The 66630-nt window shown below is 39.8% G+C and overlaps 4 protein-coding genes across 7 annotated transcripts; all 4 read left to right on the top strand.

Annotated features, from left to right (window-relative positions):
- Positions 1-33652: 33652 nt before the first annotated feature.
- LOC104429390 (MDIS1-interacting receptor like kinase 2-like) lies at positions 33653-35869 on the top strand. Its single transcript, XM_010042262.1, has 4 exons — positions 33653-33774; positions 35017-35195; positions 35354-35647; positions 35733-35869. The coding sequence occupies exons 1-4, from the start codon at positions 33653-33655 to the stop codon at positions 35867-35869; spliced, it is 732 nt and encodes a 243-aa protein (XP_010040564.1).
- Positions 35870-40055: 4186 nt separating this feature from the next.
- Positions 40056-42435, top strand: LOC120294748 (MDIS1-interacting receptor like kinase 2-like). Its single transcript, XM_039315226.1, has 2 exons — positions 40056-42175; positions 42258-42435. The coding sequence occupies exons 1-2, from the start codon at positions 40084-40086 to the stop codon at positions 42284-42286; spliced, it is 2121 nt and encodes a 706-aa protein (XP_039171160.1). The 5' UTR covers positions 40056-40083; the 3' UTR covers positions 42287-42435.
- Positions 42436-42508: 73 nt separating this feature from the next.
- On the top strand, positions 42509-43867 carry LOC120286040 (MDIS1-interacting receptor like kinase 2-like). The gene is made up of 3 exons (XM_039315227.1): positions 42509-42888; positions 42972-43410; positions 43515-43867. The coding sequence occupies exons 1-2, from the start codon at positions 42717-42719 to the stop codon at positions 43373-43375; spliced, it is 576 nt and encodes a 191-aa protein (XP_039171161.1). The 5' UTR covers positions 42509-42716; the 3' UTR covers positions 43376-43410; positions 43515-43867.
- Positions 43868-57924: 14057 nt separating this feature from the next.
- On the top strand, positions 57925-61733 carry LOC104416363 (MDIS1-interacting receptor like kinase 2). 4 transcript variants are annotated; one of them, XM_039315328.1, is made up of 4 exons: positions 57925-60759; positions 60843-60931; positions 61067-61280; positions 61383-61733. In XM_039315328.1, the coding sequence occupies exon 1, from the start codon at positions 57952-57954 to the stop codon at positions 59809-59811; it is 1860 nt and encodes a 619-aa protein (XP_039171262.1). In that variant the 5' UTR covers positions 57925-57951; the 3' UTR covers positions 59812-60759; positions 60843-60931; positions 61067-61280; positions 61383-61733. The 4 variants fall into 4 exon arrangements, with proteins under 4 accessions (XP_039171262.1, XP_010026066.2, XP_039171264.1 ...); XM_039315330.1 differs by having other exon boundaries at positions 59822-60759; XM_010027764.2 differs by having other exon boundaries at positions 60843-61280.
- The last annotated feature ends 4897 nt before the right edge of the window (positions 61734-66630 follow it).

Raw genomic sequence — 66630 nt, 5'->3', positions numbered from 1 at the left:
TCTTGGATGAATCCATTTAGGAAAGCACTTTTGACATCCATTTGGAATAACCTGAAATTCTTATAACAAGCAAAAGCAAGTAATAATCGAATTGTTTCTAACCTTGCTACTAGTGCGTAAGTCTCATCATAGTCTATCCCTTCTTCTTGTGTGTATCCCTTGGCCACGAGTCTTGCCTTGTTTCTTATAACTTTTCCTTTCTCGTTCATTTTGTTCCTGAAAACCAATTTAGCTCCAATAACAAACTTACCTTTTGGTTTAGGAGTTAATTCCCGTTATCATTGATACTTGAATTGCACGAGCTCTTCTTGCATAGCTTCAATCCAGCTTTCATCGATAAAGCTTCTTCTATGCTTTTGGGTTCTATTTCAGAAATAAGAGCCACAGACACTAGACTCTTCGTGCCTTTTGGATCTTGTGCGAATTCCTTCATTGATGTTGCCAATAATAAGATCTTTGGGATGACTGGACTTATGTTTCAGATTCTTTGGTTAATTTGTCGATTGATGGTCACTTCTTTCACTTGAATCTTCAACAGTCACTTGTTCTTTGGTCCTTCAAAGTCTAAGCTATTTTAGACTTTGTAGAGTCTGGAGCAGGTTCAGATTCTTCAAGATGAGTCTGAATGGATTCATTTTGCATAGAGTCTTGGAATTTAACATTCATTGACTCTTCCACTGTTTGAGTCTTCTTGTTGTAAACTCTGTACGCTTTGCTTGTGGTTGAATATCCAAGGAAGATGCCTTCATCTGACTTTTCTTCAAACTTACCAACTCGATCATTTGCATTTTTCAGTATAAAAAATTTGCATCCAAATACATGAAAATATGAAACAATAGGCTTCTTTTCTTTGAATAGTTCATAGGGGGTTTTTTCAAGAATAGGCCTTAGAAAGACTCTATTTATAATGTAACATGCTTTGTAGAAACTGCTTCAGCCCAAAACGTGAAGAGATGTTACTTTCAATTAAAAGAGTTCTAGCCATTTCTTGAAGAGATCTATTCTTTCTTTCCACAACTCCATTTTGCTCGAGTATGTGGAGAAGAGAATACATGCCGATGACCGATTCATCACGAACTTTGTAAAATCATGATTTTCAAATTCACCTCCATGATCTGTTCTTATACTTGAGATAACATACCCTTTTTCATTTTGAACCTTTTTAGCAAACTTTTCAAAGTAAGAAAAAGTTTCAGACTTACTTGCCAAGAAATATACCCAAGTAAATCGTGAGTAATCATCCACAATTACTAGGCAGTATTTCTTACCTCCAATGCTTTGTCTTCTGGTTGGTCCAAATAGATCCATATGCAGAAGCTGCAGTACACGATTAGTGGAAACTTGATTTATTGGTTTAAAGGAATTTCTTACCTGTTTTCCCAATATACATGGTGTACAAAGATCAGACTTTTGGTATGATAAATTGGGTAGACCACGAACAAGCTTCTTTGCTGAGATTTTGGCTATTTGCTTCATATTGACGTGCCCAAGCTTTACTTGCCATAAGTTTGCTTCATCTTGGATTGAGATTAGACATTGTGATTCATCTGGTTTCACATCCAAGAGGTAGATATTACCATGTCTTCGGCCCATGAATGACTGAGTAGAATCTTTACTAATTCCAGAACATATTCCCTCTTGAAAGTTGATTTTGAAACCAGTATCACATAGTTAACTAATACTGAGCAAATTGTAATTGAGCCCTTCCACTAAGGAAACATTGCTGATTTTGAGATTTCCAATCTTTACAGTTCCAAATCCCACAATTTTTCCTTTGATGTTTCCTCCAAAAGAAACTTTTCCACCATTTACTCGAACAAGCTTTATGAAGTAATTTGAGTCTCCTGTCATGTGTCTTGAGCATCCACTATCCAGATACCATTTTACCTTTTTCTTGATAGTGACCTGCATTTAAAAAGGAAACTCAAACTTTCTTTGGTACCCATATTTTCTTGGGTCCATTGGTGTTAGTATGATATGCGGTTTTTGCCCATACCTTTTTAACAAGTTTCCAAATCATAGGACATTCTTTTTCAAAATGATATGCACTATTGCACTTTGAGCATTTGAGAGCATTGCGACCTGCGCTTTACAAAGATTCTTTTAAAATGATTTTTGTAAGCATCTCTTGTGGGTCTTTGTTTGATTCTTTCCTTCACCTTAGGAAAATCAATTAAAGGAATGGTTTCATCAGTCATTCCCAAACCAGATTTATTAAAGTAGGGTCTTTGAACGAAAGAATTTTTCTAGTTTCTCGATCCTATAGAAAATCTTTTGGAAATATTTGAGATATCTCTTTTCAAGAATGCATTTTCTTTTAACAAATTATCTTCACTTTCTTTAAGAGAAGAAATATTCTTGACTAGACTTTTCACTTTTTCTTTGAAATATTTTCCTGTTGTTTTAGAACATAATTTTCTTTCTTGAGTTCGAAAATTCTTTTAAGAGAAGTCTTAAGACTGAAACACAATTCATCAATATACTTTGAAACCTTAATAGGGATTTTGAAGTTACTTACCTCAAATTCGCTTTCTGAGTCTGAATCTGTCTCGGAATTTGAATCTGAATCCGATTGTGCCATCAGGCATTGTCGCGACCCAAATTTTTCGGTTTTGGACCACCTAGGGTTTGGCTAATGGATTGTTAAGCCTAAACTTAACTCGGGCTCTCCCAAGCCCATACTAATTCGCAACTTTAGGTTCAAGTTTTTTTTTAACATGCAATTGATTTTTAATTAGGAGTCGCCACTAATCTATTTTTGGTGGGTCGATTAGAAACCCAAGTAAAGTAATGGGAGATTTACTTTACTTCTACGAACCGGAGATTATGGGTACGGGGACTTGGTTACACTAGATTTCTCTAATGCCCTTTCGGTACCATTCTTTTAATTTCAAAAATGTTTTTGCAGGCAGCTTGAATTGATTTTAAATTCTAACATGTGAGGTGATCATGTGGGTGCGCAAACCACCAATTTAACATCCAAGAAAGCAATGAATAAATTGCAGGACTTACCTCATAGCAACGAAAGCATCTGCGTTGTTAGTTTAGAATTCACATCAGCAGTCCTAAATATGATTTCTAATTAACACGCAATTTTTGTTTTGTTTTCACTTAATTAATGAAAATCATGCAATATGCAATGCATGCCACTAATTTAACATGAAATGATATGACATGGCAACATGACTTAGCTATATGACCTAAGCAATATGACATAACTAAGCATGTAGTCTATCCTAAGCATGAGATGGATTTATTCTAAATATTTTTTTGTATTTTCTATGAGATTCGAAATTAAAGAAATGCAACATTTAAATATGCAATCTAAATTAATCTAATGACTGACAATTTCTACTTAAATGGACCTAACAAAAATCACTAAATGACGTGCATTGTATGAACCTAATTCTATATGACGTGCACATGGTTTTTATTCTAAATAAGCATGCAATTTATTCTAATATGCAATGACGTATAAAGAATGTCCTAATTCTACATGACATATGCATGATGACATTTTTGTGTTTTTGTTTTATTAATTTCGAAATTAAGAATTATCAAATTATTAAACATGCAACCTAAGTAAAAAACACTAGCAACCTAAATTGATTGATTTGATTTTTGATTTTGAAATTCGAAATAAAATCTCTATTCTAAATATGCAAGATAACAAGAGATATTCTAAAACAAACCTAATCTTCACTCAAATATTTTTTTGGATTTTTTTATTTAACAAAATAAAATTGATTCAATTAACATGACGACAAATTAGATAAGATATGATCAATATCTACAAACCGGCGAACCATATCTCGCGCATGAGATCGGGTTGGCCAATTTTTAAATAAATCGCGAATCGAATCTCGGGCGGGAGATCGGATTGGCGATTTTCCAAGCGATTGTGATTGCGAGTCGGATTTCGGGCGCGAAAATCGGACTATCAAACACAAATTTCACATGCTGTTTCATATCGAACATCTCATCATCAAATAAAGAAACAAAATGAATAATAAACACTAAATAAATAAATGAACAAAAAATAAAATAAAATAAGAAATCTACCTAACTAGGTTTTGGCCTCCTAAACTAAAGTCAGCCAGCGGCTAGATGGGTTGCCGTTCGGAGCTCCGACGAGGGCGACGGGCGGACCGGCGGTAGCAATGCGACCCGGCGGGCGGGGCGTCGGATCGCTAGGAGGTCGAGCAAAGGCGAGCAGCGACGGGTTCGGGGCTGCTGGCGTCGAGCGGACCACCGGGCTGCGGCGGCGACCGGTCACGGACCGGCGCGGAGGTGCGAGCTACGGGGACGTCGCTCCATCGGATGGGCGTATGGTGGCTCGGCTCCGGATTCGGGTGGTGGCTTTGCGGCGGGGGATTCGGATCCGAGCGGCGTCGGGGAACTCCGGTGACTGCGGTAAAAACAGGTCGGAGGCCGTGGGTCGTCGTTGGGGCTGAACGAGCGGATCGTGGCGCGGGCTCTGCGGGTCGCTCGGCGTCGCGATTGAGGGAACAGTTCGCGAGCAGCGAGACGGCTAGGCGCGGGCTGTAGGCGAGACGGGCTGGCCGGGCACCGGGGACGGGCGGAGTGACGCGAGCGGAGCGGGGGGGGCTCGGCGCGGCACGGTGGGCTCGGGCGGAGGAAGACTCGGGCGTCGGGGACTCGGGGCGGCACGGCGGTTGCGGCGGACGGGAGGCGCTCGAGCCGAGGCACCGGGGCTCGCGGTGGAGGTCAGCGAGAAGTTGCGGGCGGAGCGGCGTGCGGCCTGACGGACGTCGGGGCTCGGATGCCGGCACGGCGAGCGGGGACGCGCAGCGGCGCGGCGTCGGCAAGGCGAGCGGACCGTGGCGGTGCGGGCGCACGGCTGTGGAAGCCCCGCGGATGGAAGTTGCGGAGGAGGGTAGCGGACTTGAGGAAGATGATGAATAGTAGGGGTCAAATCACCTTTTGCCTTTTCACCTTTCTCCTCTCTCTTTCTCTCTCTCACTCTCACGTTCTTTTTCTTCCCCTATTTACTTTCTGCACTTCTCTTTTTCTTTTCTTTTTCTGAAATTTTTTTCCGAGAAGTCCCCCCTTGCGCTCATACGCGGATGGCCTTTTATAGGGAAGGAATTGGATTTTCAAATTATTCCTCGAATCAACATCCGCAATATTTTTCACAAAATTCATCCCTTATTGATAAGGATTCGAGATTAAGATAAAAATTTTCTCTAGATCCAAATCTCTCAAAGCCAAATCGCAATATTTTTTTATCCGTCTGCTCTATCTAAAAAAATTCATATCCCGATTGAAATTTCAAAATTAATTTTCCCACGAGATAATTTTCGATCATTAAAAATATGGGCTTGGGCCGACTTGCTCGTTTCATGGGCTTAGTCCAACTAATTTGAAACCATCAGCCTTCCGTCCAATAAAAATCAAAAAATGCAAATAACAAAAATAAATGCAACCTATATCTATATGCTATGCAATTAATAAAATTAAACCATAATTTCATATGCAATAAATAAATAAATTAAATCGTCAAAATTTAGGTGTCAACAGGCATATATTGGCATAATCATCATCACTTTCTTCACACTCGTATCACTCCGTTTTCAGCTTTAAGAGCTTTTCGGTACTTTTCAATTTTTCCTTTCTTCTTCCTCAGAAGAGGACAGTTGGGTCTGATGTGTCCCTTTTTCTTACATTCAAAGTAGACTACATCTTTGTTTGATTCATCATCCTCAACGGACTTAGTCTGTTGCTTTTGAAAAATTTGTTTCTTTGGATTGAATCTTCTTCCTTTTCTGTTAAGCTTTCTGAATCTTCTTATCATGAGTGCAAGTTCCTCATCATCCATATCGTCTTCAGAATCTGTAGCATCAGAATCATCATTAGATTTTAACGAATGGATTTCTTACCTTTAGGGTCTTCGTCTTCATTGATTCGTTCCACTTCATAAGATTGAAGAGTCCCAACCAACTCATCAACAGATAGTGGCATGATTCTTTGAGTCTCTTTGATTGAGGTCTTTATGTGATTCCAATCATTGGAAAGTCCACGCAGTAGCTTGTTTACTTTCATGGGATCGGAAATTGGTTGACCTTGATTTTCAAGACCATTCACAATTTCTGGAAAGCGACTGAACATATCCGTTATAGATTCTCCTGGTTTCATTTTGAGGGCTTCATATTGACCGAGGAGAATGTTGATTTTGGTCTCTTTCACTCGATCGGTTCCTTCATAGGTAATATGTAATCTATCCCAGACTTCTTTAGCTGTAACACAAGAAGATATTCTGTTATATTTAGTAGGGGATAAAGCACAATATAAAGAATAAATTGCTTTTGCATCAAGAGCTTGTCTCTTGATTTTCTCTTCCTGAGTCATTTCGCTAGACTCAACAACATATTTTCCTCTTTTCGAGACAGATGCAGCTTTAGGAATGATTCCTTTTTCTACAACGTCCCATTCCGTAGGATCCTTTGATCTTAGGAATGCTTTCATCTTGTTTTTCCATATGTTGTAATCATTTCCATCAAAGTAAGGTGGTCTGGTATTGCTTTGCCCTTCTACCAGTCTTGGAGCCAACATACTAGCCATGGATCTTTAACTCTGAAGTAAAACACTTCAACAAAAGTGAGTACACAAGCTCTGATACCAATTGATATAGCTAGTATAAGCACCTAGAGGGGGTGAATAGGTGCATAAACAAATTCTCGAGATACGGAAGCAACTCTAGGCAATCGATAGAAAAGAAAATACGATCAAAGTAAAGTAAAAGATAGGGAAGAGAGAAATGAACACAAGATTTATAGTGGTTCGGCTTATTCCAAGCCTACGTCCACTCTTCCGCACTGACAGCCTACTAGCTGGATTTCACTATGAACAAAAGAGAAGTTACAGCACAGCTTTTCCCTGATTCTACAGTGTAGATGTTCTACCACACTTCCTCAAGGTTTCTCACGAGTATAGACTCTCTTTTGTTTACACGATTTTGCTCAACAAATGAATTGACTAGGAACAATGAGCTTCAGACTTTGGAATTCTTCTATCGTGCACTCCCTCGAACAACTGGAACATCTTCCTTATATACTCCTTCATGCCATCATACCCGTTGGCACTTACCAAAGGAATTCCTCCAATCTACCCGTTGGACGAAATCAATTAGAAAGATCATTCGAGCTATTAAAGGAACATGTCGATAGCCCATCAACTGTTCGCCCATACAATCGGGATCTCGGTTTCCATAAGTAGAACCTTCCAAGTATACTTTGCCAATCATCGGATCCTTAATCTTCAAATCAATAAAGGATTCCGTTATGTCATATCCAACCAAGAGATCTTCTCCAGTCGATAAGGCCACATCCTTAATGAAACATCCAGCTTATGGATAGCCTTTCTTCAACGGATTAGAAACGTCAATGAGGATAGACTTTGAGTCTTGAGTCTGGCTGTCCGGAGGTCTTCGGACTTTAAATAGCGAGTCTGCAAGCCTTCAGACTAGACTGATGGAAACGTTTTGTCAACTTCAAAACACTTCAAGAGGATTTCTCCAACAATCTCTAGTTTCTTCCTTAGCATATCAATCTCCTCCTTAGATTGATGTTAACCACTTGGAGGCCACAAGGATCACGAGCAAGAGCTTTTAGTTCTTCAGATTTCTCTATCCAAAGCTCTAGAAAAATAGAGAGAGGTTACCAAGAGGATTTCGTTCTTAGATTATCTTAAGAGTTTCCCTCGGAAGAACATGCTTCCATTTTTTTGAATCTATAATCTTCTCCAACAAAGCTTGGTTTCTGATTAGTCTGTTGGAGTTATCTTCTTGCTGAAAGTGCTAGTATTACCACCTAGACAGGGGGGGGTAAATAAGTGTAAAAACAAATTAAGCTAATAACAGCAGTAAAAGTTATTTTCTTTAAGCAAAGTCTAACCGACACCAAACTTCGATATAAATTCGGACTCAAATATGATGTTTTAGAAATTAGCAGAACTTAGAAAAATATTGCAACAAACAAATCAAAAGAGTTAAAGGAAGAGAAAATTGGACATGAGATTTATAGTGGTTCCGCTTAGATCAAGCCTACGTCCACTCTCCCATGCTAACAACCTTCTAGCTGAATTTCACTATTGATTCAACAGAGAAATACAATGATTTTAGTACGATCACTCAGTGAAGAGTTTCATTTTCTCTCACTAAGTCACTCATTTTGTGTTTTTCTCTCTTGAATACAATATGTAAGCACTATCAATAAAGAACAAGTGATTTGAAAGACCTCAAACTTTGGAATTTGTATTCTCATGCTCTCTCCCAAATGGATCGAATGACTTCCTTAAATACTCCTCTATGCTTTTTTAACCGTTGGCACTTTCTAAAGGAATTTCTTCCGATCAATCCATTGTACATAATTGATTAAGAAAATCTTGTAATCGTTTGAAGATTGAGATGAAAATCTGATGATTCTAGTCGCCCATACAATCAGAATCTAGGTTTCCATAAGTAGATTCTTCCCAAGAATGAACTTGTCTTCGAAATTGATTTTATCAATTTATCAATCCGTGATTGATTTCATCAATATATTTAGAAAATGTAAGTGAGATTCTCCGCCAGAAAGCCAAATATATCTTGCACGTACTGAATCCTTGTTGAAAGATTAATAATGCTAAGTTTGATTAAAACTTCATTCTTGTCTTGAATTCAGTCTGGACTTCATTAGAGTGGAAAAGACTTCTGATAGACTTTGACAGTATTCCACAGAAGTTTAATATTCTTCAGAGTAAGAGTAAGAATAAGAGAATGAAAGTTTTGTCAACTTTAAAACCTGATAGGAGTTTTCTCAACACTTGCAATTGCCATTAATTTATTAGCACATCAACCAATTTCTTGTACATCACTTTCATATCAGTCTCTAGTGCATTCTATTGTTGCTCTGCCTTGCCTAGATCCAATCTGAAAAGGTTTTCATCTCTAGAAGCTCATGCTTATCCTTTTACAACATCAAACATTGCTCGATCATGATTCTAAGCTCCTGCTTAAGGAAGTCTTCATTTGGCTCGAGCTCATTACACTCTAATCCGAGTCCTTTAAGAAAGGTTACCAGCATGGTGTTCTTGTGACATCTCGAATTTTTTAGTTTTGTTTTTAATTAAATAAATCGGACTTTTTATCGACACGTTTATAGTGCTATTCTCCGAGCTGATCACTCTAAGGATAACTAGACTATTTGGAGAAGTCATTAAAGAATTTTAATGCAATAGACTTGAGAATTCAACCAAGAATCGACTACTCGACCGTGCTCATCTGCAGAGATCATTACGACACAGTAAGATCGATTAGAAATCAGAAATAGGTCGGTTCGATTGAGATGTGTGGTTAAACGTGGGTGATTCAACTAAATTGAGAAATTCTTGTCGATCGGCACTAGATTGACTTTTTTGTCGTTTTGGTATCCTGTGTCCATATTTGAATCATCGAGATTTTCATGACAACCAAGAGTCACCAATGTATCAAAGAGGTTCATTATGGTTCGAAGAAAATCGACCACGTGTCATTTGCACTATAAATTTCTAAAAGCTACCTGGTAGCCTAGATTGAAATTAACTGCGAATTTGAATTTGATTTCAGAAATTAAAAGTTCTGTCATGTCACAAGTCATTTTAGGAATGTTGACTCGCCTTTGAAGATTTTAAGCAAATTGAGGTTTTGGCGAAAAAAGTCGACATAGGGCTGTTTTCAATCGGAAAATGCAGAGGATCATTTTTTTATTGCGAAATTGGGATGCAAGTGAGATCTATTGGTGAGGAAAAATGCCAATTTGATCATGAGTTCGATAATGGAATTTATAGAGGCCGACTTGAGTTGAATTAAGTGAAAATTTAATCCAAATTGAGCCAAAGGTTGTGCAAATTCGTATGCCTCCCTTGGACCCAACCTTTGGACTACTTCAAGGCTTCTAGAAGGAAGCTAGGCTGCTGAAAATGTGCTGAGGAAGTCAGCTTGGTGTGGGGCCAAGTCAAGGGGACCAAATGAGATAAGAGAAGACTAAGGTGGCCCCCTTCTAGCCCAACCGGTTCCCCCTCTCCTTCTTCCCCATTTCCGTAGACTCCTCCCCCTTTGGCAGCTCCTTGAAACTTCTAGCAAGCCCAAGAACCCGAACCAAGCCGCCGAAGCAACCCAACAACCCGTCCGACCACCGCACGCCGTCGCTCGCGCTGCTCGCCCACATGCGTGCTCTCAACGTCTACTTGCACTGCACACCGGTTCCGCCTCCTATTCGTGCCCAGCAAATCGTCAAGTACCATCAGAGCCCGTTCGGGTCTCCTCCGCCGCCATGAAACACCGCCACAGCTCGCCTAGACTCGCAACTAGCCCCACCACCCGTTTCAACCTCAATTGACCACCGGAGCATCGCCTTCAGCCATTGTGCAGAACCGAACCGTGTGGGTCTTCAAGCCGCTTGTTTGGCCCGTTTTTGTGGCTTTTGGGACCTTGAAAGGCGATCCCGCTTTGAAGTATCTCGACCTTCACTGCATCCTCGTTGTTTTGATCCGAGTGGATCTTTAATCAAGCGAGTTTAACTCACTAATCCTTACTTAGTAAGTTAATGATGCTTAAGGGTTGATTAGTTTAGACTAAGCATGAATTATGTGGATAGTTAGAATAGATTAGCAATTTAATTAACCGTTATTGCATGTTAGGTGATTAGAGTAGTTTAATTAAAGCCTAGACAAGCTCTAGTATTTATTGAGAGTGGTTCGAAAATTTTTCGGGCCCGTCTCGGCTTTTAATTAGGCTTTTCCGGCCTAAGTTGCTATTTTTGGTATTTATTGGCATTTAATAATTAATTTTCATAATTATTTAATTATTTATTTATTTTTCAAAAATTAGACTGGGATAGTTGGTGATCGGAATTTTATGCTAATTGCAATGGTATAATTGAATTATTTATTTGATTGCTAATTTGTGCTGATTGAGTATGATTTGCAATTTTGGGTATTTATTCCAAAATTTATTATTTTCGGTAATTAATTAGAAAATACCAGGCGTCGGTTTACAGCGCCAAAAATATGTTTATGGACTATTGAAAATAATGGGATTTTATAAAGTAAAGATGTTATATTTTTGACTGAGGCCGACCGTGTACCCACACACGATTATTTTTATCGGGTATCCTTAACACGAGGAAAATAAGCCAAGATATGATTTAAATTGGGGAATTGAAGTGTGAGGCACAATGGTCATTGGCCGTGGGTAAATAATCATGTGATGTATTATAGTCGTAATAAGATGACTATTGAGAGATGAGGTGACGTATGTGGTGCATGATGAATGAGTTGGGTTAAGAAAACCGCCGAAGCAGGTTGTGCATATAAGGCTGTAATTAACGCCGAAGTATGGTTGTGCCTATTGGGCCGTAATTTACCGTCGAACTTGGAACAAGATGTACCCATTAAGCCGTAATCCACCGCTGAACTTTTAGTAGGCCGTGCCCGTTGGGCCGTAATTAATAGTTGGGATGAGTAATTGAAATGACTATGTGATGGTCTTGATGACATGAAATCAACTAGGTTGATTGATCGATAAGTCGATTGGGTGTGATGATTTTATTTGTTGATGTGATTCCATGAATTTCAATTATATTGACTTGCAGGAAGAAGTGGAGGCAAAGGTAAGTCCTCGAACTCATGTTTGTGCTTAGGCAGCTCTTGGGGCGTATTTTTTTCGTAGTCAAGTCTTAGGGGATTGAACTTGCTGAAACGTTGTCTCACCCCATTGTGGGATAACAATTTCAGGTCCATAAATGGTAGCTTCTCTTGAGCGTTTTGGTCAACCGAAGAAGATCACATAACATGTAGTCTATATTTCGATTCATGGGCACCCTAGGGGTTTGGTCTATGAGCTCATGAAGTCTGTAATCTGGGTGGATGAGGCTCTACCCCACAAGGTACCCCATTGATACAGATCATGGTACTGTCGTGAGCGGCATGGATTGAGAGAGGGACTCATATTTGAGTTAGAGATACATGTGTATGTATTGGATGTTGCTTTTTGGAAAGACACTGTAGATCCCCCTGGTGGTTTGATGGTAGACCCGGTGGACCCCGATCTTGAAGATCCAGGAACTCCGGTGTACTCGGAGGAAGGCTCCAATGATAGTAAGGAGGTGGAGCAAGAGAATCTGTAGTTTTATGAACCCCCCTGTTTTGCAGACCTTAGGTTCTTAGACTGGCTTTGTGATGACAAAATATATATATGAAAAATTTATGACCCTGCTTTTCTATCACATCTTGTTGTTGTCTGGGGATTATTTATCTACTTCCGTATGTGTATTAAATGAATGGGTCGGTGATGCGTTTTGGGATGTCGCTATTTAATCGATCATGGAAGAATGAGCACGTGCTCGGAGGATCGAGGCGTGACAGTTCTCAACTAGTGACTTTTGCTCTTCATCCTTGCTCCTTGTGAGTGATTCTTTAATTGCCCTATTTTGTCCAAGATATGCTCTCAAAGCAATCTGTCAAGTTGGGAAAGCATTTGTTGTTTCACGATCTCACCTTCACAGCCTACTTCCTCATCAATTTGAATTGTTTTGAACACTACATAAAATGCCGTCTTCAGCCCTCCAATTTCATTTGCCGGTATTTCCCTTTCTACTGGTTGCTTGAGATTTTCGCTCTCCAGTTCATTAATCATTTAATTCGATAATTGCAAGGCTTCAATGTATTTCTCACATTCTAATTAGAGGGGTAAATTCTTTGCTTTCAGCTACAAACTTATGTAAGATAAAAGTCTCAACTTGCATGTTTACTCCACTTCTTCCTCAAATTCCTTCTTGCAAAACGTGCACATAGTTTTCCAAAAGCACCGAACATGCCTCACTTAAATGTACATAAGTTGCATGTTCTTGTTTTACAACTCCTTCACTATTTATCCGACACATGCAAGGTCAAGACTTGCCTACCCTACTTGGGACACTTTATAGCACCAATTTAAGCTCTTAATTTCTTCTTGCAAAGACTTTGCATCTCTCTTTAACCTCCTATTTCCGCTAGTCAATGCATCACACCTACCTTAAACGTTTAGATTCTCTTCATCACTAGGTTTGCAACCGCCATTTACAAAGACTTCAAAATCCGAAACCTTGACTATTAAGTCATTTCCATTATTAAATGCACATTCCTTTGCAACAGTTTCCACAACAAGGCCCCTCCTCCGACCTTGACCACCAGAATCCTTGGCCCATCTAAGGTTTCTTCCCTTCCACCACTAATTCTATCTTAGCTTGCTAACACTATACTTTTTGATGCACTAGAGACTAAAAGCTCCTTGTCTTCTTGCTTGTCCATGGTGGATGACAATTGGGTCCCGTTCAAGAGTACACCTCTTGAGTCGTGACTCACCATATATTTTCCCCTTTAGTTTCCTACCAAAACTGCACGTTGAGAACCTTAAGATACACCATTGTAAATCAGAATCAATGACTGCTTGGACCTGAAAAGAAACGTACAAAAGACTGACGCATTACAAACTAACACACAACCTCACAACGTCCTATAAAATCTACACCAAAATAGATCATTGAAAGTGCTAGTATGAACACCTAGAGGGGGGGTGAATAGGTGTAAAAACAGATTCTGCAAAATGCAGTGAAAACCTTTACTTTTAACTTAAGTTTGAATAATAACAGACTTTTGAAACTGAGTCTGAAGAACAATAGACTTTGACCAAGTTTAGACTTTAGCAATTAAATAGAACTACGAACAAAATAAAGGAGTTCAGGGAAGAAAATAAGAACACAAGGTTTATAGTGGTTCGGCTTAGATCAAGCCTACGTCCACTTTCCCACGCTAACAGCCTTTTAGCTGGATTTCACTATGCAATCAACAAGAGCTTACAACTTTGAGTGCAAACACTTAGTAGTAGATCACACTATTTCACTAAGTCACTCTTTTGGAATTTCTCTCACGATCACAAACGTTTAAGCTCACCAAAAACAAGTGTATGATCGAAGGTCGCTCAGACTTTGGAATTATAATTTCTACGCCCCGTCTCTTACTTGCTTATTGGTTCTTGATTTCCTTAAATACTCCTCCACTTCCAAACTAGCCATTGGACAATATCCTGAAGATCGTTTTCCAATCTACCCATTGGACAGATTTGTATCTAGAAGATTTGGTAGCCGTTGAGTGACAAAAATAGAATCCCAAATTGATTCTGATCACCCATACAAACAGAATCTTGGTTTCCATAAGTAGAGCTTCTTCGTATAGAAAGTTCTTGTCTTCATGATCCATTTGTCAATCAATTAGATTTAGTCAATCAAATCAATCTTGATGTAGAATCCAAACCAGATCACTAGCTGTTATACATTTAGCGCTTATGTTATGTTCTGTCGAATCTGGATGTAAAGTCTGAGTGCAATAAACTTTACAATTTGAATCTGAGTACAATAGACTTTACAATCTAGGTCTGAACATATTATGCTTCTGAACAAATTTAGCTTTAAGGTCTGAACACAGTCTGAATAAGTTCAGCTTCAGCATAAAGTCTATCTTCTGGTTCTTCATTCACGTTCAATCTAGAATTTGTCAAAGTAGGCAAACTTCTGATGTAGAACAGACATTGACACTAAAGTCTGGTAGTCTTCAGACTTGTCACAAAAGTCTGGAAATCTTCAAAATAGATTTTGAACAATATCATTTACATGTTCTATCATCTGCATAGTCTACTACTCAACAATTAAACACATTAGTAGCCTTTGATTTATTTTGTCATCTTCAAAACATCATAAGGGATTTCCCTAACAATCATAACCTAAGAATATCATCATTTAAGAGATCATCACTTACGGCTAAATGCCTATAACTCCTCAAATCGCTGAGATAAGAACTTAGCTAGCTTCCATTAAATCTAATGAGCCTCAAGTTCTCAACTTAAAGAATCATCACTTAAAATTTATCATTTCTTAAATCAAAGACTTAAATATTCACTTAGCCTCTAGGAAAACTACAATTGAAACTAACCATGTCTTTTAGCTCCACAAAGTTGCTTAAAGTAAGATCATCACCTGCAATTCAAAAGTTCACAAACCGATCCCACCTATTCACCATAAGTAAATTTATGTCTCACATGACCATTCAAGTTTATGACTTCTAAAATCAATTCTTATTACACCAAATATCATCATGTAACACCTCAAGACTTTCAAGATAAATTCTCCTTATCAAAATTGCACCTCAAGAACCATAAGATCCATTTTTGGTATCAAAGATAATAACTCGCCCATCTCTAATTAATGAGCACTTGCACCAAAAGAAACATATATCCAAGTATCTCCCAAAAAACTAACGCATTATACGCTAGCAAAAAACTAACGCATTATACGCTAGCACATGAGCTCACTATGACCCAAAGAATCTATACCCAAAAATCATAACTTAAACTCTGATATCACAAGATATCACACCCCAAACCCTACGAGGATGGAGATGACATGGTTATCCTTCCACTCGAAGGACGCAGCCTCAAACCATCAAAATTCAACTCCCAAAAGCCCCCATCGATAGCACTCTTGCTCTACTAGCTGCTAACCAAAGAACTTGAGAAGGTTGGGAAAGAGAGAGGTGAGCAACCATAAGGTCAATGAATTGTATATCTTCTAAGCAAATCGAACAACTACTATGCATGTAAATAAAAACAACACCAAAAACTCATAATCCAAACTCAAGGTATAAAATATGTATCGAATTTAATCATCATAAACATCAATAGTCAAATTCATTGATCAAGCTGAACAACTCACGTATCAATGGTCTATTCCGTTGATTAATCTCATCAAATCACACGTCGATGGTCCATTACCTTGACCAATCTATGGCTCACTATCCTACCATAGTCATGACACAATGCCTAGTTGTCACGCCCCAATCCTCGAGTGCGTGCCCATCCCTCAGTGGTCGATTCAAATAGCGACGTCCCATGACGCGTCGCCGACCCATTCATTGTAATACGCATGCGGAATCAAATAATTAATCCCCAGACAACACAACGATGGGATAGAAAAATAGAACCACAAATTTTCGAAAACCAAACCACACCTTTATACATACTAGACTAATTTATATACATTACTAGCCGATATTTACAAGGTCTAAAAAAATATCGATTCTCAAAACAAGATGTCCTATGACTAGCTAGTTTGACTCGTTCGCTGATTCTTTAGTGTCCACAAGAGCCGGGCGAGACGGCGGGTTCTCCACTACACCACCAGGAGGGTCAGCCGGATCCTCGTCCAAAGCAGCATCAATTACCATGGCGGGAATATCAAAAGTCCTAAGGGGACCTAGCTTGACACCGTTGGGAGCGTAATGGAACCACGCTCTGAATCGATTAGGTATCTCCTGATGTGGAACCTCTTTGACCCAGACAATGGTTACAACAAGCTCATAGACCCAAAAACTTTAGGAATCAGGGAAACTAGAAACCCGCTCGGTAACCCTCATGGGACGACCGTGACGCTCAGGGGGATTCGTCATCTAAAACTTGAAAATGTTATCCCACAACGGGGTGAGATGATGTCTCAACAAGTTCACCCCCTAACTCTAACCATGAAGGAAATACGCCCCGGGGCTACCTAAGTACAAGCACAAGTCAGAGGACTTACCTTTGCCTCCATTCCTCCCCGCAAGTTAGTATAATTCAACAAATCAATTCAACTCAAATTAACTCAAGTCATCAACTTAGATCGAATCATCGATCAATCGACCCAGTCGATTCCATGCCATCAAAACCATCTCTCGGTCAACTCATTCAATACTATCTATTCAGTTCGATCATATCAAGAACTGCTATCCCTAAGTTGAAGATATATAGTATAGCTCACCCAAAGCTGATAATAAATATAGCTCGTCAAAAGCTGATAACAGAGTATACTACTCATCCTAAGCTGACATATCAAGCCCGCAAGCTGATATAGTATACCATCCTCATCATCTAACAAATTCACCATTTTTATCATATCCAATAAAAATAATCATGTGTGGGTACACGGTTGGCCTTAACCAAAATACAATATTTTCCCTTTTTAAAATCCCATTAATTCCAATAATCCACAAACACATTTTTGACGCTGTAAACTGACGCCCCGTATTTTCTAATTAAATATTGAAATTATTAAATTTTAGGATAAATTCCCAAAATTACAAATCACACTCAATTTGCACAATCCAGCACTCAATTAAATAAACCAATCATACCATTGTGATCAACATAAAATTCCAGTCACCGGCTATCCTGATCTAATTTTCGGAAAATAATAATTAATTAAATAATTACGAAAATTAACTAATAAATACCAATAACTAGAAAAATGCACACTTAGGCTGGCAAAGCCTAATTAAATACCGAAATTGGCCCAGAAAAATTCCGAACCTATTTAAATAAATACTACGACTTATCTACTTGCTAATTGCACTACTCTAACCATCTAACATGTAATATCGAATGACTAAATCACTAATATGTTCTAACTAACCACCTAATCCATACTTAACCTAAACTAATCAACCATTAAACATAATGAACTCCTTAAGCGGAGATTAGTGAGTAAACTCACTGGATTTGTGAGCTAGTGAATCCACGGCGACGGTGACGTGACGGTGGCCAACAAATTCTGAAGCGGGAGCACCAAGCGGGGCCAAGACGGCCTAAAGGAAGCTCACGGTTAAGCTTGGCTTTTGCTTCTGTGCTGCTGGACTTGCTGCTTCGGTAGAGATGAAAGACGCAAGGGGTTGCTTGGTGGACCGGTTTTGTTGGGGCGGAAAGCTGGAATGTTGAATAGGCTGCTCGACAGGGTTGCTGGGCTTGTGGGACGGGGGATCGCTGGGATGAAGCTGCTGCTTGGGCTTCGGATGGGCTGGAGTGGGCGAATGACAAAGCAGTTTTGTGCGGAGGAGATGGGCCATGAGGGAGGGTCAACTTCGAGAGGTTTGCTAGGGAGTTTGACCAACGAAGACAATAGATGGTGGAGCTGCAAGTGGTTCTTCGGTGGCTGCTGCGTGGATCGTGGGGCAGCAATTGTGCGGGGGAAATTGAAAGTGAAAAAGAAGTAGAAGGCTCGGTAGCCGGTGTGTGAGACGAGAGAGAGAGAGAGAGAGAGAGAGAGAGAGAGAGAGAGAGAATGAGTGAGCAATGAGTGTCGGCCAAGGGAAAGAAACATGCAAAAATAGAGAAAGGGAGAGAGAGAGAGAGAGAGAGAGAGAGTAATGTATGAGAAGGGGGGATAAGAATGGGCCCACATGGTCAAAGAAACAAAGCAAAGGAAGAGCATTGCACGGATCGTCAGCTGGTGGGGAGGACGTAGGAAAATAAGAAAAAGAAGGAGAGGGGCACGCGAAATGGAGGGACTGAAGGAGGAGGAGGGGGAAAATAGATAAAATATCTTATACTCACCAAGTCTTGGTCCCACAAGCTCACATGCATATCCCTAATGTCCCCTAAGCTTTTATGCACATAAAATTCCACAAACAACTCAAATTTGGTGCCAAACGTTGCAACCCCACACTAGCCTCCGAATTCACAAATTGGACTTCCATTTCTATCCAATTCTCCAATTTAATGTCCAATTTTATTTTATTTTTAGAAAGAAGCCCACACAATGTTCACGATTTCCCATTGCTAAGTAGCTCACTTTTGAGGCCAAAGAACCCTTCAATTTGACCAATCTGAATTTTCGTTTTTTTTTTTTTTTCCGAATCGTCCGAATCGATTTTCCATAAAAATCCCGAACTCACCAAATCGGAAGATGAGTCGACGTTTCTAAAATTAATTGTGACATGACCGAACTTTCAATTTTTTAAATCGGATTCAAATTTACGGTTAATTTCAATCTGGCACGATTTTAGCGTGACCTAACCTACCGAGTAGCTTTTAAAATTTTTTGGTGCAATTGACCCGTGGTTGATTTTCTTCGAGCCATAACGTACCTCTTCGACACATTAGTGATTCTTGGTGATCGTGAAAATCTCCAAGTTTCAAATACGGACACAGGGTACCCAAAACGACAGAAAAATCGATCTAATGTCAATCGACGAGAATTTTGCAATTAGGTGGAATCACCCACACTTTGATCACACATCTCAATCGAATCAACCTATCCCTAATCTCTGATCGATTTTGACAAGGCCGTAATGACCCTTACAGATTAGCACGGTTGAACAGTCGATTTCTGGTCGAATTCTCAAATCTATTGCATTTATATTCTTTAACGGCTTCACCTAATAGGTTAGTTATTTCGTGAGTGGCCAACCCAGAGAATAGCACTATAGGTACGTCGATGAAAAGCCCAACTTATCCAATCGAAAGCAGAACCTGAAAATCATGACGTCACACTGGTAATAAGGTAACCAAGATTCCCCCTTGGCAAAGTCTTTGCCTACAAAGCCGGTGGCTCGGCCTAAAAGGATATCCTAACCCCGATATGCATAACCCTTAACCCCTCACTAGGTTCATAGTCTTATTGAACATAAATATTCATCCTCCAATACTAGGAATCCAATCGAGAAATCAATTTCCTAAACCAAAAAAATAACTTTTTGCCAGAACATAATCATCCATCATTTCTTAAGTCATTTATAGACATTTCCATAAGCTAGTTGCAAAGTAGTCACATGTATATATTACTTTACAATACTTTGCAAATACACTTTCTAAACATCCGCAAATAACCAAAGAGTAGTAAATATTCAATCTGGCTTTTATGCAATAACAATGCAAATACACTTTCTAAACATTATTGGAGAGTTCACGCAGTAGTTTGTTTACTTTCATGGGATCATAAATTAGTTGACCTTGATTTTCAAGACCATTCACAATTTCTATAAAACGACTAAACATGTCAGTGATAGATTCTCCTAATTTCATTTTGAATGCTTCGTATTGACCGAGCAGAATGTTGATTCTGGTTTCTTTCACTCGATCAGTTCCTTCATAGGTGATGTGTAATCTATCCCAGACTTCTTTAGCTGTACCACAAGAAGATATTATGTTATATTCAGTAGGTGATAATGCACAATATAAAGAATAAATTGCTTTTGCATCAAAAGCTTGTCTCTTGGTTATCTCTTCTTGAGTCATTTCACTAGCCTCAACAACATCTTTTCCTCTCTCTGAGACAGATGCAGCTTTAGGAATGATTCATTTGTCTACCACGTCCCATTCTAGAGGATCCTTTGATCTTAGGAATGCCTTCATCTTGTTTTTCCATATGTTGTATTCATTTCCATCAAAGTAAGGCGGTCTGGTATTGCTTTGCCCTTCGACCAGTCTTGGAGCCAACATACTAGCCATGGATCTTTAACTCTGAAGTAAAACACTTCAACTTAAGTGAGTACATGGGCTCTGATACCAATTGTGAAAGCTAGTATGAGCACCTAGAGGGGGGTGAATAGGTGCAGAAACTATTTTGCGAGATATGTGTAGTACTAATCAACAATAGATTATGAAAAAGGAAATTCGTCTCTTCTAGAGAAAACAAGTTACGATCAAGGTAAAAGAGTGTAGAGAAGAGAAAATGAGCACATAGATTATAGTGGTTCGGCTTAATCCAAGCCTACGTCCATTCTTCCGCACTGACAGCCCACCGGCTGGATTTCACTATGAACAAAAGAGTTGTTACAGAAAAGCTCTGCCTTGATTCCATAGTGTAGAGACTCTACTACACTTCCTCAAGGTCTCTCAAAGATATAGACTCTTTTTTGTGTACAAGATTTTGTTCAACAGTTTAATTGACTAAGAACAAGGAGCTTCAGACTTTGGAATTCTGCTATTACGCACATACTCGAACAACTGAAATGTCTTCCTTATATACTCCTTTATGCCATCATACCCGTTGGCACTTACCAAAGGAATTCTTCCAATCTACCCGTTGGACATAATCAATTAGAAAAATCTTTCGAGCTATTTAAGGAACATGACGATAGCCCATCAATCATGCTCGCCCATACAATCAGGATCTCGGTTTCCATAAGTAGAACTTTCCAAGTTTACTTCGCCAATCAACTGATCCAAAATCCCTGAATCAATCTAGATTTGAATAATGGATTCCGACATGCTATATCTAGCCAAGAGATCTTCTCCAGTCGATAAAGTCAAATCCTTAACAAAACATCCAGTTCTAGATAAGCCTTCTTCGACGGTCTAGAAACTGTCAATTAGGATAGACTTTGAGTCTTGAGTCTGGCAGTTCGGAGGTCTTCAGACTTTGATAGAAGAGTCTACAAGTCTTTAGACTAGATCGATGAAAATGTTTTGTCAACTTCAAAACACTCAAGGAAGTTTTCTCCAATAATCTCCCCCATTTTGATGGTGACAAAATTTTCCTGCAGAGTTGGATAACTTTGTCCTGCAAAACATTACTCAAGCAAACATTACTCAAGCAAATGACTTAGTAATAACACTAGAATCTACATCCACAGAAAGTATCTGCATCCACAGAAAGTAGGTTAGTCTTGTAGATGAACAAAGCCATGAGATATCAATAGTACTTAAGATAAACAAATGTTCAAACAAAACCCAAATCCAAATCCAAATCCAAAAAGTCAAGCTAAACACAAAAGTCAAGTCAAGAGTTTAAAAGTTCAAAGTTCAAATCAAATTTGCACCACATCTCTCCCCCTTTTTGTCAGCATTAAAAAGGTAGAGATGAAAAGAGAATGGAATTAAGATTGTTTGGGAACACGAACAAGCTGGAAATCTCTCATTGATTGGATAATACCTTCCAGCTTTTTCAAGTCCTCCTTCAGTTGAGCCACATCTTCACCCTTAGCATTTGCTTGAACTTGAAGAGCAAGGGCTTGGATTTGATCATGCAAAGAAACTGAAGAGGTTTGACCTGCATTTTTCAAGTTCTGTACTTTGCATCCCATAGCATATATTTGACCCCACATCTCTAAGAGAACATCAAGAATTCTACGAAAATCTGTTGAATTATCAGTCTGAGTACTGGCTTCTGCACGATCAGATGGTGTATAGGCAGATGATGGTAAATCAGCATGGTCACGCAGATTGAGCGATGAAACATCATGACCCTCCTCAGGAAATTGAGAGGCATAGATGTCCTCTGGATCTGCTGGAGAGCGGCTTACTCCTTCACTGGTGGCAGGGAATGAGGACGTTCCTCTTTTCTCAGGATCTCCCCTTGTTTCCGTGTCTTCAGGTGGAGAAGAGTGTTCCTCATGCTTTGCTTCCGCTTGATCTCCTCTCTCCTCTTCTTCTTCTTCTTCCTCAATTCTTTCCTCCTCTGCATCTCTCTCCTCTGCTTCTTTCTCCTCTGCTTCCAAATCTTCTCTCTCTCCAGTATTCTGTTTTGTCTCATCCATGTCCTTTTCTTGTCTCTCCGTTGATTTTGGAACAAAATGACTCAAGTTCTTCAATGCCATTGTAGAAATGGTGATATCATCCTCATCTTCTTCATCCTCAATGATGAGAGCTCTTCTTTTCTTGGATGGAGCAACCATGGGCTCCTTCCCTTTTCTTTTTGCAACCGAAGAGATTTGATGAGTCTTGACAGGGGTTTTCTCCTTGAATTGCTTCAACGCCTTGTTGAGTTCCTTCAAACGCATTTTAGAAACCATTTTCAGTCCCACCACCATTTGATCGCACGTTCGAACACAGAGAATCCGGGGAGGCTGAACGTTCAAATGTCTGAATAACTTGGTCACAAGAGCTACGTATGGAAGTTGACCCTTGTCCTTCACCACTGCCCTGTACATGTGGAACATAATAGTGTGTGGAAGGGAGAATTTTTTTACCAGCATTGATGGCATACATCAACTTTGCCTCCGAGTTTGAAACATCAGTTTTTGAAGTTGATTTTGGTTTGAGGCAGTTAATCACAATTTTATGAAGCAAAATGTTGGTCGCATTCATCCTCAAATAAGAAATTTTTCCTTCTGTCCTTCTATCATGAACAAGTTCCAACGTTGCACGAGCAATAGATACACTGATAGGTTGATATCTCCCTCTTTCAACCCCAATCACATCAGCCGATGTATTCATGTCAACCACATAGTCCTGATCTCGAACACTAAAAGAGAACCTATTCGCATCCAAGAAACTGAGATTCGAATAGAAATAAGCATAAGTTCAGCATAAGCTTCGTAGATTCGAACAAAACTGTTCGAGTTGAAGAAGACTGAATTTTTCCTTGCAGATTGACATTCGCGAGTCAAGAAAATCAAAATCCACACTTCTAGGGTTTATCACCCCACGCTTCAGCAACTTAGAGTATAGTTGCTTGTGGTCATCCGATCAAAACAAGTCTGTCCTTTTTACTTCGGATTTTTTCTGCAACATTCTAAGGTCTAGAAGGAGAAGATGGATGCTGATTTCTTCCTTTCTTGAGAATGTTGTGGGCTCTGTAGAAGGAGAAGTCTAGGAGATTCTTCTTCCTCGGTGAGATCAAAGTGCGTAGGCCCCTCATGCATTTGCTTTGTGGTCCCCTGTTCGCGATCCTTGAAGACTTTCTTTGGGAAGACATCTTTCACAGTTTTTGAGAAATTCCAAGCTTGTTTTCGAAGAAAGATGACAACTTTTGAAGATTAAACAAGTGAAGATGATAGAAGTGGACGATCTGCTTTCTCTTAGGGTTTTTGTGAGTAAAACGAAGAGGAACGGACAGTATATAAGACAGTCAAAGAGAGGCATTCGGAACATCGTAAAAAGAAATATAAAGATGCCTTTTTAAAAATAACTGCCTTTTCAAAAATTAGATAACTGTCATTTTTAAAAAATAACTTCTTTTTCGAAAAGGAGATATTGCAATAATCACGGAAATTGAAAATAGTAACAATCAATTATGGATAGATGATCGTACCTTTCCGAGATTTGATCTAGAGATAAAAAATATAACTTACAAAAAAATCTTGATCGTCTCGTCTCTAAGTGTCTTTAGACTTTTAGTCCAGGGTCCGAACTTCCTCGGACTTTAAGATATTGAATCGGAACGAATAACTTCAAATTGATTTTTCTCCAAAGGCTTTGTAAATATATTTGCCAGTTGATTCTTTGAGTCAATAAACTGAATCGAAACTTCTCCATTGTACATGATCTCTAATGAAGTGATGTCGAATCTCTATATGTTTTGCTCTTGAGTGAAGAATCGGATTCTTGGTGAGATTGATTGGTGTTGTCACATTTGATTTCAGTGCATGAATCTTCGATTCCAAAGTCTCTTAACTGTTGTTTTATCCACAGTATTTGTGAACAACAACTTCCAAGAGCTACATACTCTACTTCTGCTGTGGAAAGAGCTACTGTACTTTGCTTTCTTGAAAATCAAGACACTGTCCTGCCTCCAAATAGTTGACAGGTGCTTGAGGTGTTCTTTCTATCAACTCTACATCCGGCTAGATCTGCGTCTGAGTATCCAAGAAGAGTAAAGTCTCCCTTTTTAGGATACTAGAGTCCAAAGTTTGAAGTTGAGACAATGTATTTGATAATACGCTTTGCAGCACTTAGATGAGATTCTTTAGGGTCTGATTGAAATCTTGCACAAATGTAAACACTAAACAAAATGTCAGGTCTAAAAGCAGTAAGATAAAGAAGTGAACCAATGATACTCCTATATAGCTTCTGGTCAACTTTCTTTCCTCCTTCATCTTTGTCCAGCTTCAAGGAACTTGACATTGGTATATTAGTCTTTTTGCAATTTTCCAGCCTAAACTTTTTGACAAGATCATTGGCATATTTTTCTTGATAAATAAAAGTTCATTCCTTCAGTTGTTTCACTTGAAGCCCGAGAAAGAAAGTTAGTTCACCCATCATGCTCATTTCAAATTCATCCTGTATAGACTTAGAGAATTTCTTGCACACACTTTCATTAGAAGAGCCAAAGATAATATCATCGACATATATTTGAACAAGTAGAAAACTTTTGCTTTCTCTTTTGATAAACAATGTGGTATCTACTTTACCTTTGACAAAGCCATTTTGAATTAAAAACTTACTTAGTCTATCGTACCAAGCTCGAGGTGCTTGCTTTAAACCATATAGAACCTTTTTCAGTCTGAATACAGAGTCCGGTTTCCTTGGGTCTTCAAAACTGGGTGGTTGTTCCACATAGACTTCCTCTTGGATAAATCCATTTAGGAAAGCACTTTTGACGTCCATTTGGAATAACCTGAAATTCTTATAACAAGCAAAAGCAAGTAATAATCTAATTGCTTCTAACCTCGCTACTGGCGCGTAAGTCTCATCATAGTCTATCCCTTCTTCTTGCGTATATTCCTTGGCCACGAGTCTTGTTTTGTTTCTTACTACCTTTCCTTTCTCGTTCATCTTGTTCCTGAAAACCCATTTAGCTCCAATGATAGATTTACCTTTCGGTTTTGGAGTCAATTCCCAGACATCATTAATACTGAATTGCCTGAGTTCTTCTTGCATAGCTTCAATCCAGCTTTCATTAGTTAAAGCTTCTTCTATGCTCTTGGGTTCTATTTCAGAAATAAGAGCCACAGCACTAGACTCTTCACGCCTTTTGGATCTTGTGCGAATTCCTTCATTAATATCACCAATAATGAGATCTTTAGGATGATTGGACTTATGCTTCCAGTTGCTGGTTGATTTGTCCAATTGTTGATCATTTTTCTCATTTGAATCTTCGACAATCATTTGTTGCTGGTCTTCTGAAGTCTGAGCTGCTTCTGGAGATTTAGACTTTGTAGAGTTTGGAGCAGGTTCAGATGCTTCAAGTTGAGTCTGAATTGATTCATTTTGCATAAAGTCTTGAAATTTGACATTCATTGATTCCTCCACAGATTGAGTCTTTTTGTTGTATACTCTATAAGCTTTGCTGGTGGTTGAATATCCAAGGAAGATGCCTTCGTCTGATTTTTCTTCAAACTTACCAATTCGATCATTTGCATTTTTCAATATAAAACATTTACATCCAAACACGTGAAAATATGAAACAATAGGCTTCTTTCCTTTGAATAACTCGTAGGGTGTTTTCTCCATAATAGGCCTTAGAAAAACTCTATTAATGATATAACATGCTGTAGAAAATGCTTCAGCCCAAAAACGTGAAGAGATGTTACTTTCAATTAAAAGAGTTCTAGCCATTTCTAACAAGGATCTATTCTTCCTTTCCACAACTCCATTCTGCTCTGGAGTGTGTGGAGAAGAGAACACGTGCTGAAAGCCAGATTCATCACATAATTTTGTGAAGTCTTGATTTTCAAATTCAGCTCCATGGTCTGTCCGTATACTTGAAATAACATACCCTTTCTCATTTTGAACTTTTTTTAGCAAACTTTTTAAAGTAAGAAAATGTTTCAGACTTACTTACCAAGAAATTTACCCAAGTGAATCTTGAATAATCATCCACAATCACTAAATAGTATTTCTTACCTCCAATGTTTTGAGTTCTGGTTGGTCCAAAGAGATCCATATGCAGAAGCTACAGTACATGATTAGTGGAAACTTGATTTATTGGTTTAAATAAGTTTCTTACCTGTTTTCCCAACACGCATGGTGTGCATAGATCAGACTTTTGGTATGACAAATTGGGTAAACCACGAACAAGCTTCTTTGCTGAAATTTTGGCTATTTGCTTCATGTTGATGTGCCCAAGTTTTCTGTGCCATAAGTTTGTTTCTTCTTGAATTGAGATTAGACATTGGGTTTCCTCTGGTTTGACATACAAGAGGTAGATATTTCCATGTCTTCGACCCGTGAAAGACGAGAGGAGTCTTTACTAGTTCTGAACAATTCCTTCTTGAAAATTGATTTTGAAACCGGTGTCGCACAGGCGGCGATACTTAGCAAATTGTAATTGAGTCCTTCCACTAAGGAAACATTACTGATTGTGAGACTTCCAATCTTTATAGTTCTGAATCCCACAATTCTTCATTTGCTGTTCCCTCCAAATGAAATTTTTCCACCATTAACTTGAACAAATTTTATGAAGCAATTTGAATCTCCTGTCATATGCCTTGAGCATCCACTATCCAGGTACCATTTAATCTTTTTCTTGATAGTAACCTGCATTTAAAAAAGAGACTCAAGCTTTCTTTGGTACCCATATTTTCTTGGGTCCATTGGTGTTAGTGTGATATACGGTCTTTGCCCATACCTTCTTAACAGGTTTCCAAACCATAGGACATTCCTTCTCAAAATGGTCTGAGCTATTGCACTTAGAATATCTTAGAGCATTGTGACCTACTAGTTTTACAAAAACTTTTTGGAAATGATTTTTGTAAGCATCTCTTGTAGGTCTTTGCTTAATTCTTTCCTTTACTTTAGGAAAATCAATTACAAGAATGGTTTCTGCAGTCATTCCCAAACCAGATTTATTGAAGTAAGGTCTTTGTGTTGAAAGAATTTTCTCAAGTTTCTCAGATCCTATAGAAAATTTTTTAGAAATATTTGAGATGTCATTTTTCAAGAATGCATTTTCTTTTGAAAGATTGTCTGCATTTTCTTTTAAAATAGTAACACTTTTGTCTAGACTTTTGACCTTTTATTTCCAAACATTTTCCTGTTGCTTTAGAGCAGAATTTTCTCTTTTGAGTTCGGAAATCCTTTTAAGAGAAGTTTTGAGACTAAGACACAATTCATCAATGTATCTAGAGACTTTAGTAGGAATTTTCAAGTTACTTACCTCAATTTCACTGTCTGAATCTAAGTCTATCTCGGAGTCCGAATACGAGTCGATTGTGCCATGAGACGAATGTTGGCATAATCATCATCACTTTCTTCACATTCGTATCACTCCAAGTTTCTGCTTTGAGTGCCTTTCGATATTTCTCGGTTTTCATTTCTTTTTCCTCGAAGGGGACAGTTGGGTCCGATGTGTCCCTTTTTCTTACATTCAAAGTAGACTACATCTCTATTGGTTTCATCATCCTCAACAAACTTAGTTTGTTGCTTTTGAAAATTTTGTTTCTTTGGATTGAATCTTCTCCCTTTGTTTAGCTTTCAATCTTCTTATCATGAGAGCAAGTTCTTCATCATCCATATCGTCTTCGAAATTTGTGACATCAGAATCATCATTAGATTTTAATGCAATGGATTTCTTACCTTTATGATCTTCATCTTCGTTGATTCACTCCACTTCATAAGACTGAAGAGTTCCAACCAATTCATCGATAGAAAGTGGCATAATTCTTTGTGTCTCCCTTATTGAGGTCTTTATGTGATTCTAATCCTTGGAGAGTCCACGCAGTAGCTTGTTTACTTTCACGGGATCATAAATTGGTTGACCTTGATTTTCAAGACCATTCACGATTTCTGTAAAACGGCTAAACATGTTAGTGATAGATTATCCTGATTTCATTTTGAATGCTTTGTATTGATCGAGCAGAATGTTGATTCTGGTTTCTTTCACTCGATCAGTTCATTCATAGGTGATGTGTAATCTATCCCAGACTTCTTTAGCTATACCACAAAAATATATTCGGTTATATTCAGTAGGTGATAATGCACAATATAAAGAATAAATTGCTTTTGCATTAAGAACTTGTCTCTTGGTTATCTCTTCTTGAGTCATTTCACTAGACTCAACAACATCTTTTCCTCTCTCTGAGATAGATGCAGCTTTAGGAATGATTCATTTGTCTACCACGTCCCATTCTAGAGGATCCTTTGATCTTAGGAATGCCTTCATCTTGTTTTCCATATGTTGTAGTCCTTTCCATCAAAGTAAGGCGGTCTGGTATTGCTTTGCCCTTCAACCAGTCCTGGAGCCAACATACTAGTCATGGATCTTTAACTCTGAAGTAAAACACTTCAACTTAAGTGAGTACACGGGCTCTGATACCAATTGTGAAAGCTAGTATGAGCACCTAGAGGGGGGGTGAATAGGTGCAGAAACTATTTTGCGAGATATGTGCAGTACTAATCAACAATAGATTATGAAAATGAAATTCGTCTCTTCTAGAGAAAACAAGTTACGATCAAGGTAAAAGAGTGTAGAGAAGAGAAAATGAACACATAGATTATAGTGGTTCGGCTTAATCCAAGCCTACGTCCACTCTCCCGCACTGATAGCCCACCGGCTGAATTTCACTATGAACAAAAGAGTTGTTACAGAAAAGCTCTGCCTAGATTCCACAGTGTAGAGACTCTACTACACTTCCTCAAGGTCTCTTAAAGATAAAGACTCTTTTTTGTGTACAAAATTTCGCTCAACAGTTTAATTGACTAAGAACAAGGAGCTTCAAACTTTGGAATTCTTCTATCGCGCACACACTCGAACAACTGGAATGTCTTCCTTATATACTCCTTTATGCCATCATACCCGTTGGCACTTACCAAATGAATTCTTCCAATCTACCCGTTGGACAGAATCAATTAGGAAAATCTTTCAAGCTATTTAAGGAACGTGACGATAGCCCATCAATCCTGCTCGCCCATACAATCAGGATCTCGGTTTCCATAAGTAGAACTTTCCAAGTTTACTTCGCCAATCAACGGATCCAAAATCCTTGAATCAATCTAGATTTGAATAATGGATTCCGACATGCTATATCCAGCCAAGAGATCTTCTCCAGTCGATAAAGTCAAATCCTTAACAAAACATCCAGTTCTGGATAAGCCTTCTTCGACAGTCTAGAAACTGTCAATTAGGATAAACTTTGAGTCTTGAGTCTGGCAGTCCGGAGGTCTTCAGACTGTGATAGAAGAGTCTGCAAGTCTTCAGACTAGATTGATGGAAACGTTTTGTCAACTTCAAAACACTCAAGGAAGTTTTCTCCAACACAAATAACCAAGGAATAATGTTAAAATCAAATAAAACTCTACCTCAACTATGAAATGACTAAACTACACTTCAATGCTAACAAAATGACTCATATGTACTAACAAATCATATACCCAAAGCGATTATTCAAGCCGTTCGCAATGCATCGGTTGAGCACAACTTTGGTTATGTCATAACTTTCTCCTATAAACCCCGTTCCGAATGTACTTATAGTTAATAGAAAGCTCTTCAAATAGATTACAAGAATCCCAACTTGACCATCCCAAAATCAAGTCGAAAAGCAACAAAATAAGGACCCGAATATGCTGGACGCGTACTGTTCATCACACGCAGGAAACTTCAAAATTTTGTTTTAGGCAAACCGTAAGCTTTAATCATGATCCGTAAAATCCTATGGCTCTACAACACCCTAAACTATCATTTTTATAAAATTACGTGGCTCAACAACTCAAAAATCGAACTTCGCCGCTAGATTTTTTCAAAATTTCGAATTTGAGCGCTAATCCCAGAAAATACTTCGATTGGACGAACAAGGGGCTTAAGTTCTTATTGGGCATTGCATTACAGAATCAAGTCGGCTCGGCGAGGTGTCCACAGCATGCACGCGTCAAACCCTCTTCCTCTTTTTCCTCCTCCTCCTCCTCCTCCTCCTCCTTTTCTTTCTTTCTTTCTTTCTTTCTTTCTTTCTCTCTCTGTCTTCTTTTCTCTCTCTTCCTGAACTAGTTCGGGCTCTCTTAAAAGAGCTTAGCCCCACTCACTTCTTTTTTCATTTTATTATGACTTTTCAAACTTCTTTCTTCTTTTTTTCTTTTTTGTGTGGGGCCCACCGCTTCTCTTTTTGTTTGATTCAATATCTCAAGTATTACACCAATCCCCAACACCACGGCATTCCAAAATGCAACAAAAGAAGTGTTACAAGGCAACAATGGATTGTGTGGAAATGTTGAAGGACTAGAGCCAAGTAAGTTGTCATGCCCCGATCCTCAAGCGCGTGCCCATCCCTCGATGGTCAATTATATTGCGACGTCCCAGGATGCATCGCCGACCCATTCATTTGAATGCATATGTGGAAGCGTATAAATAAATCCCCAAACAGCACAAAGATGGGATAGAAAAGCAGGACCATCATTACACAACCACAACACATCTTTATACACAGCTGACTAGTTTATTTACAATACTAGTCTATAGACAAAAGTCTACAAAAGATTGGCTTTCTAATGAAGCTATCCGAAGATCAACTAGCCAGACATATTCGCCGATCCTTCTGTCTCCACAGGCTCCGGGGGCGTCGGGTCCTCCACCACACCATTAGGAGGGTTAGCTGCACTTTCACCTAGAGTGACATCAACTATTAGGGGTGTGCATGGTCCGGGCGGGCGGTTCCCGACCTAGAATCGGGAATCGCCCGCTAATGACCAGTTCCAATTTTGGAACCGGGATCCACCCGTTTGTTGCATGGATCCACCCGAGAACCGGATCGGACCGCCGATCCGGTTCTCGGGTGGATCCATGGAACCAGTCTCACCAATGAAGAATGAGCAATGGAAGGGGCAATGTCAAAGAACCAAAAAGACGGGACATTGTAGTGGAAAGAGAAGGCTTTTGAGCTAGAATAAAGATGGGTACTTGGGAGGGTTCTGGTATTTGGATTTGGAGGGGCGGAGGCAGTGTTTTAGGGTTTCTTCGCTACTGTTTTATAGCTCCCTTCCGTGTCATTTCACTGGGAAGCAATGGAGCTCCGCAACGTCGATGGAGGATGGCGAGCTGGGAACCTCAAAGTTGAGATCTTTCGAGTTTTGGGGAAGGAAGGGAGCGTCGAGAGCCATAGGCTCTCGGGACTTGGTAAGGTTTTCGGCGGTGGGTCGACTAACGAGCATGAAGCTGAAGCTGGAAAATGGTGGCGATGGAGAGAGAGAGAGAGAGCAAATTCAATAGGGTTTGTTAATTAGTAATTTCAATTTTTTTAATATTAAAAATTAATCGGTCCGGTCCGGTCTGGGTGGGCAGGTGGACGGATCTGCCCATGGAACCAGGAACTGGACCCGGTACCACCAGTTCCCATAAATTGGAACCGGGAACCGGACCAATTCCCTCAAGAACCACTGATTCCGGGCGGCTCCGATCCGGTTCCAGGCGGTCCGGCCGGATCCTGATTCTTTTGCACACCCCTATCAACTATTACAACAGAAATTTCATAACCCCTGATGGCACCCATCCTAAATCCATTGGGTCCATAGTGAAACCACGCTCTAACTCGATGAGGTACCCTATAAGGCAGGTCCTCTTCGACCTAGATGGTGGTCACCACAAGTTCATAGATTCAGTGACTTCCGAGATTGGGGTAGCTAAGAACCCGCTCGATAACCCTCATGGGCTAGCCAAAACATTCCGGAGGAACCGTCATCTAAGGATCTAAAAATATTGAGCCCACAACGGGGTGAGACAATGTCTTAGCAAGTTCACTCCCTAAACTCCAATTAAGAAAGAAATACGCCTAAAGGCAGTCTATGCACACACAAGACAGATGACTTACCTTGCCTCAGTTCATTCCTGCAAGTCAATACGATTCATATACTCAACCAATCAATTCAATTCAAATAATCGATCCATCGATCCACCCAGTCAATCAACTCAATTTGACACAATCGATATGATTCATACCATCTATCAATCAATACCATCTATCAAACAATCGATTCAATTACTGCTCCCACAAACTGAAGTATAGACGGTAATAGCTCTCACAAGCTGATATATAGATAGATGGTATATTGCACTAGCCGATATAGATAGATAATAGCTCGCACAAGCTCATATACGGAACGTTGCTCTCATAAGTTGATAAATGATCATTGCTGACACAAGCTAATAAGGTATACTGCTCTCACAAGCTGACATATCAAGCCCAAATAGGCTGATATAGCATATTGCTCTCACAAGCTAACAATTCAATAATGCTCACCTAAGCGATACATGATAAATCAATCTCAGCCAAGGACCTTGTGTTTTGCACACCAATTCCTCAATTAAATAACGAACTTGGCCTGTTTTCATTGTGTTGAAAATACCCGATAAAAATAATCGTGTGTGGGTACACGGTCGGTCTAAGCCAAAATACTATATATTTCTTTTTAAAAATCCAACTATTTAATATAGTGCCTAAAAAAATTTTTGACATTAAAAATCGACACCTTGGTATTTTCTGATTAAATACCGAAATTACACAATTTTGATATAAATACCAAAAATTACAATTTCCACTAAATTTGCACAAATTAGCACTCAATTAAATAAACCAAGCACACCATTGCAATTAGCATGAAATTCCGGTCATCGGCTATCTCGGTATAATTTTAAAAAAATAATAAATAATTAAATAAATACCAAAAATAATTAAATAAATGCAATTAATTACCAAAAATAGAGACTTAGGCCGGAAATGCCTAATTAAACACCGAAACGGATCCGGAAAATTTCTGAACCAATCTAGATAAATAGCACGATCTATCTAGTCCCTAATTAAGCCGTCCTATCCACCTAACATGCATAAATGAATAATTAAATCGCTAATCCATTCTAACTAACCACCTAAACCTTAATTAACCTAATCTAAACACCCATAAAATGTCATTAACTCCCTAAGCCAAGTTTAGCAAGTAAACTCACCTGTTTAGCAATCCGATGAGTCCACGGCGACGGCAATGAGGAGACGGGCAACAAACCTCTTGGCGGCAAAGCCAAGCAAGGCCCGGAAAAGGTCCGAAACGGGCCTCGAATCCCAAAGACCCTTTCTAGTCTTTGGCTTTGGTTGCTAGGCTGAGAGGGCGAACCGGGCGACGGGTTGAGCTGGAAATGGCTAGGACGGGCAGCGATGGCTGCAGCGGGTGACGGCAACGCTCGACAGTGACTGGATGGTAACGGAGACGGCTCAAGCGGCTAGACGGAGGCTCGACAGTGGCCCAAGGATCGCGGGGGACGACGAGACGGTGTGGGACAAGCGGGATGTGAATGGGCTAGCACGTGAGGCTCACGGGTGACGCGACGGCGACACGGTGGTCCTAGCGGCTCGGCGGGCGTGCGACGGGCTAGGGGGAGCTTGATTGGTTTCTCTGCAACTTTGGAGTTTCAAAAGGGACTGAAAATGGAGAAAGGTGGCTGGAAATGAAGAAGGAGCTGTTGAAGGTGGAGGGTCCCTCTTTGGCTTCTAAAGCCTTCATTCTATCCATTTGGTCCCTTGGCAAGGCCCCACCAGCCATGGCTGTCATCCATGGCCCCTTGGCAGCCCACAATCTTCCCTTAGAAGCTAATCAAGTGGTCAAAATGTTCCCCCTCCCATGGCCTACGAATTTTGTAACATTTTCCCCAAATAGAACCCAATTCCTCTCCAATTGAGTCTAATTCGATCCCCATAAATCCAACCAAAATGTCTAGACTAAATTAACATTTTTCTTTACCAATTGAACCAACATGAATCCCAAAAACGCGATAAAAAAGTCCTCGGATTTTTCCGGTCAAAAACGGCCCTACTTTGAATTTTTGCCAAAAATCTCGGTTTGCAGAAAAATATTTGGAGGATGAGGTAATGATTCTAAAATAAATCGTGACATGACAGAAATTTCAATTTCTGAAATCGAGTTCAAATTCGCGGTTAATTTTAATCTGGCGAGATTTTAGCGTGACCTAACCTATCAGGTAGCTTTTAGGAATTTTTAGTGCAATTGACTCGTGGTCGATTATTTCAAGTCACATTGTACATCTTCGATACATTGGCGACTTTCAGTTGTCGTGAAAATCTCGAGGTTTCAAATGTAGACACAGGTACCAAAATAACAAAAAAATTGGTCTAGTGCTAATTGACGAGAATTTTGCAATTAGGTGGAATCACCCACACTTAATCACATGGCTTAGTCGAGTCAACCTATCTCTAATCTCTGGTCGATTTTTAACTGTGCCGTAATGATCCTTGCAAACTAACATGGTCGAGCGGTCGATTCTTGGTCAAATTCTCGAGTCTATTGCGTTAAAATCCCTTAACGGTTTCACCAAATAGACTAGTTATCTCGTGAGTAATTAGCTCAGAGAATAGAACTATAGGCGCGTCAATGAAAAACCGATTCATTCAATTGAAAATAGAACTGGAAATTCATGATGTCATATAAGCGGTGTTGGATAGGGAAAGCTCTCCTGCGGGAGGCAAAGTGTTTCTTATTGTGTTTCCTCTATTAGGTGCAGTTCTTCTATTTATTTTCCTTGGAATATTCTTCATTTTTTGTAGAAAGAAGCTCCATCGAATAGCAGAACTAGCACCCAAGACTACTGAAGTCTTTCCCCCATCAAAGTACGATGGAAAGATCTTATATGAAGACATCATAGAATCCACCGAGGCATTTGATGAGATTTATTGTATTGGAAGGGGAGGCTGTGGAAGTGTCTTCAAGGCCAAATTAAGATCAGGTATATAGTAGATGTTAAGAAGATCAATCAAATGGTTGATAGTGGGCAAACTGATCAAAAGGAATTTTTGAATGAGATCGGGGCTTTGACAGAAATTTGACACCGCAATATTGTGAAACTTGAGGGCTATTGTTCACATCTATGACACTCTTTCTTAGTGTATGAGTACTTGGACAGAGGAAGCTTGTCTACGATCTTGAGCAATGAAGAAGAAGCTCAAGAGTTGGACCGGAACAAGAGGGTGAATATCATAAAAGGCGTGGCATATGTTCTTTCTTATATGCATCGTGATTGTAACCCTCCAATCATTCATCGAGATATTTCAAGTAACAACATTCTGCTTGATTCCGAGTACGAGGCGCATATTTCTGACTTCGGCATAGCTAAGCTTCTTAAGCTGGATACATCAAACTGGACTTTAGTTGTCGACACATATGGTCGTGTAGCTCTAGGTAAACTCTAAAATCAACTCTTAATCCGAAGGTTGAGCTAAAGCAATGTCTTCATGCTAATACATATATCACCCTCTTTGTGCAGAGCTTGCTTACACAATGAAGGTGACAGAGAAATGTGTTGTGTATAGCTTTGGAATAGTGGCCATCGAGGTGATCAAAGGAAGACATCCAGGTGACAACATTTCGTCTCTAGTAGCTCCAGTCGACGTAGAGATCTAAGTTGTTTTGAGGAATATATTGGATTCACGCCTACCAACGCCCACGTCAGGCATTGAGGATAAATTTCTGACCATATTCAAGCTTGCAGTCGCTTACTTATCCGCTAATCCCCAAATCAGGCCGTCGATGGACAGGATTTCTCAGAGACTATCAGCTTGTTCAACCACTTTCCACGGCGTTCAATATTCAGTGACAGCCGCTGATCCTGTGAAAGATGCAATAGCTTCAAGCCATTTCCCGGATCAATTCATAGAAGTTATCGTCTGATAAATGATGGGGCTCTGTCAACCACACGCAAGAAGTTTAAGATCTTTAATGAAAAATAGAGTCGCTTGAGCTAATTGATTAAGTCTCAAACTTTTTCAATACACTGTTTCCCTCACTTATGTGTTTACTTTATTTGCATTTAGGATAAATATTTTGACCGTCAACCAAAGTTGAGTGTTTCATATCAGCATGAGGATGCGGACCATGTTTCGTTCATGCCCAAGTATAGAACTGCCTTCTGTTTTGGAAGAAGCAAAACTAGAACATTCTGGCATCTACTTTCGTTTGTAGAGACAACAGCTGAACTCAAGTGATATTTCAAAATGTTTCTGCGTCTAGTCTTACCCAGACTAGTGTCTTTGGAGTCAATGTATCCATGTCAAGTCAGACTTAGAAAAAAATTACTTTTGTATCAATGTAAAGTTGACGATGTATCCAGTGTTGTTATTTTGAAATCGAAATGTCCATGTAAGGATGAAATGGAGCATTTATATGAACTCTCTAAACTCTTGATCATTATTAGTCCTTCTATATGTTTATTTGGGATTTATTTAGATGCAAAATTGACTTATATGCAGACGAGTTTCAATCATGGATCTTTTCAGAGTGCATTCAATCAGAGACTAATTGTCCCTAATCGTGGCCATCCACCATAATTTTGGGTTTTGTGCAATTACTACAACCGTGTATCATGACAGAGAGGGCAATCGATCCGTTCCTATTCGGAGTGCCATGTGCATGTTGCTGTGGCATGAGTCGTTAATAGAAGTTTAGCATCTTTTGATCGTCCAAAATAGAGAGATCCGGACTTCGTTTTCATTAGAGCTTCGAACTTGAAGTGCTCAAATTAGGAAGACCACTGGTCATCGTTTCATCTCAAGAGGAGATCATCCATTGTTTCAGAAAGACTACAAGTTCTGTTCTAGCGCTACCTCATATTTCAAGAGCGTGAAGGTAGACGATATCCAGCCCTCTAAAATCGTGGAGGTTTTAAATCATGATGGGCTGTTTTTACTAGGCCTGCTCCATTGTCAAATACAAGTAGAACTCATTGGGGTTTTAGTTCATCATCAAGCATCTTTTCTATTCTTCATGTTGGGATAAAATACACGGAAATGATAGGATCTTGCAATTTTCGTTAACACAAAATCACCAGAGAAATAAACGAAAAAAATAAAGACACCAAAAATTTACGTGGTTCGGTCCGAGTATCGGTACCTACGTCCACGGCAAAGTCGGCAGCAAATAATCCACTATAATCGGAGAATTAGAGTTTACAATCATTCACATGCTCGAGTGTTTCCCACACTTAGATTTAATCTTAATCCCAAAGTGTTTATAAATAAACAACTCATTTAGACATAGATTCACGGCAGAAAATTATCGCGCGTTCAAGCTCAAAACAAAACGCTCTACGTACACCAAAATCAAGAACTCCGGCGTTCGTCTTTGGTCCACGTACGTAAATCTTCACGTGGCTTCAAAGAAAACTTGTGGCTCTTCTCAAGCTGCGTGTACGTGCGGCTCCTCTCTGTCTGCTTTCTTAGGGTTTTTTTAAACCGCTTCACGCACGCCTAAAGAAGAAAAACATGTGCCCAAAGGTCAAATAATTGACCTAGGCCCACTAGCTCTCCTTTTTTTTCGGCTCCACGTGCAGACTCCACCCTTTAATTTCCATAGCGAAAAGGAAACTCCGGTGTGGAATATATGCGTGTGCCCAAAGTCAAACATTTGACTTTGGGCCCCACATAACTAACCTTATTCGGCCTTCTTGCAACGAAAAAGAAAACTTTGCTGCCCTTTTTTATTATATTCTATTTTATTCTCTTTTATAAATCTTCAAAAATCCAACGAATCGCATTTTGTAAACACTCAAACTCGAGACATAATTTAACACTTCAAAACAGAGAACTTAGATCTTGCGCAAAACATGTCAGAACAACGTCTCCTTATGAACTTCATATGGAAAACAATAGACTTTAGCCTCTGAGAGCTTTGAGAATTTGAAAAAGGATACCATAGTAGACCAATGTTTGACCCGGCCCTCGATCACTCTTACGTAAAACCCAACATCATAAAATCAAAATTTCAAAAAACTTCGTGAATGAATAGTATAGATAGAAAACAATGAAGGGACAGCTATTTGAAGCGAGGCGTAGCAAGACAATGAGTTCTGTGCACCTAACCTTCTCACGTAGTTGTGTCAATTCATCTCAATTCTTGGTTGTATTGCTTAGAAGAAAAGGCAAGAGGAAATATGCAATGTCAAGAAGGAACCAGCCAATGGGAATTGACAGCATTTTTATTATGCCAAACGGCATATACCAATATGCGTTCCACGAGTTAATGCTTGCTAATGCATTTCCATTGTCAAATAGGAAAATCACAGGAAAATAAGATTGAGGAATCCTCGTGAACCTAAGAAAAAAGGACTTCCAGACCAAAAGAGATAAATGGCCATGTATTTACAAGGCTTCAAGATAGTTATAATGCTTCTAGCATCCCTAGCCATTTTCAGTTTGAGTCATTCCAACAAGTGCACTTCCTACTTGACGATGGGCTGGGTCCGCCTCACGGGGCCAAGCACATTTAAAAAAAAAAAAAAAAGAATTAGGGTCGAATGTTTTTTATAGTGAAAAGAGAGAAATGAGTGTTCAAACAAAAAGAGAAATAAAAGAGGGAGAGAGTCCAAGGTTCGAAGGAGAAGAGACAGTTCAAATTTAGAATCAGCTGAAATTTTAATATATTGATCGTGAGATGAAGATCATCATTGAGATCCTTCTCCGATTTGTCTTTCAAATTCTCTAGTAATAGTTAGAGTTTTCTTGCTTCTTTTGTTAATCCACTAATGATATATTGTTATATCGTTGATATGTTCATTCTCTAGCTATGTGACTAGAGATGACTATTATATATTCTATTATTCTTGGTGATTAGTGATTTTTGAACGATTTGTAGTATTTTCCACATTAAGCACATAAAAATTTTATATTGTTTTGTACTTTTTCCTTAAATTTTTATATTAGTTGATTGAGTTTTGGAGAAATATTCATACTGGACAAGTTTTAAGTTCTTAGTGAATATTTGCTCTTCCATCAATTGATATAAATAATCTTTTAGATTTCTCGGGTATTATTCCTAGTAAAGGATCATGTCAAGTATGAATGGATAGAAAATGGATCCAATTCACATTGACCAATATAACACATACAGACCCATAATTTTGTAATACAATTTTGGTAGCTCACACTCGATCTCCCTTGGACCCTATCATACCCAACTCAACCCAAGCTCCAATTTTTAGCAATTTTCCACTTCAAATATGTCGTTAGATTTTTATTTTATTTTTTAACCATGCTCTCGGGGCCATTTGCCTAGATCATCAGCTGTCGTTTCTGCAATAACGGGGTCGACTGCGTCAAGATTTTGCTTCATAAACGCCAAGTGAGAAGACTTTCCTTTTGCGCTTTAAAATCAAAATTTTGTGCAGCACAAATTAGGGTCTGATCTTGTGGAAAATTGAGTGTTCCCAAACCACACGCGAGGCCTTCACTGAGTTTACCTCACTTTCCTCGAAGACTTCTCAGTCAAAGTCAAAGTCTCCGAATTCATATAATGGGTGGGCTCAATTCCGAAACGAGGACTGACCAAGTCAGAAATGTCACTACGAAGACTACAAAAGTAACAAATTCCAGAGTCTTCAAAGAACCAAAAATTCGTCTTAGTCGGCTGTTAGATGGCTACCCCTGGTCCCCTACAGGGTACAAAACAAATAAACGTACCTCTTCTTAGTCTCCACTGGTTAGTCGCCGTTTTATTGCATACCCACTACCATGGAAAATGATAGGAAGGTGAGTTTTCACGGCCTATTTAAGCATCACTCGTTGCCTCAGGGAAAGACAAACCAACTTACCCAAACCAAAACAGGAGAAGGAGAAGAAGAATCCATGGATTCTTCACCAGAATTCAAGAGGGTCATGAGCCTTGTAGCTGCCCTTACTCTTTTCACTACCTTTACCATTCCACTCCCTGCTCATGCTTCCCCTATAGAAGCCCAAGCCCTCCTCAAATGGAAGTCCAATCTTGGCAACCATTCAGATTCTTCCCTCTCTTCGTGGACTCCCTCTCCTCATAATGCCACCGGTTCCAACTCAACCGTGAGTCCATGTACTTGGTATGGCATCTCCTGCAATCAGGCGGAGAGTGTGATCGGGATTAATCTCACTAGCGCCTATGTCGAAGGTACGCTTGACGAATTCCCATTCTCATCTTTGTCTCATCTCATGTACATGGACCTGAGTATAAATAGTCTCTCTGGCCATATTCCCCCTCAAATCGGTTTATTGAGCAATCTCACCTATCTCGACCTCTCTATCAATCGGTTCATGGGGAAAATACCGCTGGAGATCAGCCATCTAACTAGACTAACAGTCCTACACCTGGTTTCCAATGAGTTAAATGGCTCCATTCCCCAAGAAATCGGGCAATTGTATTTGCTCACCGAGGTCGCGCTGTATTCGAATCAGTTGAATGGACCCATACCTTCCTCATTAGGTAATTTGAGCAAATTGGCTACATTGTATGTCTACAACAACTCCCTTTCTGGTTATATTCCTCCTGAAATGGGAAGTATGACAAATCTGGAAGTGCTCCACATGGACACCAACCTCCTAACAGGACCGATTCCTTCCACTTTGGGGAACTTAACCAAATTGATAGAGCTACACCTATTTGCTAATGAGCTTACTGGTTCCATCCCACTAGAGCTAGGAAAATCGAATCTTCTTAGCGAGTTGTGCCTTAATGATAATAATCTTATCGGTTCAATCCCACCAACATTAGGCAATTTGACAGAACTCGCCCTTCTTTATCTCTATGGTAACCAGCTTTCAGGGCAAATTCCTGATGAGATAGGTAATCTCCACGCTATGCTTGACTTAGAGTTGAGTACAAACCAGCTCACTGGTCCAATTCCTTCTTCTCTGGGTAACTTGACCAACTTGGGATCTTTGTTCCTCCGCCAAAATCACCTTTCTGGTTCAATTCCTAAATCCTTAGGTGAACTAGTGAACTTGGTGGTGCTACAATTGGATACCAACCAATTAAACGGCTCCTTACCAAAAAACTTGTGCCGGGGTGGGTTGCTCCAAAACCTTACAGTGAGTCACAATAACTTAACTGGTTCTATCCCTAAAAGCTTGAGAAATTGCACAAGCCTAGTCAGAGTACGCCTAGAGGAAAACCAGCTCACTGGAAACATATCCAAGACCTTTGGTGTCTACCCCAAATTGGACTTTATCGACATGAGTTTCAACAAGTTCTTTGGAGAAATCTCAACAAACTGGGGAAGTTGCACACGCTTAACTCATCTAAGAATTGCTGGAAATAACATCACTGGTAGCTTGCCTCCTGAGATTGGGAATGCGACTCGATTTGGTGAAATTGATCTTTCTTTCAATGGTTTACTTGGTGAGGTCCCAAAAGAATTTGGAAAATTGACTTCTTTGGTGAATTTAAATCTAAGCAGAAATCGACTTTCTGGCCAAATAAGTCCCAAGATTGTATCATTACCTGGTCTTCAAAAATTGGATTTGTCCAAGAATAGATTAAGCATGTCTATCCCGCAGGCTATAGGGTTTTCTTCAAACTTGGTCTTCTTGAATCTAAGTAACAACCAGTTGAGCCAAGATATTCCGAGGCAATTAGGGATGTTGATTCACCTATCCGAGCTAGACTTGAGTCATAACTTGTTAAGTGGTGGGATCCCAGTTGAATTCAACAAGCTTCAAAGCTTAGTGAAACTTGACCTTTCACACAATAATCTTTCTGGCCTCATATATGAGACTTTCAAGGATATGCGAGGTTTGATGGAGGTGGACATCTCTTATAACAAGTTTGAGGGTCCCATCCCCAACACCACGGCATTCCAAAATGCAACAAAAGAAGCGTTTCAAGGCAACAGTGGATTGTGTGGAAATGTTGAAGGACTTGAGCCCTGTGACCAAGCAGTGGTGGATAGGGAAAGCTCTCCGGTGGGAGGTAGAGTGTTTCTTATTGTGTTCCCTTTGCTAGGAGCGGTTCTTTTGTTTATTTTCTTTGGAATATTCTTCATTTTCCGTAGAAAGAAGCTCCATCCAAGAGTGGAACTAGCACCCAAGACAATTGAAGTCTTTTCTCTATCAAAGTACGATGGAATGATTTCATATAAAGACATCATGGAAGCCACTGGGGCTTTTAATGAGATTTTCTATATTGGAAGGGGTGGCTATGGAAGTGTCTTCAAGGCCAAATTAAGATCTGGTGATATAGTAGCTATAAAGAAGCTCCATCAAACGGCTGATAGTGGGCAAACAGATCAAAAGGAATTTTGAATGAGATTAGGGCATTGACGGAAATTCAACACTGCAATATTGTGAAACTTGTGGGCTTTTGTTCGCATCCACAACACTCATTCTTGGTGTATGAGTACTTTGACAAAGGAAGCTTGTCTACAATCTTGAGCAATGAAGAAGAAGCTAAAGAGTTGGACTGGAACAAGAGGGTGAATATAGTAAAAGGCGTGGCTCATGCTTTATCTTATATGCACCATGATTGTATTCCTCCAATCGTTCATCGAGATATTTCGAGTAACAACATTTTGCTTGATTCGGAGTACGAGGCACACGTTTCTGAATTTGGCACAGCTAAGCTTCTTAAGCTGGACACATCAAACTGGAGCGCAGTCGTTGGCACATATGGTTACGTAGCTCCAGGTTAATTTCTAAAATCAACTCATGATCTGATGGTTTAGCTAAAGCAATGCCTTTGTACTAACATATATATCTCCTTTGTGCAGAGCTTGCTTACACAATGAAGGTGACGGAGAAATGCGACGTGTATAGCTTTGGAATAGTGGCCATCGAGGTGATCAAAGGAAGACATCCAGGTGATAGCCTTTCATCTTTATTAGCTCTGGTCGACATGGAGATCTCGGTAGTTTTAAAGAATATATTGGATTCACGCCTGCCAACGCCCACGCCAGGCATTGAGGATGAACTTCTGACCATCCTAAAGTTTGCAGTCGCTTGCATATCTGCTAATCCCCAACTCAGGCCGTCGATGGAAATGATTTCTGATGCGCTATCTGCTCGTTCAACCCTTTTCGATGGAGTTAAAAAATCACAGAAGCCCACAGATCCTGTGAGAGATGCAACAAATTCAAGCCGTGAACTGGATCAATTTGTAGAAGATATCGTCTGATAAACGATTTTACTCTGTCAACCACATGCAGGAAGGTCTGGTCTCTAACGAAAAACACGTTTAAACTAATAAATTAAGTTTCGAGCTTTTTCTAATTTATTGTTTCGCTCACTATTTTGTGAACTTGATTTGCATTTAGGAGAAATATTTTGACCGGAAACAAAGTTACGTGTTTAGCGCGCACCAGCATGAGGATGAGGACTACGTGTCCTTCATGCCCAAGTAAGCATAGAACTGCCTTTTCTTTTGGAAGGAGCAAAACCTGAAGTTACTAGCATCTAGTTTCATTTGGAGAGAGAACAGCTGAACTCGAGATATTTCAAACTGTTTATGTATCTAGTATTATTCAGACTAGTGTCGTCGCAGCAAATGCTATATATCCATGTCTAGTTAGAGTTAGAAAATATGGCTTTCGAGTCAGTGTAAAGTTGCTTATGTATCCAGTGTTATCATCTCGAGAGCAAAATAGTCGCAGTGGAATATTTATATTAAGTCTCTGAAATCTTGTCCTTTGTTACTCCTTTTATAAGGTTCATTGTGGATTTGTGTTGATATAAAATCCTCCGACAAGCAGAAGAGTTTCAATCATGCATCTTTTCAGAGTTCGTTCAATCAGAAACTAAATGTTCTAATGGCGGCTATCAACCGTGTTTATTAAATGTTATTAAGCTGTGTGAGATAATATTTCAACACACCCTCTTGCGTAAACACACTTATGGAGAAGAAATAGCACTGGTTCCAATACCATGTAAAAGTGCTTAAACTAGGAAGATCATTGATCATCATTTTATCTCTAGTTGAGATTCTATAGTACAATGCTTTGTCTCATAAGGATTGCAAGTTTTGTTGTGTTACTACCTTATACTTCAAGAGCGTGAAGGCAAAGTAGTTTAAAGGTAGTCATAATGCTTCTAGCTCCCCAAGTTACTACCTTATACTTCTAGAGAGTGAAAATGGACTAGCACGATTTAAATTCCTCAAGTTACTGGCATCTAGTTTCAAGATAGTCATAATGCTTCTAGCTCCCCAGCCATTTTCACGGTCTTAGGTCACTCCACCAAGTGCACTTCTTACTTGATAATGAACCTAGAGGTTCCATCCAACCAGAGTTAGGGAATTTGAAATTTCTTCAATGGTAGAGCCTTTACAATAATAATCTCACGACCTTGCCATCTTTAGGCAACTTGGCAGAACTTACCCTTTGGTTTCTCTCTTGGGTAACCAGCTTTTTCCAAATGAGATGGAAAACCTCTAGACTTGACTAAGAGTGGAGCGACAATTAGCTGTCCAGTTCCTTCTTCTTTCGGCAATGTGATAGACCAGAAATATGTATTCCTCTACTAGACAGCTAGGGCTATGACATTAACTCCTCGAACAAGAACTAACTTGCCATAGGAGAAAAACAACAGGGAAACGGTTACCAATCATATGCAAAAGGCGTATTCCAGCTTTGCAAGAAGAGGGAGAAGATTCTTGAAGCTAATTTGGGCTGAAGAAGTACACTGGGCTGGGCCTCTCTTGTTTATTTGAAATTCTCTTTCCTTAAGCTCATATTTTATAATAACGTTACTGAATGTTCTTATTTCAAAGTATTATTGACAAAACTCGTAATTGTCTTGAAATGCCAATTTTAGATACTTGACCGAACCTTACGACTCGATTAGATCCCGAGTAATTTCAAGATCTCAATTCACAATAGGTATCTTGATTTAACAACTATGGTAAGGGTACATCTTGACAAAAGAAAGAAAAAATGAAAAAAGTCACCAAAAACCCCAAAATATATACCCACCATAATATATTTACTCTAAACTTTTTTTGCAACACCAAAAAATCTCAAACTTGTAATTTAAGTATTGATTACGCTTCTCTATACCCTTGTAGGATTGGTAGTCTCTTAAGTATATCTTGTGTTTTTCCGATAATATTGATGATTGTACTGACTTTTAGATTGTTGGATGAGATTCGATCCAATTGAAAATGAGTTTGACTCAAATTGACCCATTTAACTTATACAATTCCATCGGGATAAGTACACTAATTGTGCCATAAGTTGTGTACAGTGCTCACTTTGGTGCCAAAAGTTTCCGTTGGATCACTTAAGTGCCAAAAAATTTGAAAAACGCTCACTTTGGTGCCAACGCCGATCTGATCGGCCCGAAATCCGACGTGGCATTTTTTTATTAATTTTTTAGGCTGACGTAGCTTGCCGGAGAGCACAATCAGCATCCAAACCACAAAAACGACGTCATTTGGTTTCTTTCCCCCAAATTGAAACCCTAAATCCCCAAATTGAAAGAGAGAGAGAGAGAGAGAGAGAGAGAGAGAGAGAGAGAGAGAGAGAGAGAGCGGAGGCACGTCGTCTTCTTCCCGAAGAGCGACACCAGCAGTGAACGGCACTAGCAACAACACCAGCAGCGCACCAGTAGCAGCACCAACAATGGCACCGGCAGCGGCGGTGCACCGATAGTGGCATCTTCGACCCATCTTCTTCCTCCTCCTCCTCCGTCCTCACCTCCTATTTTTCTGCCACTTTTTGCTTGAGCAACAATCTCATTCTCTCCTCGCTCACCTAGTCGAGCATCTACGATGGTGGCCGAGCGACGGTGGCCAAGCATTGGCGGGCGGACAACGGTGGCCGAGCGGCGAGGAAGAAACCCTAACCCTAATTTCAATCCATGTACGAGCTAAACGGCGTCATTTTTGCAAGGGTGTCCACGTATAAGAGCAAAATGACGTCGTTTCTTGAAGAGGATGGAAAACGACGTCGTTTAAAAGCCAAGCAACTTTTTTTTTTAAAAATAAAATGCCACGTAATCATTTTGGCCGAATTTCTCGCCGGTGGCACCAAAGTGATCGTTTTCTCCGATTTGGCACTTAAGTGATCCGTGAAACTTTTGGCACCAAAATGAGCGCCGTACATAACTTATGGCACCATTAGTGTGCTTATCCCCAATTCCATCTTTACATAATACAATTTTAACAATCTACACACAACTCCACTGAACTTAACTCATACTTAATACAATTAGGTTTCAATTCTCAGTAATTTTTCCCTTGGTTATGGAAAATAGCATATTGAAAGAAATAACCAATTAAAAAAAAAGTCCATCACTTTCTTGCGGCCATTAGTTTTTTCAATCAAATTAAGGCAATGGTACTCACTAATTTGATTTATTACAAAATAGTAAATGCAATAAACTAAAGAAAAAATGAATCGCTTTGCTTATAAATAAAAGGAAAATTAGTTCTTATTATGTGTAGATTCTAGTGGTGGTCATTACATTTCGATATAATCCAACTATACAAATTCATGATCCAACAACAAAATCATCACTCCGTGTAACGTGCGGACATATCTGGATCGGAGCCATCGAGCACTTCAAAATTCCAAAATAATCATAGCGTACTCTGTCTCATGATAACAGAAAAAAAAATAGTGAAAATTATTTTCACCTAGAATAGTTAGTTTTCATCGGAAAAGTGATTTACTTCTTAATAGAAGTGGAAATGGTTTTCTCTCATTGTAAACTTGTTGTTTTCAATTCATGAAAATACCTTTTTTTTTCCGTAATTTGATTAGTTTTTTGTCATCTAATACCAAAAGGTTGGAAAACAATTTATGTAATAGTTTTCCTTCAAACAGGTAGATCGTAAATCATTATCGTGAATATTCTTCTACTTTTAAGTATAATAAAACAAGGGAAATTTTCAAATAAGAAATTAAAGTGAAATCATTTTCTAAAAAAAAAGTTTTAAAGTAGACATTATCTCAAATAAGGATCTGAAGTGACTAATTTAGTCTCCAATAAATATCTCAACTTACAAGTTAGCCAAATCTTATTTGCAGATAGGCATATTTTCCTCTAAGGATTTCTTTTTCTTTTTTTTTTCCTTTCTTGTTTCCTTTTTCCTTTATGTTTTTCTTTTCTTTCTTTCTTCATCTTGCTCACGCCTCCTCCTTCACTCTGCATCACCTCCTTCTTGACAACAGCATCGGCCTCCTCACCACCGAGCTTACATAGGAGCAGAACAATTTGAACAATTTAGGAAAAGAAGCTGGAAAGATTTTCATGAAGTGTCTGCAGTTTTACAAAACTGTAAACTGCCCAATTCAATTTTGCACCATCCCCATCAGCAAACTTCAAAAGTGCGTGCTCTACATTCTGCAATTCCAAATCCTCGTGCAGGCACTCATCAATTTCGGCAGAAGTCGGATTGAAGTTATTTGCTGCCAATCGCCTTCTCCGATGATGAAATCTTCAGGATGCCCGCCCCCAAGAACTCCAGGTTGAGCACCCTCTTGAGCTGCCACTTCAGGTTTGGCTTTCTAGCATCGGGCCAAAGAGACCGGCAATGATGATCAACTTGATAATCAAGAAATACCGATAAATGCAAGCCTCCACAGCCACATTATTGTTTGTGAGAAAAGACTGGAACAAGCGGGCTAAAGACAATTTTTATTTCTCCTCTTCAATTTTCCTTTCAATTGATGTGAGTTTGCAAGTGGGTGTGGTCCAGACTCATTAGCTCAATCATCAGCTGTCGTTTCTGCAAGAATGAGGCCAAAACTGGGGCAAGATTACAATTTGGGGTCATCACTAGTCTATTGAGGCTGTCTAGGAGCCAACTGGAAAAATAATTTTACGCAACTAAAGATAGAGATTGGATACTTAATTACACTAATTATCTAACTAGTGTCCTTTCGGTATGCTAACTAATGTTGGCTAACGGTATTACCTAGTGGGGATGAACAGCTGATTTCAATGAACTTTACAAATATTGCTGAATTAAAACAATCAAGTTTGATATAAGCTTAACCGGATGAAACACAGTCTTGATATAAGCACAATATATTTATATTCTTACAGCGGTGGGTGTCCAAATTTGGCAATTTCTTTTGGGTCTTGACGAAGTTTCCAGAAAATGGGTTCGATTCGTTGGCCTTACTCTCGGCCATTGCATTAGTTGCGAGATTCTGACATGCACCGGCGATGAAAAGTCACGGCATTAGCAAGCTTATAAAAAGATATAGCACAGTTGATCTTATTAAGTGTTCGGACTTCCGCGCCCATGCGCTACTTCCTTTTCTCTCGATTCTTTACCAGGGTCTCCTCGGATCTGAAAGTGATGGATTAACGTAAATATGGTGGTTTTGTGAAGATTCAGGGCGATATGGAATATGGGATGGGACCGAAAGTGCGCCATGAAGCCCTTATTGAATGTATCTGCTGGAAATTGTGGTGCGCCAAATTGGTGTACGGCAGGAATTATATGAGGAAAGCGTCCGGGCATTGGTTGGGGCCTTCGCATCACATGTTGTGATGTCGGAGCAATAAATCCAAGTGTCCACATCTGACATATAATTTCAATGAGCTCGGCCATCTTATCGGTATCGTAATTTTAATTTTCTAACCGTCTAATACCAGCCACAGCTTTTAATGGAGGAAAACAGGATAATCCCGTGACCGATTTCTTGTTTGTTTGTTTGTTTTTTTTTTTTTTTTTTTTAACTTTATATCATTTCCATTTGCTCTTGGCTTAATTTAGGATTAGAAGATTTATAAAGGCCCAAAAAGCACCTATCTGAACGGGGAAACTCTAAATATCCCAGTAAGTTAAAACCCTTGAATTTGAAAAAGAAAAAAAATTACATACCACAAAATAAATAGGGTTGATACCCTAAAAAATCTAAAATTAGTACACTTATAACAAATTTACCCCAAACTATTTTTTTAACCATGAAAAGTCTCAAACTAGTATACATGTGACAAATTTACCCCGACTGACAAAAAAAAAAAAAAACCATAAACTGGTACATTTATGACAAATATTATCCCAAACTAATTTATTCGACCGCAAAAAACTCCAAATTGGTAAATTTGTAACAAATATACCTTCTGTTAAATTAAATTAATACCACAAAAAAATCACAAAAATTATAAACTGTAACAAACGAAGCGTAAAATCCCAAATTAGTATATTAATCAACTATCACGTGTCATTTAACTTAATAATTTGACAGTAAAATTTAACGAAAACTAATAAATGGTAAATTTGTCACAAGTGTACCGTTTTTTGAGTAAATTTATCAAAATATACAAGTTTGGGGTTTTTTGTGGTCAAAAAAATAGTTTGAGGTAAATTTATCACAAATGTACTAGTTTGAGATTTTTCAGGATATTAACCCAAATAAATAATCACAAGTGAAACAAGTATTATTATTAAGTTAAAAATAAATCATTAATGTCATTAAAAAGATTTATTAAATTCCAAAGATGAAAAACATTTGAAATATTGGCTTTGCAACTAATAACAAATATCATTGTGCATTGTGATTTCTCGTTCGTTCCACTCGATTCATTGCTCTAAAAGGACTCTCTAGTGGTCTAAAAACATTAGTTTTCATCGCTACTAACTTAGGATTTCTTGGTGTCTTGACTCATGCATCACTAGCATCTTCAATTGAATTGCTCATCTCATCTTAATCACTAACATTATTATTTTCATCAGTAAAGTTGCTTCCCAACATGAAATCCATTCATCCAAACAAGATTAGAGAGAAAAAAAAAATTAAGCAATGTGTCACGCCCTAAACCCAAGTACGTGAACATCCCTCAGTGGTCGATTAAAAATGCGACATCTCAAGACACGTCGTCGACTCATTCTTTTTATCTTTCGATTATACACATGCGGAAGCGACTAAATTAAACACTCAGTCAATCAACAACAATAGGAATAGTAAAACACAATGACGATTTCCCAAAAACCATGATTTATTTATTTACAGGTTAACCCAAGGAGTTTAATATATACAAGCCTACCACAAAATGAAACTCCTATGCGACCTATAACCAAAAAGGGTTAGAAGGTCAAGGTTAACTTCCAGCTACACAAACTCCAAACATTCGTCCTAGTATCCGGGTGCAAAGTCGTGCACATGGTCAAGCGAGCATGGCTCCTCGGGCCCCTCCAGCTCGAAATCTTGATTCACCACAACACCATCAGAGATGTCAATATCCATGGGATTGCCTACTTGCCAATCCACATTTCCAAGAAAACCATTAAGGGGACCAATCCGATCGCCATTTGCCTCCCTAATGAACCATGCCTTAAAATTATGGGGCACCACATGTACAAAGCCCTCATCTACCCACACTATCATAACCACCAGCTCACGAAATTGGTCAGTCCTAGGAATAGGATATAGAGTGGTCTCTACCTCCATGTCCCAAGGGACCCCAAAACGCAAAGGGCAACACTCCATACTATTAGGGGTGTGCAAAAGAATCGGAACCCATTCGAACAGCCCGGAATCGGACCAGAACCGCCTAGAACCGGTGGTTCTTGAGGGAACCGATCCGGTTCCCAATTCCAATTTATGGGAACCGGTGGGTACCAGTCCAGTTCCTGGTTTCATGGGCAGATCCGTCCACCCACCCACCCGGACTGGACCGATTATATTAAAATAATATATTAATTTTTAATATTAAAAAAATTGAAATTACTAATTAATAAACCCAAATCAAATAACTAAAAAAATTAAGTCAAGATCGTGAAGAAGCAAGGCAGGGTAATCTCTAGTCAAACCAAATGGAGAGGTCCAAAAGCTAAAAAAATCCAAAGTGCACCTTGAGTCCTTAACAAAACGCCGAGTAGTGAGTGGGCAAAAAGAAAGCATGCAAAGAAGCAGGGTTGTAGGAGGAGGAGAAGAAGAATAGGTCGAGCAAAGAACTAGCAATTTCGGTCGAAAACCAAAATTGTTTTAGTCCGGTCCGTTTTTCGGGTGGATCCATGCAACTAACAGGTGAATCTCGGTTTCGAAAAATTGGAACCGGTCCTTAGCGGGCGATTCCTAGTTCTAGGTCAGGAACCGCCCCCCGAACCATGCACACCCCCTACATACTATGGACCTAAAAATATTTTACAACGACGGGGTGAGATAAAAATCTTAGCGAGTTAAATCCCTAAGTCTCGATTAGGACACGAATTCGCTTCAAAGGCAGCCTAAGCACGTGCCACACATAAACTCACCTTGCCTCAGCACACCCCTACATATTAGCGCGTCTCGCACAACAATAATAGTGTAATGTGCATAGATAACAATCAGAACACATACTAGAATTTCATGCGCATTGTCAACACACGTGTTCCAATTATTACAACCCCTCGAGCCACGGCCCACACAAGTGCCGGCGGTCTTCCGGCATGACCGGCATCAACCCGCCACGTTGGTGTGACATCTTGAAATTCCAATTTTGTTTTCAATTAAATAAATCGGGATTTTCATCGACGTGCCTATAGTGCTATTCTCTGAGCTGATCACTCATGAGATAAATAGATTATTGAGGGAAGCCATTAAGAGATTTTAAGGCAATAAGACTTGAGAATTCGACCAGGAATCGACTACTCGACCGTGCTCATCAGCAGAGATTATTACAGCATAGTTAAAAATCAATCAGGGATCGGAGATAGGTCGGTTCGATTGAGATAGGTGATCAAAGTGTGGGTGATTCCATTAAATTGCAAAATTCTCATCGATCGGCACTAGACCGATTTTCTGTCATTTTGGTACATTGTGCCCGCATTTGAAATCTCGAGATTTTCACTACCATCGAGAGTCGCCAATATGTCAAAGATGTACGTTGTAGCTTAAAAATAATCAATCACGGGTCAATTGCACTAAAAATTCCTGAAAGCTACCCGATCGACTAGGTTACGCTAAAATCGTGGCGATTGAAATTAACGTGAATTTGAATCCGATTTCCGAAATTGAAAGTTGTCATGTCACGAGTCATTTTAGGAACGTCGAGTCATCCTATGAAGATTTTTCCACAAACCAAGATTTTTGGCGAAATTCAAAGTAAGGGCATTTTCAACCGGAAAATTTAGAGGGCCGTTTTTATCGCATTTTCTATGCAAATTGGTTCTATTGGCAAGAAAAAATGTCAATTGGGTTGAGGATACCTTGGTTGAAATTATGGTAGCCGAATTGAATCAATTCAAGAGGGAATTGAAGTGGATTTGAAAGAAAATGTAGTAAATTCGTAGCCCCTTTGGTTCTCAACCTTTGGACCACTTCATTGGCTTCTAAGGGAAGCTTTATGGTATGCAATTGTGCTGAGGAAGCTAGCCAGCCATGGTGGGACCTCTTCAAGAGACAAAGGGATAGAATAGAAGAGGTGTGCCCCTAGGGGTGAGCGGTTCCAAGTACCTTACAGGTTTCGCCTGGAACCTAACCTACCCTCGGGTACAGGTTGCTCATTTTTTGGAACCTAGAACCTACCCGTCGGAACCAAAAACTTGGAACCTACCCTGTCACAGGTTCCGAGGTCAATTTCAAGTTCTAATAGGTTCTTTTTTTTTTCATTTTTAGTTAAAAAAATGGAAATGAATGCAGCAATAATAAACAAACTTGTCATTCATCAAAGAGAATATAACTATAACACAATCTATAATACTAATAAGCATTTAATATTCTAGAATGTAAACTATTTCTCTTTCGCAAAGTCCAGCGGTTCACTTCACAAAGTCAAGCCTTACCTTAGCAACAACCCTGCACCAAAATAAATCCATATCCCTCATTGTTTTACAGCTTCCAATGACTTTAGCAACTTTAGTAACAAATCTTTCAGGTGGAGCTACATGAATATCTCTCGGCAATGTTACTAGAGATATGGTCTTTCCCGCTATCCAATTCAATTTGACTTTCATCCGGAGTTCTTGGTCCAGAAACCTTGTCTTTTGCTTCATACAACAAAAGATAGAGTTGAATGCAGAACCTACAGCCCACAACTAGCAAATATAAAGCATAGCTAAACATTTTGTTCACCAAAGGTTGCTAGAATTTCAATAAAATTCGCGAATTTCACAGGATTACACTAGTTAGAATATCACAAAATTAACTTCATTCACAGAGGAGGAGAAGGAAGGGGAGAAAGACGTGTTAGGATAGGCTCGACATGCCATTTAAAGTGGGGAAAAGCCTTATTGCTTCAGCCTAGAAAAGTAGCAATTGGCGAAAATCCCATTACGAGAACGTTCATTTCAACTTGCTGCAAAGAAAAAAAAAACAGAATTTCTAAGTGTGCTTCACAACCACCATGCGAGACCTTCTCAAAGTACAATCTTGCACAAGAAGACTGGGTATGCCGAACAAAAGACACAAACCACATTTCACAAAAGAGCTACCAATTGGGGGTGGGGACTGCCATACCTGGTGAGAGCAGACCGCATCCTCTGCTGCTGGTCATCTTCACCCTCCAAGCTCCTCTTCCCTCGATTATTCATTGAATTGTTCCTCTCCATATACCTAGTTTGTCTCTGCATTCCCAGCAGATCTGCAGAGCACAAGAATCGACACTCCCGTCAGCTTCCTCCATTCAAATCCACGGACAACCGAGCAACACACACACACACACACACACACACACACACGCACGCACGCACGCACGCACGCACGCATGCACACACACACCAATCCCAAAAGCCGATCTAAAAAACAATATGCGCTCACACGCGACGTGCGACTGACGCTGGACTAGGCGAACCACGACCCTCACCCTCCACCCCCACCACTCGAACGCGCAGCAGCAGCAGAAACAACCAAAAACCCCCAAATCTCACGCGCCGTCGCGACACTCCCAAATCTCAATCACCTCATTCAGGCGAGCAACAATGGCGTCGAGCAGAGGTCAGCAAGCGGTGGCGTCGAGGGCGAGTGACGGTGGCGTCGAGGGCGAGCGACGGTGGCGTCGAATGGGCAAAGAGAGAACTGCGAATCGGAAAGTGTCGTATGTGAAACGGTGAAAGTGCAAGTCAGTTGGGGCTTTTTTTTAGCCCTAACCGGGAACCGCCAATTCCAAAAAAGGGGAATCGGGAACCAGAACCGGTCCCTGAAGAACCAGGAATTGCGCTCACCCCTAGTGGCCCCCTCCTACTTGGTTGTCCCCTTTCTTCTTCCTCTAGCTTGCTTTCTCTATTAACATCCACTTTAGAGCTCAAGAATTGCAGAGAACCAAGCAATACCCCACCCACTTGTCCGTCAACCACCTGCCAACCACTAGAGCACCGTCGGGCACTGTTGTGCACCCAAAGCAGCGCCATCCTCCCGCTCGCGTCCCGTGCCTCCTGTCATGCCCTAGACCGCCATCGAGCTTTTGTCCAACTCATCTGAGCCATCATGGTAGCCATCCAATTGCCGCCTGCCGCAATCAAGCACGGCCAAGCCCTACTGCAGCTCGTCACCTATCCCATGCCATTTCTAGCCTAAGCCAACCGTCCAAGCAGCCCCTTTGACCCAGCAACAGAAGTCGAAACCCAGCAAACCACCGTGGGCTTCGAGGCCCACTTTGGACCACTTCCGAGCCTCATAGTTTGTAACTCGTCTCCGCGACGCCATCGCCGTGAACTCATCGAATTTCAAAACTAGTGAGTTTACTCAATAATCTCCGCTTAGGGAGTTAATGATGATTAAAAATTGATTAGTTTAGGCTAATTAGGGATTAGATGGTTAGTTAGAACGGATTAGCAATTTACTTACTCATTATTGCATGTTAGGTGGTTAGAATAGCGTAATTAGCGACTAGATAGGTTGTATTATTTATTTAGATAGGTTCAAAAATTTTCCAGGCCCGTTTCAGTATTTAACTAGGCTTTTCCGACCTAAGTTTGCTTTTTGGTATTTATTGGTATTTATTTAATAAATTTCGGTGATTATTTAATTATCTATTATTTTTCAGAAATTATACCGAGATAGTCGGTGATCGGAATTCCGTGCTGATCGCAATGGTATGCGTGGTTTATTTAATTGAGTGCTAAATTGTGCAAATTAAGTGTTAATTGTAATTTTGAGTATTTATCACAAAATTTAATAATTTTAGTATTTAATTAGAAAATTACCAGGCTTCGGTCTACATCGCCAAAAATATTTTTTTAGACTATATAATTAGTGGGATTTTATAAAATAAATGTATTATATTTTTGGCTCAAGCCTACCGTGTATCTACACATGATTATTTTTACTAGGTATTATAAAAACGATGAAATTGTCAATTGATGAGAATAATATACTTATAACAACTTCGGTGAGCATATAACAGCTTCAGTGAGCATATATCAACTTCGATGAGCATATATAAGCTTCGGTAAGCATATATCAGCTTCAGTGAGCTATACTATCTATCTATATCAGCTTAAGCGAGCACTTATTGTATATCAGCTTAGGTGAGCAGTGATCATTTTGATGAAACAATTTGATAGATAGTATTGATTGGGTTGATCGATAGATGGTATCGATGGTATTGAATCGATTGGACAGATTGATTAGTTGAGGTTTATGAACTGTACTGACTTGTAGAAATGAACTAAGGCAAAGGTAAGTCATAACTAAGGCAAAGGTAAGTCATCTATCTCGTGTGTGTATAGGTATCATTTGGCATATTTCCTTCCTAGTTGGAGTTTAGGGTGAACTTGCTCAGACATCATCTCACCCCATCATGGGCTAACATTTACAAGTCCTTAAATGGTGTACCTCCCGAGCGTTTTGGCCAACCGAAGAAGGTCACTAATAGATCTCTCATATTCCTCTCCTTAGGAGCCAAGGAGCCTAGGTCTACAAACTCGTGAGATCCATTGTCTAGGTTGATGTGGATCTATCCCATAAGGTACCCAATCAATTCAGATCATGGTGTCGTTACGGGCAAGATAGACCCAAAGAAGGCCCCATTCGGGAGTCGGCGACGCGTCATGGGACATCGCTATTTAATCGACCACCGAGGGATAGGCACGCGCTCGGAGGATCGGAGCGTGACATTTTCGGTTCAAAGTGTAGTGAGACAATGAGTTATGTGCTCCCAACCTTCTCAAGTAGTTGTGTCAATTCATCTCAATTGTCGATCGTACTACTTAGAAGAAAGACAACAAGAAATATGCAATGTCAAGAGAGAACCACCCGGTGGGAATTGTCAACATTTTCAATATGCCAAATGGCATATACCAATATGCGTTCCACGAGTTAATACTTGCTGATGCATTTTCATTGTCAAATAGGAAAATCACAGGAAAATAAGATCGAGGAATCGTCTTGAACCTGAGAAAAAACGACTTCCAGACCAAAAGAGAAAAATGGCCATGTATGCACAAGGCTTCAAGATAGTCATAGCCATTTTCAGTCTGAGTCGTTCCAACAGGTGTACTTCCTACTTGACGATGGGCTGGGTCCGCCTCATGGGGCCCAGCACATCTTTAAAGAGAAAGAAATAAGAATGAGGGTGGAATGTTTTTTATAGTGAAAAGAGAAAAAGGAGTGTTCAAACAAAAAGAGAAATAAAAGAGGGGGAGAGACCAAGGTTCGAAGGAGAAGAGGCAGTTTTTAGTATATTGTTTGTGAGATCAAGTTCATCATTGAGACCCTTCTCCAATTTGTCTTTCAATTTATGAGTTTTCTTGCTTCTTTTGTTAATCTATAAATGATATATTGTTGTATCGTCGATATGTTCATTCTCTAGCTGTGTGACTAGAGATGAACTACTATATTTTCTGCTATTCTTGGTGATTAGTGAAAGTTTTGAATGATTTGTAATTTTTTCCACATTGAGCACATAAAATTTTTGTATTGTTTTTGTACTTTGTCCTTAAATTTGTATAATAGTTGATTGAATTTTGGAGAAAATATTCATACTGGACAAGTTTTAAGTTCTTAGTGAATATTTGCTCTTCCATCAATTGATATAAATAACCTTTTAGATTTCTCAGGTGTTATTCCTAGTAAAGGATCAGATCTAGTACAAATGGGTAGAAAAGGATCCAATTCACTTTGACCAATATAACACATACCGACCCATATTTTTGTAATAAAATTTTGGTAGCTTGCACTTGATCTCACTTGGACCCAAATCATACCCAACTCAACCCAAGCTCCAATTTTTAGCAATTTTCCACTTCAAATATGTCGTTAGATTTTTTTTTTCTTTTATTTTAACCATGCTCTCGGGGCCATTTGGCTAGATCATCAGCTGGCGTTTCTGCAATAACGGGGTCGACCGCGTCAAGATTTTTTTTTCATGAATGCCAAGTGAGAAGACTTTCCTTTTGCGCTTTAAAATCAAAATTTTGTGCGGCACAGATTAGGGTCTGATCTTGTGGAAAGTTGAGTGTTCCCAAACCATACGCGAGGCCTTGACTGACTTTGCCTCTTTCCTCGAAGACTTCTAGTCAAAGTCAAAGTCTCCGAAGTCATATAATGGGTGGGCTCAATTCCGAAAAGAGGACTGACCAAGTCAAAAATGTCACTACGAAGACTACAAAAAGTAACCAATTCCAGAGTCTTCAAAGAACCAAAAATTCGTCTTAGTCGGCTGTTAGATGCCTACCCCTGGTCCCCTACGGGGTACAAAACAAATAAACGTACCTCTTCTTAGTCTCCACTGGTTAGTCCCTGTTTTATTGCATACCCATTACCATGGAAAATGATTAGGAAGGTGAGTTTTCACGGCCTATTTAAGCATTGCTCATTGCCTCAGGGAAAGACAAACCAACTTACCCGAACCAAAACAGGAGAAAGAGAAGAAGAATCCATGAATTCTTCACCAGAATTCAAGAGGTTCATGAGCCTTGTAGCTGCCCTTGCCCTTTTCACTACCTTTACCGTTCCACTTCTTGCTCATGCTTCCCCTATAGAAGCCCAAGCCCTCCTCAAGTGGAAGTCCAATCTTGGCAACCATTCAGATTCTTCTCTCTCCTCGTGGACTCCCTCTCCTCATAATGCCACTGGTTCCAACTCAACCATGAGTCCATGTGCTTGGTATGGCATCTCTTGCAATCAGGCGGGGAGTGTGATTAGGTTAAATCTCACTAGCGCCTATGTCCAAGGTACGCTCGACGAATTCCCATTCTCATCTTTGTCTCATCTCATGTACATGGACCTGAGTATAAATAGTCTCTCTGGCTATATTCCGCCTCAAATCGGTCTATTGAGCAATCTCACCTATCTCGACCTCTCTATCAATCGGTTCATGGGGAAAATACCGTCGGAGATCAGCCATCTAACTAGACTAACAATCCTACACCTGGTTTCCAATGAGTTAAATGGCTCCATTCCCCAAGAAATCGGGCAAATGCATTTGCTCACCGAGGTCGCGCTGTATTCAAATCAGTTGAATGGACCCATACCTTCCTCATTGGGTAATTTGAGCAAATTGACTACATTGTATGTCTACAACAACTCCCTTTCTAGTTATATTCCTCCTGAAATGGGAAGTATGACAAATCTAGAAGTGCTCCACATGGACACTAACCTCCTAACAGGACCTATTCCTTCCACTTTGGGGAACTTAACCAAATTGATAGAGCTACACCTATTTGCTAATGAGCTTACTGGTTCCATCCCACTGGAGCTAGGAAAATCGAATCTTCTTAGCGAGTTGTGCCTTAATGATAATAATCTTATCGGTTCAATCCCACCAACATTAGGCAATTTGACAAAACTCGCCCTTCTTTATCTCTATGGTAACCAGCTTTCGGGGCACATTCCTGATGAGATAGGAAATCTCCACACTATGTTTGACTTAGAGCTAAGTACAAACCAGCTTATTGGCCCAATTCCTTCTTGTCTGGGTAACTTGACCAACCTGAGATCTTTGTTCCTTCGCGAGAATCACCTTTCTAGTTCAATTCCTGAATCCTTAGGTGATCTAGTGAACTTGGTGGTGCTACAGTTGGATACCAACCAGTTAAACGGCTCCTTACCAAAAAACTTGTGCCAAGGTGGCTCGCTCCAAAACTTTACACTGAGTCACAATAACTTAACCGGTTCTATCCCTATAAGGCTTGAGAAATTGCACAAGCCTAGTCGAGTACACCTAGAGGAAAACCAGCTCACTGGAAACATATCCAAGATCTTTGGTGTCTACCCCAAATTGGACTTTATTGACATGAGTTTCAACAAGTTCGTTGGAGAAATCTCAACAAACTGGGGAAGTTGCATGTGCTTAACTCATCTAAGAATTGCTGGAAATAACATCACTGGTAACTTGCCTCCTGAGATTGGGAACGCGACTCGATTGGGTGAAATTGATCTTTCTTTCAATGGTTTACTTGGTGAGGTTCCGAAAGAATTTGGAAAATTGACTTCTCTGGAGAAATTGAATCTAAGCAGGAACCAATTTTTAGGCCAAATAAGTCCTGAGATTGTATCACTACCTAGTCTTCTAAAATTGGATTTGTCCATGAATAGATTAAGCATGTCTATCCCGCAGACTATTGGGAATTCTTCAAAATTGACCCACTTGTATCTGAGCAACAACCAGTTAAGCCAAGATATTCCAAGGCAATTAGGGATGCTGATTCACCTATCCGAGCTAGACTTGAGTCATAACTTGTTAAGTGGTGGGGTCCCAGCGAGAATTCAACATGCTGCAAAGCCTAGAGAAACTTGAACCTTTCACACAATAATCTTTCTGGCCTAATATACAAGACTTTCAAGGATATGCGAGGTTTGGTGGAGGTGGACATCTCTTACAACAAGTTTGAGGGTCCCATCCCCAACACCACGGCATTCCAAAATGCAACAAAAGAATCATTTCAAGGTAACAGTGGATTGTGTGGAAATATTGAAGGACTTGAGCCCTGTGATCAAGCGGTGGTTGATAGGGAAAGCTCTCCAACGGGAGGTGGAGTGTTTCTTATTGTGTTCCCATTGCTAGGAGTAATTCTTCTGTTTATTTTCTTTGGAATATTCTTCATTTTCCATAGAAAGAAGCTCCATCCAACGGTGGAACTAGCACCCAAGACAATTGAAGTCTTTTCTCTATCAAAGTACGATGGAATGATTTCATATGAAGACATCATGGAAGCCACTGGGGCTTTTAATGAGATTTTTTGTATTGGAAGGGGAGGCTATGGAAGTGTCTTCAAGGCCAAATTAAGATCTGGTGATATAGTAGCCGTAAAGAAGCTCCATCAAACGGCTAATAGTGGGCAAACATATCAAAAGGAATTTTTGAATGAGATTAGGGCATTGACGGAAATTCGACACCGCAATATTGTGAAACTTGTGGGCTTTTGTTCGCATCCACAACACTCATTCTTGGTGTATGAGTACTTTGACAGAGGAAGCTTGTCTACAATCTTGAGCAATGAAAAAGAAGCTAAAGAGTTGGACTGGAACAAGAGGGTGAATATAGTAAAAGGCATGGCTCATGCTTTATCTTATATGCACCATGATTGTATCACTCCAATCGTTCATCGAGATATTTCCAGTAACAACATTCTACTTGATTCGGAGTACGAGGCACATGTTTCTGACTTCGGCACAGCTAAGCTTCTTAAGTTGGACACATCAAACTGGAGCGCAGTTGTCGGCACATATGGTTACGTAGCTCCAGGTTAATTTCTAAAATCAACTCTTGATCTAACGGTTTAGCTAAAGCAATGTCTTTGTGCTAACACATATATCTCCTTTGTGCAGAGCTTGCTTACACAATGAAGGTGACGAGAAATGCGATGTGTATAGCTTTGGAATAGTGGCCATTGAGGTGATCAAAGGAGGACATCCAGGTGAGAGCCTTTCATCTCTATTAGCTCTGGTCGACATGGAAATCTCAGTAGGTTTGAAGGATATATTGGATTCACGCCTGCCATCGCCCACGCCAGGCATTGAGGATGAACTTCTGACCATCCTTAAGCTTGCAGTCGCTTGCGTATCTGCTAATCCCCAACTCAGGCCGTCGACGGAAATGATTTCTCATGTACTATCTGCTCGTTCGACCATTTTCGATGGAGTTAAAAAAGCACAGAAGCCCACTGATCCTGTGAGAGATGCAACAAATTCAAGCCGTGAACTGGATCAATCTGAAGAAGATATCGCCTAATAAACGATTTTGCTCTATCAACCACATGCAGGAAGGTCTGGTCTTTAATGAAAAACGCGTTTAAACTAATAAATTAAGCTTTAGACTTTTCTAATTTTTGTTTCGCTCACTATTTTTTGAACTTAATTTGCATTTAGGAGAAATATTTTGACCGGAAGCAAAGTTACGTGTTTAGCGCGCACCAGCATGAGGATGAGAACTACGTGTCCTCCATGCCCAAGTAAGCATAGAACTGCCTTTTCTTTTGGAAGGAGCAAAACCTGAAGTTACTAGCATCTAGTTTCATTTGTAGAAAGAACAGCTGAACTCGAGATATTTCGTACTGTTTATGTATCTAGTCTTATTCAGACTAGTGCCGTCGCAGCAAAAGTTATGTATCCATGTCTAGTTAGGGTTAGAAAATATGACTTTCGTCAGTGTAAAGTTGCTTGTGTATCTGATGTCATCATCTCGAGAGAAAAAAAGTTGCAATGGAATATTTATATTAAGTCTCTGAAATCTTGTCCTTTGTTACTCCTTTTATAAGGTTCAATTGTGGATTTGTGTAGATATAAAATCCTCTGACATGCAGAAGAGTTTCAATCATGCATCTTTTCAGAGTGCGTTCAATCAGAAACTAAACGTTCTAACCGTGGCCATCAACCTTGTTTATTAAATGTCATTAAGTGGTATGAGATGATATTTCAACACGCACGATCTTACATAAACATACTCTTGTAAAAGATATAGCACTAGTTCCAATACCATGTAAAAGTGCTTAAATTACGAAGATCATTGATCATCTTTTTATCTCGAGTGGAGATTATATAATACAATGCTTTGTTTCTGAAAGAGTGCAAGTTATGTTCTATTACTATCTTATACTTCAAGTGCATGAAGGCAGACTAGTTTCAAGAGTCATAATGCTTCTAGCTCCCAAAGTTACTACCTTACACTCCAAGATCGTGAAAATGGAGTAGCACCATTTAAATCCCTCAAGTTACTGACATCTAGTTTGAAGATAGTCATAAAGCTTCTAGCTCCTCAGCCATTTTCACCGTCTTACGTCACTCCACCAAGTGCACTTCCTACTTGATAATGAACCTACAGGTTCCATCCAACCAGAGCTAGAGAATTTGAAATTTCTTCAATGGTCGAGCCTTTACAATAATAATCTCACCGTTTCAATCTTGCCATCTTTAGGCAACTTGACAGAGCTTACCCTTTGGTTTCTCTTTTGGGTAACCAGCTTTCCAGTAACATTCCTAATGAGACAGAAAACCTTCAGGCTTGACTTTGAGCGGAGCGAAAATCAGCTCACTTGTCCGGTTCCTTCTTCTTTCAGTAACGTGACAGACCAGAAATATGTATTTCTCCGCTAGGCTCAATGTTCGGGTTTTATTCCAAGAAGCTTGACAAATTGCATCTGCTAAGTTATTGATTCTTATTTTTTTAGTATCCTCTTTGAGATCCAAGCGACATTTTTCGGTCGAAGTGTCACCGGCGAAGTCAACATGGCCAGGGCTACGACATTAACTCCTCGAACATGAACTAACTTGCAAGAGGAAAGAAAACAACAAGGAAACGCTTACCAATCACATGCAAAAGGCGTATTCTGGCATTAATTTAATGTTTTCCGACCAACCACCGCGATTTCCCCCTCTTTTTGTCTCGGTTCCTCAAGGCTCTGCTTTCTCCTTTCTCTTCTATGGAAGAATGCAACAGCAAGAGGAAAGGAAGGAGAAGACTTTCGAAGCAAATTTGGGCTGAGGAAGTATACTGGGCTGGGCCTCTCTTGTTTATTTGAAATTCTCTTTCTTTAAGCTCATATTTATAATAATGTCATTGAACGTTCTTATTTTATAGTATTATTAATAAAACTCGTAATTGTCTTGAAATACCAATTTTAGATACTTGACCGAACCTTACAACTCGATTAGATCCCGAGTAATTTCAAGATCTCGATTCGCAATAGGTATCTTGATTTAACAACTATGGTAAGGGTATATCTTGAAAAAAAAAGGAAAAAAACCACCAAAAACCCAAAATTATGCTCACTGTAATATATTTACTTTAGACTCTTTTTGCGACACCAAAAAGTCTCAAACTTATAATTTAAGTATTGATTATGCTTCTCTCTGCCCTTTCTCTTAAGTATATCTTGTGTTTTTCCCATACAATTGATGATCATACGACCTTTATATAGACTTGTCAGATTGTTGGGTGAGGTTCAATCAGATCAAAAATGAGTTTGATTCAAATTGACCCACTTAAAGTCATACAGTTCCATCTTTACATAATACAATTTTAGCATTCTACACACAACTCCACTGGACTCAACTCGTATTCAATCCAATTATGTTTCTATTCTCAGTAATTTTTCCCTTGGTTATGGAAAATAGAATACGGAAAGAAATAACCAAAAAAAAAAAATGTCCATCACTTTCTTGTGGTCATTAGATTTTTTAATCAAAGCAAGGCAATGGTACTCACTAATTTGATTTATTACAAAAATAGTAAATGCAATAAACTAAAGAAAAAATGAATCGCATTGCTTATAAATAAAAGGAAAATTAGTTCTTATTATGGATAGATTCCAGTGGTGGTCGTTACATTTCGATATAATCCACCTATACAAATTCATAATCCAACAACAAAATCATTATTCTGTGTAACGTGCGGACATATTTGTATTGGAGCTATCGAGCACTTCAAAATTCCAAAATAATCATAGCGTACTCTTTTTCAATAATTGAATAAGGGTCCATTTATTACATTGAAAACTTCATGATAACAGAAAAAAATTGTGAAAATTATTTTTAGCTAGAACAGTTAGTTTTCATTTAATTAGTGTTTTAGGAAAAGTGATTTCCTTCTTAGTAGAAGTGGAAGTGGTTTTCCTCATGAAAAAACTTTTTTCACATTTGATTAGTTTTCTGGCATCTAATCCCAACAAGTTGAAAAACAATTTTGATAATAGTTTTTCTTCAAATAGGTAAACCCTAAATCATGATCACAAAGATTCTTTTACTTTTGAGTATAATAAAATAAGGGAAAATTTCAAATAAAAATGAAGTGGAACTATTTTTTCAAAGAAAAACTCAAAATAGGCATTATCTCAAATGAGGGTCTAAAATGACTAATTTAGTCTTAAATAAAGGCCTCAACTTAGAAGTTAGCCAAATCTTATTTGCAGGTAAAGGTGTTTTCCTCTAAGGACTTATTTTCCTTTTTTTTTCTTTTTTTTCTTTTTTTTTTCCTTTATGTTTTTTTCTTCATCTTGCTCACGCCTCCTCCTTCATCTGTCACCTCGAGGTGAGGACACCGGAGTGCCATAACTTGGCACGCCGACACTTAAGTGCCATAACTTTAAAATGGTACACTTAAGTGCCATCATCGGAGCAAAATGGGACACTTAAGTGCCACTCCGGCGAAAATCCGGCCAAATGGCTGATGTGGCAATTTTCCGACGAGTTTAGTCCAAAACGGCGTCGTTTTGCACGCCGACGTGGTGGAGAAAACGCAAAACGACGCCGTTTCGTGTCTACGTGTAAATAATAATATAAAAATTAATTAAATTATAAAGTATTCAAAAATTTAAAAAATAAGAAAAATTTAAAATATTTAAAAATTAAGAAAAATTTAAAAATTTAAAAAATTAAGAAAATTAAAATAAAAAAGGGGGGAGGTCGAACGGGCGGCCGAGGGCTGAGCCCTCGCCGCCGCCGCCTCCCGCCATCGCCGGGATGGGCCGGCGACGGAGGGGGAGGGTCGGCCGGGTCGCCGGCCCCGGCCGACCGACGGCGAGGGCTCGCAGCCCTCGCCGGATCGCAGCGAGGGCCGCGACCCTCACCCAGATTCCGGGCGAGGGCTCGCGGGCCTCGCCGCCCGGTCGGCCGGCCTCGGCCCCGGCCGGGGCCCGGCGACCCGGCCGACCCTCCCCACTCCGTCGCCGGCCCTTCCGGCGGGCGGGGGAGGCGGCGAGGGCCCGCGAGCCCTCACCGGATCTCGGGCGAGGGTCGCGGCCGCGCCCTACCGCGACCCTCGCCCGAGATCCGGCGAGGCTCGCGGGCCCTCGCCGCCTCCCGCCGCCGGGAAGGGCCGGCGACGGAGTGGGGAGGGTCGGCCGGGGTCGCCGAGCCCTGGCCAGGGGCCGGCGAGGCCGGCCGACCGGCGGCGAGGGCTGCAAGCCCTCGCCGTCGGCCGGTCGGGGCCGGCGACCCCGCCGACCCTCCCCCTCCGTCGTCGACCCTTCCCGGCGACGGCGGGAGGGCGGGAGCGGCGGCGGGCTCGGCCCCCGCCCGTTCGACCTCCCCACCCCCTTCTTTTTAAAATTTTTTTTTTTAAATTTTCTTAATTTTTAAAAATTTTTAAAATTTTGTAAAATTAAATTTTTTAAAATTTTGTAAAATTAAATTTTTTAAAATTTTTTAAAATTTTCTTTTTTTTTAATTTTTTTAATTTTTATGCTGATTTGGAGCTCCCGCGAGCCACGTAGGCAAAAAATAATAATAAAAATTGCCACGTAGGATTTCCGGCAAGGGTCGCCGGAGGTGGCACTTAAGTGTCCCACTCGAAAAAAAAAAAGTGGCACTTAAGTGTACCGTTTGGAAGTTATGGCACTTAAGTGTCCCGGCGTGCCAAGTTATGGCACTTCAACAGCATCAGCCTCCTTGCCGGTGAGCTTGCACAGGAGCTGAACAATTTGAACAATTTAGGAAACGAAGAAAATGGAAAGATTTTCAAGAAGTGTATGTAGTTTTGCAAAACTGCAAACTGCGAATCAGTTTGCACCGTCCCCATCAGCAAACTTCAAAAGTGTGCTCTATATAAAGTTTTAGGAGAATCAAGAGAATTATGAGAAAAAAAATTATGCAACCAATACATTTTGCATGAGCTGAGTACATGTATTTATACAAGAGATTACAAGCAGTTAGAATCAATCAAATTGAATTAACAATCCCTTCATCTTAGCACTTGCTTGTTATATGAGATCCTTGATTTTAGCACTTGACTGATTTGATTTGATCTTGATTCCCTAATTTGTGTCATCATCCTTAACACACCCCCGCAAGATGGCGCTTCCATCGAAGATGATAATCTTGGGTCATAAATAACTTAACCAAGGTCTGGATAATGGTTTTGTGAGGGCATCTGCAAGTTGATCCGTGGTTGAGATGTGGAAACGCAAAGAACTCAATTTGCAACTAGATCACGAATGAAATAGTAATCTATGGCAATGTGTTTCATTTAGGGTGAAATACCGGATTTGCACATACATATGTGGCACCAATGTTGTCACAGTACAGAGTTGGAGTGGTGATCGGTTTGATGCCAAGTTCGAACAGCATGTTCTGGACCCATTGTAATTTTGTTGTGGTTGTGGCAACGGTGCGATGCTCGGCT

The sequence above is a fragment of the Eucalyptus grandis genome, chromosome 6 (genome assembly GCF_016545825.1).
Source record: "Eucalyptus grandis isolate ANBG69807.140 chromosome 6, ASM1654582v1, whole genome shotgun sequence".
Taxonomy (NCBI): Eukaryota; Viridiplantae; Streptophyta; class Magnoliopsida; order Myrtales; family Myrtaceae; genus Eucalyptus; species Eucalyptus grandis.
This window is presented reverse-complemented; position numbering and strand designations above follow the sequence as displayed.

Coding starts and splice junctions, on each gene's coding strand:
- LOC104429390 (XM_010042262.1), top strand. CDS start 33,653: ATGGTAACGGAGACGGCTCAAGCGGCTAGACGGAGGCTCGACAGTGGC. Junction 33,775..35,016: donor CTAGCACGTGAGGCTCACGG/GTGACGCGACGG, acceptor CATTTTTTGTAG/AAAGAAGCTCCATCGAATAG. Junction 35,648..35,732: donor ATATGGTCGTGTAGCTCTAG/GTAAACTCTAAA, acceptor CTCTTTGTGCAG/AGCTTGCTTACACAATGAAG.
- LOC120294748 (XM_039315226.1), top strand. CDS start 40,084: ATGGATTCTTCACCAGAATTCAAGAGGGTCATGAGCCTTGTAGCTGCC. Junction 42,176..42,257: donor GGAAAGCTCTCCGGTGGGAG/GTAGAGTGTTTC, acceptor CATTTTCCGTAG/AAAGAAGCTCCATCCAAGAG.
- LOC120286040 (XM_039315227.1), top strand. CDS start 42,717: ATGCACCATGATTGTATTCCTCCAATCGTTCATCGAGATATTTCGAGT. Junction 42,889..42,971: donor ATATGGTTACGTAGCTCCAG/GTTAATTTCTAA, acceptor TCCTTTGTGCAG/AGCTTGCTTACACAATGAAG.
- LOC104416363 (XM_039315328.1), top strand. CDS start 57,952: ATGAATTCTTCACCAGAATTCAAGAGGTTCATGAGCCTTGTAGCTGCC.